Source organism: Triticum aestivum, chromosome 2A (genome assembly GCF_018294505.1).
Source record: "Triticum aestivum cultivar Chinese Spring chromosome 2A, IWGSC CS RefSeq v2.1, whole genome shotgun sequence".
Lineage (NCBI taxonomy): Eukaryota > Viridiplantae > Streptophyta > Magnoliopsida > Poales > Poaceae > Triticum > Triticum aestivum.
Genome location: NC_057797.1, coordinates 473,433,374 through 473,505,462, shown reverse-complemented (window position 1 = coordinate 473,505,462; position 72,089 = coordinate 473,433,374).

The following is a 72,089-nucleotide window of genomic DNA, read 5'->3' as shown; positions in this document are numbered from 1 at the left end:
TTTCCTTGCAAAACATTGGCGTTAGGGTGACTCTGATGAGTCCTCTGTCTGTATGAAGCCTTTGGTCTGGGGTTTGTCTTCTTCCCAGGTGGGGTCATGATGACATTCACAGGAAGCTTCTCAAGACAATTGGGCACCCAGATCTTCTTCACAGGTGGCCCATTCCTGTAATTAGTACCAATATACCTGGCAAACACTTCACCATTCTGATGCTTAAATAGTTTATAGTTTGCACCAAAGGATTCATCAATGATAATCAGGTTAGCACAAGTGAAGCCAGATAAGGTAGATGGATCCACTAAAGGTCCCTTTGTAGCAACCCAAGTGGTTGTGGGGTACTGCTCAGGCTTCCAGTATGAACCATCAACATTCATTTTCCTCTCGAACCCAACACCCTCTTTCCTAGGGTTTTGGTTCAGAATCTGTTTCTTGAGGACACCACAAAGAGTCTGATGCCCTTTGAGGCTTTTGTACATCCCTATTTCAAGCAATGTCTTCAACCTAGCATTCTCATCAGCAATAGTAGTGGTAACCTCAGAAGAGGGGTTACTTTCCACAACAACAGTTTAAGACATAGCAACAGTAGCAGCAATAGAACATTCGGCAATAGAGATAGCATTATCACGCTCAAGACATTTTAAACATGGTGGCTCAAAGTCTTCCTGAGCGGTACTGGTCTGTTGAGCGCGAAGTGACTCATTCTCCTTTTGAAGAACTTCATGAGACACTCTCAGGTTCTCAAGTTCTTGCTTCCTTTGAAGATAATCATAGGAAAGCTTCTCATGAGTAGCTGAGAGTGTTTCATGACGACTTTCAAGTTCCTCATACTTAACATGAAGATTTTTAATTTCTTCAATTAAGGACTAAGTTCGAGTCATTTCCACGTCCATTAGGTCATCAATTTTGTCTAGCAACTTTTGAATGTGTTCCATAGCATTTTGTTGTTTTGTTGCAATTTTAGCAAGTGTTTTGTAGCTAGGTTTAGATTCACATTCAGAGTCATCTTCACTGGATGTTTGAAAGTAAGCATCGTGTGAGTTTCCCTTGGCACCACGTGCCATGAAGCCAGTAGGTAGGAGAAGAGTCATCCTCATCGTCAGCATCAGCGTTGGCGACGATGTGATTGTCTTCAGTGTTGAAGATGGACTTGGCGATATAGGCTGAAGCTAGAGCCAGGCTCGTATGCCTGAATCATACTCCTCCTCTGACTCCACCTCCGCCTCCTCAGAAGCAGACTCCTCCTTTGAATCCATCTCCTTGCCAACAAACGCACGAGCCTTGCTTGATGAACTCTTCTTGTATGATGAAGGCTTTGATAAAGACTTTGAGGATTTCTTCTTCTTCTTCTTCTTCTTCTTGTCATCATAATCATATTCTTTGCTCTTCTTCTTCTTCTTCTTGCTCTCATTCTCCCATTGAGGACACTCAGAGATGTAGTGACTAGGTTTCTTGCATTTGTGGAATGTTCTCTTCTTGTAGTCACGAGAGGAAGCTTCATCATTTCTTGAGCTGGATCTTGAAGACTTTCTGAAACCTTTGTTCTTGGAGAACTTCTGGAACTTCTTCATGAGCATAGCTAGCCCCCTTCCAATGTCTTCAGGATCTGCATAACTGCAGTTAGATTCTTCTTCAGATGAGGACACAACCTTTGCCTTCAAAGCCCCAGTTCGGCCATAGTTGGGGCCATAGATATCTCTCTTCTTAGATAACTGAAACTCATGTGTGTTGAGCCTCTCAAGTATGTCAGACGGGTCGAGAGTCTTGAAGTCAGGACGTTCTTGAATCATCAAGGCCAGAGTGTCGAATGAGCTGTCAAGTGATTTCAGGAGCTTCTTGACGATTTCGTGCTTGGTGATCTCAGTGGCGCCAAGTGCTCGAAGCTCATTTGTAATATCACTAAGGCAATCAAATGTGAGCTGGACATTCTCATTATCGTTTCTTTTTAAGCAGTTGAATAGGTTGTGAATAACATCAATCCTTGAATCTCTCTGAGTTGAGACGCCCTTGTTGACCTTGGAGAGCAAATCCCAGACTAGCTTCATAGTTTCCAGTGCACTCACATGGCTGTACTGTCCTTTGGTCAGATGACCACAGATGATGTTCTTGGCAGTCGAATCCAGTTGAATGAACCTCTTGACATCAACAGCGGTGACACCTTCACCGACCTTGGGAACGCCATTCCTGACGACATACCATAGGTCGACATCAATGGCTTCGAGATGCATGTGCATCTTGTTCTTCTAGTAGGGGTAATCAGTGACATCGAAGACAGGGCACGCAGCGGAGACCTTTATTATCCCTGCAGTCGACATAGCTAAAACTCTAGGTGGTTGAACCGAATCACACAGAACAAGGGAGCACCTTGCTCTGATACCAATTGAAAGTGCTACTTATCGACTAGAGGGGCGTGAATAGGCGATTTTTATGGAAGTCTTCAAACCATGAGGTCTTTGAAGACAAATGATAGAAATGAACATATTGATATGCAGCGGAAGGTAGACTATACTAGACAAGCCATAGTCAAGTATGCAATAAAGTGAAAGCATGAAGACTATCATCAGCTAGGTAGTATGGATCAGGATGGAAGATAGTATGAAGCCAAATAGTAAACAGTCTTCACTCAGTGAAGTCAATCAGATCATACATGCAAGCAATGACTTCACGGAGACAAACTGTAAACTAAAGGGAAGTGAAGACTTCCAAACCTTCATAGACTTCATTCACCAACGATCGACAATGACTCTTGGATGCTCAGAACGCGACGCCTAACCGGCTAGAGGATTCACAGTCCTCAAGTGTAACAAGTCTTTAGGTCAGGCAGACAGAAAGACTTCAATGATGCCTAACACTCTTTGGCTCTGGGTGTTTAGGGCTTTGTCCTCGCAAGGATCTCTCTCTCAAATGCTTCAGAGGTGGGTTGCTCTCAAATGACAAAAGTCGTGCACTAACTCTGAGCAGCCACCAATTTATGGTATAGGGGGTGGGCTATTTATAGCCAGGAGGCAACCCAACCTGATTTGTCTGAAATGACCCTGGGTCACTAAGGAACCGACACGTGTCCAATGATCATATTTCAAACACACGCGACAGCTTGACTTGGGCTACAAGTAAAGCTGACTCATCCGTCTTTGGATAAGATTTGCTCTCATTGTCTTCGCTCGAAGACATAGGATTTTGTTGAGCATCACTTCAGTCACTCTGACTTTGTTCACTTGGACCCCACTTAACAGTACAGTGGTTCCTATGACTCAACAAAGAAGAAAAGGAAACTACGAAACAACTATGTCTTCACACTCCATAGTCTTCATATGAATGTCTTCTCATGTCATAATCTTCATCGTGAATGTCTTCACAAACCATCATTGTCTTCAATGTCTTCACACATTTTTAGGGGTCATCTCTGGTAGGTAAACCAAATCAATAAGGGACTACTACCTGTGTTATCCTGCAATTCTCACAAACACATTAGTCCCACAACCAAGTTTGTCATCAATACTCCAAAACCAACTAGGGGTGGCACTAGATGCACTTGCAGGGAGGCACTTTTATGGAAATTACTTTAGGAGAAGCTACTAAACTCATAGATAATATTATGGTTAATTATTCTCAATGGCATACTAAAAGATCTTCCACTAGTAAAAAAGTGCATGTAATTGAAGAAATAAATGTTTTGAGTGGAAAGATGGATGAGCTTATGAAATTATTTGCTATTCATCCTAATGATATGCCTTTGTATACTTTGATTGAAAACAATAATGAATCTATGGATGTGAATTTTGTTGGTGGGAACAACTTTGGTAATAACACATATAGAGGTAATTTTAATCCTAGGCCGTTTCCTAGTAATTCCTCCAATAATTATGGTAATTCCTAGAACAATTCGTATGTAAATTATAATAAGATGCCCTCTGAATTTGATAATAGTGTTCAAGAATTTATTAGTTCGCAAAAGAATTTCAATGCTTTGATTGAAGAAAAATTGCTTAAGATTGATGATTTGGTTAGGAACGTGGATAGAATTTCTCTTAATGTTGATTCTTTGAAACACATATCTATTCCACCTAAGCATGATATCAATGAGTCTCTCAAAGCCATGAGAATTTCCATTGATGAATGCAGCTAAAGAACCGCTAAGATGCGTGCTAAGAAAGATTAGTTTATAAAAGTGTTGTTCTTCTAGTTTCCGTGAAAATAATGATGAAGATCTAAAAGTGATTGATGTGACCCCTATTGAATATTTTTTTTCCAATGTAAATATGGATAAATATTGGACTAGAGATGAGTCAAATTTAGTTAGAAGGTGTCCCAATGATTCGGAGTTTTTAGATCTTGATGCAAAAAATGATAAAAGTGGGACTGAGGAGGTCAAAACTTTAGATAGCAATGAACCCACTATTTTGGATGTCAAGGACTTTAATTATGATAATTGCTATTTGATAGATTGTATTTCCTTGTTGCAATCCATTTTGAACTCTCCTCATGCTTATAATCAGAACAAAGCTTTTACTTAACACATCGTTGATGCCATGATGCAAACGTATGAAGAAAAGCTTAATTTGGAAGTTTCTATTCCTAGAAAACTTTATGATGAGTGGGAACCTACTATTAAGATTAATATTAAAGATTATGAATGCTATGCTTTGTGTGATTTGGGTACTAGTGTTTCCACGATTCTGAAAACTTTATGTGATGTGTTAGGTTTCGTGAATTTGATGATTATTGTTACTAAAATTTGCATCTTGCGGATTCCACTATTAAGAAACCTATGGGAAGTATTCGTGATGTTCTTATTGTTGCAAATAGGAATTATGTGCCCGTAGATTTCATTGTTCTTGATATAGATTGCAATCCTACATGTCCTATTATTCTTGGTAGACCATTCCTTAGAACGATTGGTGCAATTATTGATATGAAAGAAGGAAACATTAGATTTCAACTCCCGTTAAGGAAAGGCATAGAACACTTTCCAAGAAAGAAAATTAAACTGCCTTACGAATCTATTATGAGAGCCGCTTATGGATTGCATGCCAAAGACGATTATACCTAGATCTATTTGTGTTTTTGTGCCTAGCTAGGGGCGTTAAACAATAGCGCTTGTTGGGAGGTAACCCAATTTTATTTTTGTTCTTGATTTTTAGTCCTATTTTGCTTTGAATAAACCATCTAGCCTCTTGTTAGATGTGGTTTTGTGTTTTAATTAGTGTTTGTGCCAAGTAAGACCTTTGGGATAGCTTACGATGATAGTTGATTCGATCCTGCTGTAAAACAGAAACTTTTGTGCCCAGGAGATTAGTTTTATTTTTTACAAAAGCGGGATATAATACTGATTATTTTTGTAGAGTATTAATAAACAAATTTTCTAGGACTTCCTAATTTCTCAGGATTTTTGGAGTTACGTAAGTATTCGAAATATTCAGATTTCCACACACTGTTCTGTTTTTGACAGATTCTGTTTTTCGCGTGTTGTTTGCTTATTTTGATGCATCTATGGCTAGTATCAGGGGGGTATGTGTAATGCCCCGAATCGGATGCGCCAGGTGTCTTCCAATTATTCGCTATCGTTGCCATGTCATTTGCTTGCGTGTTGCATCTTGCCATGTCATCGTGTGCATTGCTTCATCATGTTTTTCAGAACTTGCATCTGTCCCGGTCTCTCAGCTTTGTCTGTTGTCCGTTTTGACTTCCAACTCTCTCTCATGCACCCGTTGCACCTCTCAGATCTTGTTTCGTGAGTGGGAGAAAAACGTTCTCGGAATGGGCCGAGATTTGTCGAGTGGCCTTGGTATATCACCGGTAGACCGCCTGTCAAATTTTGTTCCATTTGGAGGTCGTTTGATGCCCCAACGGTTAACCGTGTAACTGTGAAACCCTTTCTCTTTGCAGCCCAACATCCCCTCCACAACAGCCCACTAGCCCATCTAAACCCCCTCCATGCTCTCCGTCGTTGGATAACGATCGTGTGGGCGAAAACCATACCTCATTTGGACTCTCCTAGCCCCCTCTACCTATATAAACACCTCCCCCTCCATTTTTTCACGGATGAAACCCTAGTCTACCACCTCCCCACGCCAACGGACATGTCCGCCGACGGCCGGACATGTCCACCGCCAGCCTCCACGTCGTCGGCCAATCCCTGTGCGCCACCTCAGCTCCAGCCGGCGCCCCAGCCAACCAGGCGTCGCCATGTGTCGACGTCGTCCTCCCCCACCGCCGCGGCCCGCGGAGCCCACGTGAGGCCTGCCCAGGCCCGAGGCACCCCCGCCGCCACTTAGATCCATGCTCCACCCGCGCTTGCGCCGCCGTGAAAACCCACAAGTATAGGGGATCACAACAGTTTTTGAGGGTAGAGTATTCAAGCCAAATTTATTGATTCGACACAAGGGAAGCCAAAGAATATTCTCAAGTATTAGCAGTTGAGTTGTCAATTCAACCACACCTGGAAACTTAATATCTGAAGCAAAGTATTTAGTAGCAAAGTAATATGATAGTAGTGGTAACGATTGCAAAAATAACATTTTTGGTTTTATAGTGATTGTAACAGTAGCAACGGAAAAGTAAATAAGCGAAGAACAATATATGAAAAGCTCGTAGGCAATGGATCAGTGATGGATGATTATGTCGGATGCGATTCCTCATGCAATAGTGATAACATAGGGTGACACAAAACTAGCTCCAGTTCATCAATATAATGTAGGCATGTATTCCGAATATAGTCATACGTGCTTATGGAAAAGAACTTGCATGACATCTTTTGTCCTACCCTCCCGTGGCAGCGGGGTCCTATTGGAAACTAAGGGATATTAAGGCCTCCTTTTAATAGAGTACCGGACCAAAGCATTAACACATAGTGAATACATGAACTCCTCAAACTACGGTCATCACCGGTAAGTATCTCGATTATTGTCACTTCGGGGTTAACGGATCATAACACATAATAGGTGACTATAGACTTGCAACATAGGATCAAGAACTCACATATATTCATGAAAACATAATAGGTTCAGATCTGAAATCATGGCACTCAGGCCCTAGTGACAAGCATTAAGCATAGCAAAGTCATAGCAACATCAATCTCAGAACATAGTGGATACTAGGGATCGAACCCTAACAAAACTAACTCGATTACATGATAAATCTCATCCAACCCATCACCGTCCAGCAAGCCTACGATGGAATTACTCAAGCACGGCGGTGAGCATCATTAAATTGGTGATGGAGGAAGGTTGATGATGATGATGGCGATGGATTCCCCTCTCCAAAGCCCCGAACGGACTCCAAATCAGCCCTCCCGAGAGAGATTAGGGCTTGGCGGCGGCTCCGTATCATAAAACGTGATGAATCCATCTCTTTGATTTTTTTCTCCCCGAACACGAGTATATATAGTTGGAGTTGAGGTCGGAGGAGCACCAGGGGGGCCACGAGGCAGGGGGCGCGCCCAGGGGGGTAGGCTCGCCCCCCACCCTCGTGGATAGGGTGTGGGCCCCCTGGCCTTGATTCTTTCGCCAATGTTTTTTATATATTCCAAAAATAATCTCCGTTGATTTTCAAGTCATTCCAAGAACTTCCATTTCTGCACAAAAATAACACCATGGCAGTTCTGCTGAAAACAACGTCAGTCCAGGTTAGTTCCATTCAAATCATGCAAGTTAGAGTCTAAGGACAAAAGTGTTTGGAAAAGTAGATACTTTGGAGACATATCACGCTGCCACGGGTCCTCGCCCGCGTCGCCCAGCGCCGCCACCCGCCTCCAGCTCCGCCGCCACCGCGTGCAGCGCCGCCGTCTACCGCCTTCGCTCGCCGGAGCGCGCAGCCGCCGCCACCACCGACTCCTCGCCGCCCGCGTCGTCGCTTCCCCGCTACCGCTCGTCACTGGAGATGGCCGGATCTGGCCACCCCCATGCCAGATCTGGGCTCCCCGCGCCTCCTCCGACCCTCCTGCGCCCCGAGCTCGCCGGAGCGGCGCCGGGATCCATCGCCGTCGTCCCGGTCACGGCCGGGTGCGGCCTTACCCGCTTGTCCACTCTTGGGCCCCGCCTCGGCCCAGAGCACCGCCGGCCTAGCTCCATCCCCGCGCGGCCCGCCTGCCTCCTCTTCCTTCTTTGGGCTGAGCCCACGAGGTGAGAGCCCGCTGTTCCCCGCCCTGAGTGTTGTTTAACTAAACCGCGATCACCTATTTTTTTCGAATATGGCTAAGTCCCTGAAGAATCATAACATATGTGCATTTTGTGATGGCTACAACTTTGTGCATTTTCTTCGTTTTGAGTGAATGATATGTTAAAATGTTCATCCCAGAGTGATCTTCATGATGGTATGGTTTGCATGCATGTTACGGTGCATTATGCCATGTTAATCCCTGTTGCGAGAGTGCTATATAATGTTAACTGCTGAAACTTCTCATAACTTGTTGTTTTGTCTTTTTTGTTGCATTTTGTGTGTGCATCTTTTGTGCATCATGTCTACATGTTTTAGGAGCATCTTCATGCCATCTTTACAGTGGTGCAATCTGTTTATTTTTAGGAGCCTTGTGGTGACTAGTACAAGCTTGTGAAGTGTGCTACCTAATATTGTTGATTTTTGAGACTTTGTGAATTTTTCTAAGTCTGTAACTGTTACATTGTGATGCCTTGTAAACTTGAAGCTACCATCTATTACATGCATATTTTGATGAACTTCAGTAAGGGTGTTTTGATGTCCATGTTGTGCTCTATCAATCAACGCCTTTTGATGCCTAATACATATCATGTAGCATATGTTTTTATTGCCATGAACATGCCTATATGATGTTCCAGTTTTCTGTGAACTTCATGATGCCATGTTGTGAGCTTGTTTTTGATTGATATATGCCTCTTTTGGTGATGCTCCATTTACATGATTTGCGGTATGCTATGAGTACTTTGTCCACATGCCAAGTGTGTTAATTTTGGACTTCATATGACCTCTGTTTCAAGCTTGCAAACATGCTATGCTGATGTTGCTGTTTTACACTTGCTAAAACAGTTATAACATTCAAACTTGTCTTGATGGTTCCCACTAGTCCTTGAGTAATATGTATATGATTCCTTGATGTTATTTGCTCCTTGTTATGTTTACTTTGATGCCATGCCCTTGGTTGCTATTATAACTTGCTATAGCTTGTCCGTTGCTTGCTCTCAAGTTGCCATCATGCTAAATCTGTCATCCTGTTAACAGCATGTTCCATTTTGCAAAGCATCTTAGTAATTGCTCCATGCTTCATATGAACTTGTGCCCATGGACTAAGTTGAAGTATATCATGTCTACTACATGTCCATGTCTTTTGCATGCTTATTAAAGTTGCTATGTTTGATGTTATGTGTCTCCAAAGTCAGCATCATAATGTTATGTTTTGCATTCCCAGATTTCTTCAGTCTGAGAATCATGTTATATCTTGTTGCATCTTGTCCTGTTGATTGCCATTGATCTATGGGTCATATGGAGATGCTTAGTAATAATGTTTTGCCATGTTTAACATGTACTTTAATGCCATGTTTTTTCTTGTTATGTTCTTGCACTATATCATCATTGTTTCATGCCTCCAACATGTCAATATGTTATTCCTGCTCACATGTATGCCCTGTTTTCCACCAAGTCATAATCTGTGTTATTCAGTTGCTTTTTGCATTGATCATCTTGGATTAATATTGATGCCTATGAACCTGAACCTTAAATGTTATTTGAAGCATGTTATCTGTACTTTGAGTGCATATCAAGTTTGTGCTCATATGATTCCTGTAGCATGTTGTTTCCTTGATTGTAAAGTGCTTAGTTGCTGTTTGGGGCAGATTGTGTTTGAACCTTGTATTGAGTGTATGTGTTGAACAGTTGCTCCGTTTTGAGCATGCTCGATATGAAACTTGCTTAGTTTTGCATGTAGTTTCATGTTACCTTGTTGCATCCATGTTTTGGAGTGCTGGTGATGTTGTTTTGGTTGCATTTGCATCAATGCCATGTTTAACTTGTTTTGCTCATATCTTCTAGGCCGTAGCTCCAATTAAACGAACTTTATAGGTAACTTGACTAGAAAATCGTGTAGATCATCTTGATGCACTTTAACTTGATGTTTAACAAATTCAACACTGTGTTCTAATCAGATCTGGACCAATTTCGAAATTTGCATATGAGGACTTACCGGAATTGTTATATGTTGTTTCCGGCCTCATTTAAATTTGCTTTGAGGTGTGGCTCTTGTATGCATCATCTCTTGCCATGAGTAGCATCATGTAGCCTTGTCATGCATCATACTTGGTTGAGCATTATGTCATGTTTATGTGTTGTGTATTTACCATGTTGTTTGCTTCTTTCCGGTTGTGCTCATTCTCGATAGTTCCTGTTTTGTTGCGATTGTGAGGATTCGTTCGTCTATGTGGCTTCATCTTCTTGATGGACTTGTTCTTCTTCCTAGAGGGATTTCAAGCAAGATGACCGTCACCTTGGATCTCACTACTATCTTTGCTATGCTAGTTGTCTCGATGCTATCGCTATGTCGTGCTACCTACCACTTGTTTATCAAGCCTCCTAGTTTCCATGATAACCTCTAACCTTTTTACCCTTCCCAGCAAACCGTTGTTTGGCTATGTTACCGCTTTGCTCAACACCTCTTATAGTGTTGCTAGTTGCAGGTGCAGTTGCAGGTTGTTCCATGTTGGAACATGGATATGTTGGGATATCACAATATCTCTTATTTAATTAATTCATCTATACACTTGATAAAGGGTGGAAGGATCAGCCTTATGCCTGGTGTTTTGTTCCACTCTTTCCGCCCTAGTTTCCGTCATACCGATGTTATGTTCCTTGATTTTGCGTCCCTAACACGATGAGGGGTATGGGACCCTCTTGACAGTTCACTTTGAATAAAACTCTTCCAGCAAGGCCCAAACCTTGGTTTTACCATTTGCCTAATCACAACTAAAACTTGCATAGGGACCGGCTAGCACCCTTGTACTCTTAATCGACCCCCTGGGCCAGTGCTCCTCATGAGTGTTGGTCCAAACCGGGTAGAATGCGGGGCTGCCTCGGGGAAACCCGGGGTATTTGGTATATGCCTGTAGGCTGACCCATCCGGTGTACCCTGAGAATGAGATCGCGCAACTCCTATCTGGCTAGGTCGGTGCATCCGGAGGTCTTACTGGACTTGTTTTACCATTGTCGAAATGTCTTGTGCACCGGGATTCCGAGTCTGATCGGAGGGTCCCGCGATGGAGGATTGTCCTCGCGGATCGTGAGCTTGTCATGGGCTAAGTTGGGACACCCCTGCAGGGTTTAAACTTTCGAGAGCCGTGCCCGTAGTTATGTGGCAGATGGGAATTTGTTAATATCCGGTTGTAGACGACTTGAAGTAAACTCTTTTAAAATACACCAACCGTGTTGCATAACCATGATGGTCTCTTTTCAAGGAAGTTCGAGAAGAGAACACAGTTGGGTTATGTTTGATCATAAGTAGTTCAGGATCACTTATTGATTGTTACTAGTTTGCGACTATTGCATAGCTTCTCATCTTACTCTTGTATTCGTAAGTTAGCCACCATACATTGCTTAGTCACTGCTGCAACCTCACCACTTTAGCCCCTTCCTTACCCATTAAGCTTTGCTAGTCTTGATATCCATGGTAATGGGATTACTGAGTCCTCGTGACTCACAGATTACTACACAACAGTTGCAGGTATAGGTAATGCGATGACCATGACGTGAGAGCGATGTTTAATGTTTTGGAGTTCTTGTTCCGCTTCTTCTTCGTTTGAGGGATAGGTTCCTGGTCGGCAGCCTGGGCTAGCAGGGTGGATGTCGTTTGAGCTTCTGTTTGTGATTCATCTGTAGCCGGATGTTGATTATGTATGTTGTATTCTTGAGGCATTTGTATGCCTTGTATGTATCCCCATCTATTATGTAATGTCGATGTAATGATATCCACCTTGCAAAAGTGTGTCAATATGCGGTTCTATCCTTGGTGGGACCTTCGAGTCTCTTTAGGATAGTATCGCATATTGGGCGTGATAGTATGAACCATGGAAAAGTTGGAACACAGTAGATATTACACCAATATAAACAAAGAATGAGTTCACAACAGTACCAAAAGTGGTGATTTATTTTGTTATACTAACGGAGCTTACGAGATTTTCTGTTGGAGTTTTGTGTTGTGAAGTTTTCAAGTTTTGGGTAAGGATTTGATGAACTTTGGAATAAGGAGTGGCGAGAGCCTAAGCTTGGGGATGCCCAAGGCACCCCAAGGTAATATTCAAGGATGTCAAAAATCCTAAGCTTGGGGATGCCCCGGGAAGGCATCCCCTCTTTCGTCTTCGCCTATCGTTAGCTTTACTTGAGGCTATATTTTTATTCACCACCTGATATGTGTTTTTCTTGGAGCGTCTTGTATGATTTGAGTCTTTGCTTGTTAGTTTGCCACAATCATCCTTGTTGTACACACCTTTTGAGAGAGACACGCATGAATCATGATTTATTGGAATGCTCTATGTGCTTTACTTATATCTATTGAGCTAGGCAAAATTTGCTCTAGTGCTTCACTTATACCTTTTTAGAGCACGGTGGTGGTTCTATTTTATAGAAATTGATGAACTCTCGTAATTCACTTATATTATTTTGAGAGTCTCTAAACAACATGGTAATTTGCTTTGGTTATAAAATTAGTCCTAATATGATAGGCATCCAAGAGGGATATAATAAAAACTTTCATATAAAGTGCATTGAATACTATGAGAAGTTTGATTCCTTATGATTATTTTGAGATATGAAGATGGTGATATTAGAGTCAGGCTAGTAAGTAGTTGTGAATTTGAGAAATACTTGTGTTAAAGTTTGTGAGTCTCGTAGCATGCACGTATGGTGAACCGTTATGTGATGAAGTCGGAGCATGATTTATTTTTTTATTGTCTTCCTTATGAGTGGCGGTCGGGGACGAGCGATGGTCTTTTCCTACCAATCTATCCCCCTAGGAGCATGTGCGTAGTACTTTGTTTCAATGACTAATAGATTTTTGCAATAAGTATGTGAGTTCTTTATGACTAATGTTGAGTCCATGGATTATACGCACTCTCACATTTCCGCCATTGCTAGCCTCTCTAGTACCGCACAACTTTCGCCGGTACCATAAACCCACCACATATCCTTCCTCAAAATAGCCACCATACCTACCTATTATGGCATTTTCATAGCCATTCCGAGATATATTGCCATGCAACTTTCCACCGTTCCGTTTATTATGACACGCTCCATCATTGTCATATTGCTTTGCATGCTCATGTAGTTGACATTGTATTTGTGGCAAAGCCACCGCTCATCATTTTTTATACATGTCGTTCTTGATTCATTGCACATCTCAGTACACCGCCGAAGGCATTCACATAGAGTCATATTTTGTTCTAAGCATCGAGTTGTAATTCTTGAGTTGTAAATAAATAAAAGTGTGATGATCTTCATTATTAGAGCATTGTCCCATGTGAGGAAAGGATGATGGAGACCATGATTCCCCCACAAGTCGGGATGGGACTCCGGACGAAAAATAAAAATTAATAAATAAAGAGGCCAAAAAAATGAGAGAAGGCCCAAATAAAAAAGAGAAAAAGAGAGAAGGGACAATGTTACTATCCTTTTAACACACTTGTGCTTCAAAGTAGCACCATGATCTTCATGATAGAGAGTCTCCTATGATATCACTTTCATATACTAGTGGAAAAAAATTCATTTTAGAATTTGGCTTGTATATTCCAATGATGGGCTTCCTCAAATTGCCCTAGGTCTTCGTGAGCAAGCAAGTTGGATGCACACCCACTTAGTTTCTTTTTGAGCTTTCATAAACTTATAGCTCTAGTGCATCTGTTGCATGGCAATCCCTACCCACTCACATTGATATCTATTAATGGGCATATCCATATCCCGTTGATACGCCTAGTTGATGTGAGACTATCTCCTTCTTTTTGTCTTCTCCACAACCACCGTCTATTCCACCTATAGTGCTATGTCCATGGCTCACGCTCATGTATTTCGTGAAAGTTGAAAAAGTTTGAGAACATCAAAAGTATGAAACAATTGCTTGGCTTGCATCGGGGTTGTGAGTGATTTAAATATTTTGTGTGATGAAGATGAAGCATAGCCAGACTATATGATTTTGTAGGGATAAGCTTTCTTTGGCCATGTTATTTTGAGAAGACATAATTATTTTGTTAGTATGCTTGAAGTATTATTGTTTTTATGTCAATATTAAACTTTTGTTTTGAATCTTACGGAACTGAACATTCATGCCACAATAAAGAGAATTACATGGATAAATATGTTAGGTAGGATTCCACATAAAAAAAATCTATTTTTATGATTTACCTACTCGAGGACGAGCAGGAATTAAGCTTGGGGATGCTTGATACGTCTCCATCGTATCTATAATTTTTGTTGTTCCATGCTATTATATTATCGGTTTTGGATGTTTTATATGCATTAATATGTTATTTTATATGATTTTTGGGACTAACCTATTAACCTAGAGCCCAGTGCCAGTTTATGTTTTTTCCTTGTTTTAGATTTTCGTAGAAAAGGAATAGCAAACGGAATAAAACTTTCGCGATGATTTTTCTTGGACCAGAAGGCACCCAGGAGACTTGGAGTGCAGTCAGAGGAGCCTCGAGGCGGCCATAAGGGTGGAGGGCACGCCCAGGGGGGTGGGGCGCGCCCCCCGACCTTGTGGGCCCCTCGTAGCTCTTCTGACCTAATTCTTCCTCCTATATATACTCTTATACCCCAAAATCATCCAGGGGAGCCACGAAACCACTTTTCCACCGCCGCAACCACTACAAAAAAATACACTTCCGTGATGATACGTGTTTGTCACAGTAGGTCACGTTTTCTGTCATGCATGTACATCCATGACAATTTTATGACAGAATCAAGATAGTCATACCTGTGTTGTCGTAGAAGTGTTCCATGACAATACCAAAATTATCATCATGGAAGTGTCCACTTCCATGATGATAAATGGCGCGTCATGGAAGTGCTTTTGTCAAGGGTGACCGACACGTGGCATCCACCGTAACGGGTCGCCGTTAAGCTATCGTGTCTGGTTTTGGATCCGATAACCCGCTAACATGCCGGACCAATGAAGATTTTCCATGTGTAAAATTCTCATTGGCAGGAGGAAACACGTGTTGGCTCACCGTTGGGACAGATGTCATACATTCATTGGACAAGAGGCTCATATGATACGTTGACACGTGGCACGGCCCAACGGAGGCCCATTCCGGTGAAAAGGCCGGCCCATTTGACTTGGTCAAAATGTAACGGATCGGCCCACGGAAAGCCTGTTAACGGCATGTTCGTATATAGCCCTTTTACGGCCCGCTAACTCACGGCCAGTTACGGCCTATCGGAATTAAGCCTAGTAGCTTCATCTGGGCCATCCAATATGATTCCAGCCCGTTGTAACTTCCGGCCCATGTATGGCCCATGATGACTTTTGGCCCATACGAGGCCATTTGTAACTCTTGGGCCATTAACGGCCCGTGGTGAATCTGGCCCGCAATGAACAGTGTACCGCTTTACACCCATTAACGACCCATTATTCCATTGGGCCGTTTCCAACCCGTGTTATCTTTTGGCCTTCTCAGGGCCCATTTATTCATGGGCCCATTTCCAGCATTCGGTTACTTATGGCCCGTTACTGGCCTTTTCTGCTTGTGGGCCAAATTCAACATGTGGTTACAATCGGCCTGTTTGCGGCCTGTTATTCCGTTGGGTCGTTTTCATAGTGTCATAAAATACGGCTGATTAACGACGACCCGTTATTGTCGACCCATGAACGGACGATTCCAAATCTATCCCGTTTACGGCCCATGATGCGGTCTGTAATTGGCCCATATTTGGTCGATCGATCATACGGCCCATAGAATGCCCATTGATGCTACGGCTTGTAGAAGGCCCATTGATGCTATGGCCCATAGAAGGCCCATTGTTTCTACAGCCCTTAGAAGGCCCATTGTTTCTATGGCCTGTAGGAGGCCCATGGTAACTATAATAAATATGTAGCCCATGGTTACTGTGGCCTAGTTTTAAAAAATAGGTTATTGCGGCCACTAGCAAACCACGGAAAAAGAACCGCACTGACTACAAGCAAACAAATAAACAAGACAACAAGGAAATAAATAAGAAAGCAACTTACGCTAGGCTATCACGGCTATTACACATATTACATCCACTGGGCATCAAAGTTCATCACCAGTGCAAATATAGGGAACAAAGCATCATATCATATACACTAGTTGTCAAAGTTGGCGACCAGTGCAAATAAACGCCACAGCAAAACAAGTATAGAACTGAAATCACTTCAGAAGAGCTCAAGAAACAATATCCTAGGTACCCATAATGCTGGCAAGATGCTTAGCAAGCTTATTAACTTTCTCTTGTTTGGCTCTTAAATCCTCCAGCACTTGTTGTTGCACCAGAAAGTATGCATCTGAATTCTGCAGGGACTTCCTCAGTCCTTCGGCTTCTTGTTGCATAACATCTGATCGATGTCTTTAAACTTCAAATTGAGACTCAGGAAGCTGAACTGATTCAGGCAGTAAGTTTGAAGAGCTGGTGCCAACAGTAGTAGCCAGTAACTCGAACACTACATCAAGACAGGACTTTGGGGTTGTCTCAGTGTCTTCAATATAGTTTTTATCAGCTTTCTTGGAGACCAACGGGGATGTCTCACTATCTTGAACCTTATCTGCATTACTTCCTTTACCATTGCATAACGGGGTACTTTTCTCCAATATTTTATCCGCATTCTAAAAGAGAAACAAACAAACACATAACAGGTTTACCATGTTGTATATGAAACTCATTTGGTAAACCAGTTCAGTAGTAAGGTGGACAGGATAACAGCATGAAACAAACATATATCTATGTAGTATGGTCACTGTATGGTCTATATCATTCTAGTTCATGTTGCCAAATCAAGATAGAGACAGTTCGAGTCATATCTATTTAAGACAAAGCAGCATAGACAAAATATAAGTGTGGGAAACTACACAGCAATAACAACACTTGTAATGTGCATGGCATGAGAACATAACTGTTTATTCAATTGAAACTGAAATCAACATAGAGCAAGTTACAACAGCAAACAAGTTAAAGAAACAGGTTTAAAACATACCTGTTGCGCCATTGGAGTTTCGATTGCATCCTTTAAATTTGAAATTATTTGGTATGAGTAAATACAATGATGCTAGAGCAAAGTAGTATGAACCATAGCTATAGAACCTGGCCTGAGAACAATTCTTCTTCTGCTTTAAGCGTTGACTTGGGTTTCGGAGTGGTGGTCCTCGTGCTTTGGGCATTGCAGTTGCCTTACTAATTGCTCGTGTTTGGGTGCTCTGTGGTGGATACGGTGTTGTGTCAACTGGAACTGGGTTACTGTCTGCTGGGGTTGGGGTTAGAAGGGGTGTAGTTGGTTCTATGTCCAAGTGAGTAGGGGTACAATCTGCGTGAGTCTGGTTTATGTGTGGTGGGGCTGGTTCTTGGGCAAGTTCAACCGTGGTTCTATCTACATCGACAAGTAGCACGATCTTTTCTGAAGACCGTGTTTTTACTCCCATGGATACTGCCATCACCCCCTCCAATTGAAATGGCTGATAAACAAGAAAAGTAATTGAATGTACAGACATTGTAAGATAGACAGGTGCAATGGATAGTAGGGAAGAAAACAGGGCATGAAATAATTCACATTTATGTTGTCTAACCAAACAGAATAGCAGGACATAATTTCACATATATGATGGCTAATTAAACAGATAGCATGACACAATTTCACAGGTATGAGGGCTAACTAAACAGGATAGAATGACATACTTCAAAATATGATGACTATGTAAACAGGATGACATGATATAACTATACGATGTGTCTATTAAAGTAGTTGGCATGCCATAAATCACAAACATGACATCGATGGAAACATGATGGCATGATATAATTCACAGATAGAATGACATAATTCAAAATATGATGACTATGTAAACATGATGAGATGATATAACTATATTATGTCTTTAGAAAATGGGTTGGCATGCCATAATTCAGATACATGTTGTCTATGTAAACATCATGGCATGATATAATTCAAATATATGATTTATATACTAAGCAAGTGAGCAGAAGGCAATCGCATATATGATGTGTCAACTAAGGAGATGGGGCATTCAATATTGTGTATATGATGTAAAAACTAAGCATTGCAATACAACATATGCATGATATGAGTAATATAACCCTGCCAAGTTTGAGCATACACCTCAGGGGGGTAATAGGACTGATCATCTGCATCTGAATCCTCCTCTGAAGAGCTATCTGTAACCAACAAGATATCTGCTTCAGCAGGTAGCATTGTCTGCTCTGAAGACCTTGTTTTCACTCCAGATTTCTGCATCACCAATTCAAATGGGTAGTGCACTGGAAGAGCAGTTGAATATACAAACATTATCGACAAATGCAACGATAAATACAAAAAAGGACTGCATGACATAATTCACATATATGACGCTTGGCTAAACAACATGGCATTGCATAATTCACATATATAATGCCTTGCAACAAGATAGCATTGCATAATTCACATATGTAATGTCTTGCAACAAGATGGCATTGCATAATTCACATATATGGTAATTAGACACTAAATAGGTGGCATTCACACAAAGCGTGTCTAAACTAAACAAATGACATAGCAATGTAAGATACCATATGCACGATATGAGCAACATAACCCTGCCAAGTTAGAGCATGCACCTCAGGGGGGAAATAGGACTGGTCATCTGTCTCTGAATCCTCCTCTAAGGAGTTATCCGTAACCAGCAAGACATGCGCTTCGTTAGATAGCATTGTCTGCTTTGAAGACCTTGTTTCCACTCCAGATTTTTCCATGACCGTGCCGAATGGCTCATGCACAGGAAGAGTAATTGAATGTACTAAAATTGTTGAAAAATTTAACACGTAAGAAAAAAATTATGGAATGATATAATTCACATATAAGATGAGGCTAACCAGGGTGGCATTGCAAAATTCACATATATGATGCCTGGCTAAACAAGATGGCATTGCATGATTCACATATACGATAAAGAAACTAAACATATGGCATTCACACAAAGCATGTCTAAACTAAGCAGATGACATATTTGATGTATAAAGTAAGCAATGCAAGGCACCATGTGCATGATATTGCCAACATCAGCATGCCAAGTTAGAGCGAAGACCTCAGGGAGTAAATAGGAGTGGTCTTATCCTTCTGAATCCCCCTCAGAATAGTTATCTTCCTCTTGATTACAATCTGAAATGAGTGGAGGGGGGTTGCCTTTGCACCCACCATGGAGCTACGTCTGCATGAAATTTTATTGCCACGCAAGGCTCATCTCTTTTGCTCTACATGTTCAGTTCCATTGTGTACAATAACTGACATGCATAGGAATAAAATATAGTGAGATTATGTAAGGAGTGCATGCACAAATCCAGAGTGATGGTAGCAAACTGTGGATAGACCCAAAACCAATGATAGCAGGTAGATAATAGCTTTAGTTAAAAAATACAGATAATGGCTCCTTTAATGTTTGTTTGCACTCAACATGAAACTCATAGTAGACATCCGAGATTAACCAGATAGTAGACAGATAGTACTGATTGCTGCCCCAATATGTACCCCACAACCATTTAAAAACTCAAGTTTTAGCATTAGTTTGGACCTGACTTGAAGTCTAATAGGTGAACACGACGATAAAGTAGCATGTCATCATATTACGCGATTGTAACGCCCCAAGACCGGAGCTGCAGATGCCTTCCAGGGTTTCCGGGTTTTGTTGCGTGTTTTGTTTCATTTGTTGCATTCATCTTTGCATCGTGTGCATTGCATCATGTCATCATGCCATCATGTCATTTCTTTTCTTAACTCAACTAAATAAATCGTATGGATCTTCGATCCATTTAAACCGAGGGAATTCACATGGTGATTCTCTTTACAACATATCCTCTCGATATTTAGAGAGCTATAGTAATTATTCCATTTATTTGGAATTAACCATAACACACTTGCAAATATCCCATGCCTTTATTATCTCAATTCTTGGTCTCCAAACTTTGCCCATAAATTCTTTCGTCATTTTCCGGAGCTCCAACAAAAATCCAAACATTTTTGGACCTTCCTAACCCTCACTTCCTATTCACACCATTTGATTTTAAATCAAATGAGTTTGAATTTAAAACTTTAAAAAATGCCCACTCCATTTTTCTTGGAACTTGCGCATTTTTGTGAGTTCGGGAAATTTATTCCCATGCCCAAATTCTTCCTCTAACCTTCTCTTCTCTCTTTTCCTTTCTCTTATTTTTCTCTGTTTTTGTTAAGAGAAGAATTAAGAAGGAGAGAGGAGCCCAGCCAGGCATCTGGCCACTTGGACCTCCTAGCAGAAGCCCGCCTAAGGTCCAGCCGCCGGCCTCTCTAGGGCAGCCCCTCCCTCTCTACTGGGCCGGCCCAAGGGCAAAGCCCACCTATTCCTAACCTAACCCTCTCCCTGGCCCGATCCCCATCTCTCTCGTCTCCCTGCTCGTGCCGCCAGAGACCAGCATCGCCCGATCCCATCTCCCTCTCCCTCGTTCTCCCTGTGCCGCCACACACATGCATCGTACCAGGGTTCCCGATCCCATCTCCTCCCCACACGCGCTGCTCTCCTCTCCCCTGCAGCCTCTCTCTCGGGCCATGGCGCTCGCGCCCCATCGTGCTCTAGGGAAAGAAACTCCCCCGCGCGCCTCCTTCCTCGCGCCCGTCCAGCAGGCCCCCGTGTCGCCGCCTCGCTACCGCCTCCCCGTCTCCAACGAGTGCTGCCCTCTGCTTCCTCTATGGCGACCAGGAGTCTGCTGCATCGCCAGGAGGCCGCCACATCGCCGGGGACGCCAAGCGCCGCCTCCTTCCTCTTCTACGCCAGCGCCGTCCATCCTCGTCGCCCCGCTGCATCGCCTGCTTCCTCGTCAAGGCCATGGATGCCTGCAGCCGCCGCCATCCTGCTGCCATTCAGCTTCGAATCAGGCTGACCTTACCTTGCTCTGCTGCCTCCCTGTCGTCTTCCTCGAGCAGGAGCTCATGCCTGAGCCCCTCCACTCCTTCTTCCAGCGGGGCCCCGTACCTCGACGCCGCCACCACGTCCTCGCCACCATGCTGGAGCAAGCCAACAGGTCCCTGCCGCTTCGTTCGGAGTTTGCCGGAACCAGGAGCTCGACCTCGAGCCTCTCCATGCGCGTCCAGCACCCATGCTTCCTCCCACATCACCCCTGCCTCATTGCCTGCTTGCCTCTGTGCCCCTCCATGGAACCCAAGCATTGCCGTCGTGCGCTGCATGCCACTAAAGCTCTCGCTGCTGTCGTGCACAACCTCTGGCCCCTCTTGTCGTTGTCAAGACCCTCCAAATCAGGGAGTACCATGGCCGCCAGCAAGACACTTGGATTCACCAAGATCGGCAAGTACCATGACTTACGGCACACGAACGACCACTGCTCCGAACGCCAAGTACCAGGACGTTGAGGACCTGCCAAGTTCATCTACGAACCGTGTCGACTACACACCCGGAGTGTGTTGAGTACCTCTATGGAAGACCCGAACGTCTACGAACCGTGTACGGTGACCGTTGCCAAGGATCGTTGAGTGAACGTCTACCCACGCCGTGTTTTTTTTTGACCAAGTTCGATGACGACCTTTGAAGAACTCGGATTCACCAAGTTCCACTACCGTCGCCTTCGGAAACCTCGGATGCGTCAAGTACCTCTTTAAAACGAACGTGTACCACTACCGGCGAGGACCAATTGTACCACTACTTCTTCTACCATCGCGGAATGACTACTTCCCTGGACGAACTCGAATCGTCCCGTTTGCATGCTTTGAAGGTATAACCCGAGACAACGCCCGTGAACGTATGTTGTGTGATGTATGAGATGAACCCCGTGTTTACACCATGCCCGATTTGATCCTTGCACGTCCCTCGTTTCCTTGCCACCGTCATGTGGGACACCCGGTAACCGGGATCACCCCACCATCTTTTGCACACTCCCGCCACACTTTATTTTGCACCGACGTCTCAATGAGTTGTCGGAACCGGAACATTGCCATGGCACCGCTTCGTTCTCGTTGCCGTGGCACCCCTTTTCGCTTCCGCCACGATGACAAATGCTTCATAATGCTCTTGTCAACTTTTAATAAAAATTGCATAAACTTGTTCATGTCATCCGCATCATGATAACAACAATTAAAATGTTTAAATTGTTGTTGCACCAAATTGATAAATGCATATGGGGATTTATCGGATTCGTTATTTGTTATGTCCGGCCCCATTTAAATTGTTTAGATGGTGTAGTTTGGTTATGCTTCACCTCTTACCATGTTTAACAACATTTAATATTGTTGGGTACATAACCGGGAGAGAACTAAATAATTGATGTGGTGTTTTGTCAATATGCAACGGAGTTGCATATTGAGCTCCACTTAATTTGTAGGATTGTTTGTGCACTTTGCCATGCCATGCTTCGTTAAACTGGACATGCATCATACTTGGTTGTGCATCATGCCATGTTATGTGATGGTTGTTTTACTATGTTGTTTGTTGCTTTCCGGTGTTGCTTCTTCGGGTTGGTTCCGATAACGTCGTGTTGTGAGGATTCGTTCGACTATGTCCGTTTGTCTTCTTCATGGACTCGTTCTTCTTCCTTGCGGGATCTCAGGCAAGATGATCATACCCTCGAAATCACTTCTATCTTTGCTTGCTAGTTGCTTGCTCTTTTGCTATGCCTATGCTGCGATACCTACCACTTGCTTCATGCCTCCTATATTGTTGAGCCAAGCCTCTAACCCATCTTGTCCTAGCAAACTGTTGTTTGGCTATGTTACCGCTTTGCTCAGCCCCTCTTATAGCGTTGTTAGTTGCAGGTGAAGATTGAAGTTTGTTCCTTGTTGGAACATGGAGATGTTGTTCCTTGTTGGAACATGTTTACTTGTTGGGATATCACAATATATCTTATTTAATTAATGCATCTATATACTTGGTAAAGGGTGGAAGGCTCGGCCTTATGCCTGGTGTTTTGTTCCACTCTTGCCGCCCTAGTTTCCGTCATATCGGTGTTATGTTCCCGGATTTTGCGTTCCTTACGCGGTTGGGTTATAATGGGAACCCCTTGACAGTTCGCTTTGAATAAAACTCCTCCAGCAAGGCCCAACCTTGGTTTTACCATTCGCCACCTAGCCTTTTTCCCTTGGGAGTTGCACATCCCGAGGGTCATCTTATTTTAACCCCCCCGGGCCAGTGCTTGTCTAAGTGTTGGTCCAACCCAGAGCACCGTGCGGGGCCGTCCCTTGGCAACTTGGGTTATGTTGGCTCCCGTACGCTTAGCTTATCCAGTGTGCCCTTAGAACGAGATATTTGTAGCTCCTATCGGGATGTCGGCGCATCGGGTGGTCTTGCTGGACTTGTTTTACCATTGTCGAGGATGTCTTGTAGAACCGAGATACTGAGTCTGATCGGAATGTCTTGGGAGGAGGTCTATTCCTTCGTTGACCGTGAGAGCTTGTCATGGGATAAGTTGGGACACCCCTGCAGGGATTTGAACTTTCGAAAGCCATGCCCGCGGTTATGGGCAGATGGGAATTTGTTAATGTCCGGTTGTAGAAAACCTGAAGTTGACCTTAATTAAAATACATCAACCGCGTGTGTAACCGTGATGGTCTCTTTCCGGCGGAGTCCGGGAAGTGAACACGGTGTTGGAGTTATGCTTGACGTAGGTTGTTCTAGGATCACTTCTTGATCATACTTTTATCGACCGTGCTTTGCCTTCTCTTCTCGCTCTCATTTGCGTATGTTAGCCACCATATAGGCTAGTCGCTTGCTGCAGCTCCACCTCATACCTTTACCTTACCCATAAGCTTAAATAGTCTTGATCGCGAGGGTACGATATTGCTGAGCCCCCATGGCTCATAGATACTTCCAAACCAGCTTGCAGGTGCCGATGAGTCCATGCAGATGACGCAACCAAGCTCAGGAGGAGCTCGATGAAGATCTTGTCCTTTGTGTTGTTTCGTTCTAGTTGATCAGTAGTGGAGCCCAGTTGGGGTCGATCGGGGACCTTGTCGCATTTGGGGTTCTTCTTTTATTTTGGTTCCATAGTCGGACCTTGATTGTATTTGGATGTTGTAATGCTTTATTCATGTAATTGTGTGAAGTGGCAATTGTAAGCCAACTATGTATCTCTTTTCCTTATGTATTACATGGGTTGGGTGAAGATTACCTCACTTGCGGCATTGCTTTCAATGCGGTTATGCCTCTAAGTCGTGCTTCGACACGTGGGAGATATAGCCGCATCGAGGGCGTTACAGCGATGCATAACGAAAGCAGGCACGGAAGAGTGCGACCTCTCTTGCGGACCCGTGTAGTCCTCAAGGTCATCTGCTTAGTTGATGATGGTAATGCAGTTGTCATGGCTGCCGGCGGAGGGGAAGAAGATCTGAGGCGGTGAAAGACAGTCTCGAGAGCGGATCCCTCCTGTGGTGAACCCTTTCGTCGTTGGAGCAGCTGAGCTGGGGTGGAACACATCACAGTCGGAGCAGGACAAACCACACAAGGTTTTCTTTGACACATATCTGTAACAGAAGTAATTGTGTAAGGGCTTGTTTGAATTTGAGGATTCTAACAATGCAGGGATAGGAAATAGGCAGGAATAGGATAGGAATGCACGTGACAGAGAATTTAAAAATACAGGATTTCTGCCAATCTGGGTGTTTCGTTCACAAGAATTGGAAGATCACAGGATGCAAAGAAGCATGGTGAGATTAAGTCAAACCACAAGAAAATGTATGGTTATAATGCTATTATGCTACTATCTCTCAGTCTTGTGCTTCATGAATAGGAATTTGAAAAGGAGGACAAGTGGAAATTAAAATTCCTACGGTTTTTCTTTCAAGGAGACACTAAAGGAACAAATCCTACAGTTTTCCTTTGCTCCGTTCCTTTGAACCAAATGCATGAATAGTAGTACCATAGGAAACTTTCCAATTCCTATGTTTTTCCTTCAGCTTTCCTTTCAAGAACTGGCGATTCTAGTAGGCAGGCTTGAGCAAGGAAAAGCCTTCACTCAAAAAATGTTTTTTGCTACTTCTACTACTTTGGACCCAGGCCACTGCCCTACTAGCTCAACTCCCAGGCCCATCGACAAATGCACAGCTCAAACGGGCAGAGATAAATAATGATGGCGTTCAAGAGAGTCCATCATGGATAGCTAAGTTGCCTGCTACCTCACTGCTTTTCATATAGTAAGATAAAATAATCATATTTCACGTTGTCTGGACATGGAGCCCGGGGTACTGCTCTGCTGTGATGGAGGGTTTCATCGTTGGAGCAGCTCCGGTGAGTTGTACGACACCGAGGCTGAAGCAGGACAAGAGAGACAACGATAACCTGAGTGGAATTCTAATAGCATCTCCAATAGATGACGTAAAATACATAACCACAAAGTGCTAGATGTAAAATACATCAGCCGCTCATCTCTGAACTTAACCGTCGAAACTGAATTTAACTATCGAAACTGAACTTAACTGTCAAAACTGAATTTTCTTGTCGAAACTGAATTTTGCTATCGAAACTGAATTTTACTGTCGAAACTGAACGCACTAGTAGGAGAAAAGCAGTAGCAGCAGCGCGTGCGAGAGCCGGGGCAGCTGGTCGTGTAGCAGTTCAACTTCAACCTCCACCCCCCTGAGCCGCCAGCCACCACCGGCCAAATCGCCGCCCCCCATCGCTCGCAGCCGGCTGTGCGCCACCCCGTTCACCCCGAAACCACTCCCCACCGCCAGTCCACCGCCACCCCGGCCATCCCTCTAGGCCCTCGCGTACCGAGCTATTTCTCCGGCGATCCCCACGCCGCCGCCCTGCCACCGCTGGCGACCACCGCCCCCACCCTGAAACCTAAGATAGATAGTGGGGTGGGGTACCTCTCTGGCGAGCCCCCCTCCCCGCTGCGGCTCGTTCTTCCTTAACTCCTGCGAGCCCCCACCCCCACCCCCTGAAAATCGACTGACCCAAAAGTCAATTCAGTCAACTGAAGTGTAGCCAAATCGGAGCAGCATCGCAAGCAAGAGCAAGAGCGAGAGCACCAGCAAGAGCAAGATCAAGAGCAATAGCAAGAACAGACCAGGCAGTGGACCGAGAGCAAGAGCAGAACAGCAGCGCGAGCGAGAGCTAAAGCAGCAACAGCTCCTACTGATGTGGACGTCGCCGCCGAGGGAGTGACGCCGTGGAGGAAGTGGCCAACGACGCCGCCGTGGATGGAGCCGCGCCATGTCGGCTCAGGACTGAGCGCCGGTAGCACCATGAGATCAAATCAAGAATAAAATGCGGTGATTAGTGTACAACCTCTTTGGTGGCATAGATTAGGCCTCAGCTTCATCCGAGGAAATGGTGGTAATGCTGCTCTTCCAGTGGTGCAGGTGAAGATGGCGGTGTGGGACTGGAGGTGGGGCGAAAGACGAGGGGAACATCGGGGCAGCTCCTTGGAGGTGGAGGATGGGGTGGCTGCACCGACGGGACGATGAGATCGACGATGGATCCTCATCAGATATGGTGGATGAGGTACATTGAGGTGTTGGTGTCGACGACGTTGTCGGGGAAGAGGCTCTGGCTAGGTGGCGGACGGAGGAGGGTGTGGGGCTTCGCAGGTTTTCACGGCCTCGGTGTACGAATGGGATGGGAGTGGGGAAGCATGGCTTAGGGACACGCTTGTCCGAAATGTGGGGTAAGTTATGAAAGTAACCCCACCGATTTGAGCTAGGAGGTTCTTTTGGTTCAGGGGTATCACAGGCATTTTGCGTGTTGAGATTTCGCAGGAGGTGGGAGTTGTCGCGCGCGTTGTAATTTTGGGATAGCAAGGCGCGGGTTTAGATGGAGGGAGTTTTCGGAGCATAGCGAGACAAAGATATATCTTTAATATTTCAGGGTAACAAGGCGCGGGTTGAAGAGGCGGGAGTTTCGCAGCACGATAGACAGAGATGCTAGCTTCAAATTTCGGCATAACAAGGCGCGGCTTGAAATTTTGGGAGAGCAAGCTTAACGTGTACCCCAAAAAAGAAAATTCGCACCTCATCACTAGAGAGAGCCATGTCCTGTTTTACTATATTACTAGAAATGCATTCAAATACAACAAAAAAGTAAAAAAAAATTGGGACAACAAACATAATGTGTACAGTACGAAAACAATTTGCACTTCCCTCAACAATAAAAAACAATGTGTGTTGTCTAGCATATGGACTAAATTTGAGTACATTTTCCCTGTTTGAATGAGATTGTACTCTGGTTAGTTATACAACCATCTAAATATTATCTTCACAACACATGACATGAATATAGGAGAAGTAAATTCCTATATAAATACGAACTACATGTACATACGATCTCAAATTCAAATATATGTATCCATTTTATGTTGAATTCAAATCATAGTACATGTATGATCTAGCTAGATGTTCGGAATCTAAACCATGTATGATACTACATACAATGTGTTTAACACGCACAACACATACACAAACACCATTTAGACTAGTAAGGTACACGTGCATTGCACGCATGAGATTTGGCAACCAAATTATGGATAAATACCACATTATAGCATGTAAGCTTTGAGTCATATATGCATAATGTAGATGTTCGTTTAATTCTTATAGTTCATTTCATTCAAAATCATCTAGTTTTTATAAGAAAGCTAATCTATTTTAAGATTCATGGAATTGTGCGTTGTAAAGCATAAAGTAAAAAAACAAATAATGGCAAATCATGTAGAAAAACATTTGGGCAATTATGATACGGAAGATTCTAGGACAAAGAAGAAGTGCTTGTGTTTTCAGGTTTGATATGCTTAAGTTCAACCACGGAGTCTTCTAGATTGTACATGTGGCAAAAGCTAGTGGAACCTAGATGATATCCAACGAAAAGTAGTGCTAAAATTTGCCATCTCTACACCATTGAATTGGCTTCATCCAACGACCATCTTTCAAAGTTAAACTTATCCGCACACTATATAAAATAATAAAATAATATATATATATATATATATATGTATATGTATATGGGGGTATAGATATAGATATGTGATGCAAAAGCCATCCATCATCTCCAATTAGAATAGTGTGTCCATGCACGGATGCAATGTGACCAAACAATGTCTGCCATCGGTATCTCAAATTCAAATCAGTCTGACCTTGTTCAACGTGTATACAGTACAACATGCCCGTTTACAAACCACACCGCGCATATCTCAGTTATATTCATGCATGCATGATTTTCAAACATCATGATCTCTTATTCAAATATTTGAATTCAACTTTACATTGATTATGACCTCACCTAGTATTTTACACCTACACAGTCGTCGTCTCTTTATAATTGTACCACTAGCTTTCTCTCGTGCATGCATGCACACACACTACCAGCCGGCATTATCCATCGCACACATGCAATCTTTTTCTTCAGGTCGGTCTCCCATGCATGCACACACACACACCTCCCCCTCTCCATCATATCGAGCATTCTTTATCTCTCACATGCATGCGCAACGATCGATGTTCCTCTATGTGTGTGTATATATAGCTAGGTCTTTCCCAGTTTTCCACACAAACCGATCAATCTATATATCTAGTGAGGTCTCACCCTCTTTCCCATGTCCACATCGACCAATCTATACCTCTATATAGGATTACATAGATAATACAACCACATTAATTATATATCCAATGTCCCCCTCTCATCATCCATGCCTTCTGCTTCATCTCTCAGACGTGTGCACAATGCAGAGACAAGGGGCAGGAAGGGCACTGCCCCCCCTAACATCACTATACATCGAGGCTAATATGAATGTGATCATTAGACAATTGCTGGTAAAATGGTTTAGGTTGATGAAGTGGCCCTCCTTGTAAAGGATTAGCAATGCTTGCCCCCTAGCTACATTATTTTTCATGGCTCCGCCACTACGCGCAACAGCGCACGTTCTCGCCCCCTCTCTTTAAATATCGATCGCGCACTTGTGCACTCCTTCATAATCTCCCTCCACTTGGCCCCTCGCACCATCTTCTAGCCCCCCACCGGATTTTGCCACATGTACAATCTAGCAGACTCCATGGTTGAACTTAAGCATAATGCACAAACCTCAAAACACAAGTGCTTCTCCTTTGTTCTAGAATCTTCCATATCATAACTGCCCAAACTTTTTTTTCTAGTTGAATTGCCATTATTTATTTTTACTTTATGCTTTACAATGCATAATTCTATGAATCATAAAATAGATTAAGGGCTTCCTTGATTCAAAGGATTCTCAAAGGAATTTTGAAGGATTCTAATCCTTAGGAATTTTTCCTATCTTGGTTGTTTGATTCGTAGGATTGTAAACCATACGAATTTTTCCATAGGATTCATTTGCACTAGATTTCATAGGAAACATCACATCCACTCAAACCTCTTTGAAAGAATCCTGCATTTTTTCTATGCACAATCAAACACTCGTACAATCATGTAGGATTCAAGATGACATTCCACTCTAATCCCATGTTTTTCCTATTCCCGCGTTTTGGAAATCCTACGAATCAAAGAGGCCCTAGATTTTTTTTATAAAAACTAATTGAGTTTGAATGAGATGAACTATAAGAATTAAACGAACGTCTATATCAGGCATATATGACTCAAAGCTTACATGATATAGTGTGGTATTTATTCATAATTTGGTTGCCAAATCTGATGCGTGCAATGCATGTGTACCTTACAAGTACTTCGAGTATGTGCAAAACACGTAAATTAGAATTCCAATGGCACGCTACACAGTGTCTCTCTTACAGTTCAAGAAGCCACGTGGCACATGTGGAGGCATTGTCGTGACCTCCTTGTGTGGATTGATCACAGTGACATGCTGCTAGTTCCAGAAGAATATACTCGTCCACTCTAAGGCACACTGGCGGTACATGCACGAAGCAAAGATGTGCACGCACGCACTCATTCCCTCACACGCACACGCGGGTACACGGGGGGGGGGGTGCATTTTTGTACAAAGATCCACCCCATGTGATAATTTGACACGTGTAAAGTCCTTCACTTCATTGATGGTCAATTAATACAACGCATGCAAATTGAGTGGACGTGAGGGAGGAAGAAAGACATTACTACTCCACTGCGTGCATGCGAGTAGTTATATCATGGGTTGCTACATCCATTGGTCTCCTTCGTATTTTATGCCAATTTTGACCATATTTTTAAGTAATATAATATTTATGCATTTCTTAAAAAGTGGCACAAAAAAGGGGGCCAATAAACCAGGACGCAGGCAGCATGATCAATTTTTGCCAGGCTACTGTTAATGGCCATTGTATTTAAATATGGATGGAGTGGAGTAGTACTATCTTTATCTTAGCCTTGTAGGGCTCTCCCAGCGCCTAGGCTCGCCTCCCTGCCTCGCCCACCGGATCCCGCGGGCTTCCCTCTCGCTACGGCCCGCAGCACTGCGGCCTTTGAGCGAAACCCACATGTGTTTTAGAGGGGATCCATTACTCTGGAATCACAGATCAATGGCGCCGGAGGACATGCCAGGGCTGTGTTTCAGGTGGTGGGCAGCAAGGGCAAATCGGATCGAGGAAGCGTCACATTGATTGGAGAGAAGTTCCAAGGAGCTGCGCCTGGCGCAGCACAAGGCCGAGGCGCAAGTCGATCTCGGGGGAGAGATGCTGGGGGATGTCAGCATCTGGCAGCGTCGCGTTGATTTCAAGCTAGGGCTAATGGCAGAGATCATATTCACGAAGTCGACTGTGGATGAAAGAACGTGCATGCCTGCGCAATGGCATGCGCAACCGGTGCAACTGTTCAAATGGGCGGTAGGAGAAGCCAAATCCTGGGACCAGTTGCGGCGGGGCCGCTGGGCATGCATCGTAGGCGAGGTGAGCTGCCCTCCTTCCCCGCCAGCGATGCAATGACCTAGTCGGTTGCTGCTCTAGTGAACTTGCAACGCCATGTCGGTGTGCAACCTTGACAATCACTCCATCTATATGTACTTATTGTATTCCTGTGAAAATACTTGGTCATTTGGAAAAAGATGGTAATAGATTTATAACTAGTTTTAGAATGCTTGGCCGTGACAATCAACCGAAGCCACAACCAGAAGTCTCCATCGCGTAATACTTTATGGTCGATCGGACCCGCGTCTCACTGAAGGGACGCATATCGGCTTGGTCTGACATGTCCGACCAATTACATCACTGACTTGTGTGACCGCATTTGAGCAGTGTAGTACTCCCTCTATCTCAGTTTACAAGTCTTGCACGTGTACCTAGGTCGTTAATTTGACCAACTTAATAAGAGGCATACACTATGAAAAATATATCATTACAAACTTCAAATATTCTATTTTTAATGATATATTTTTTATGTTAAATAATTTATTTTATATAAGTAACATTGACGACCTAGATACACGTGCAAGCCTTGTAAATTGAGATGGAGGGAGTACTTGAAATTTATATTCCACTAAACTCATCGGGAGCCGTTTCGGGCCTCGAAACCAAAACCATCAATTAATATTTACCTTGTTCCCATCACATTCCAAAGTACTAGTGCTACAATTAAGTGCAAGCCTGCTCACACCTACTAGTACGTACCAAACCAGAACGTGTTCCCACTATGCAGGATTTAGTACTAGTGCTAGTACTTAGGTTATAAAAAGGGGAACTACCTAACCGAAAATTACTCTACCTTCCTCCTCATAAATCCTTCTTCTTCGTCCGTCCTTGCCATGGCCGGTGTGCAGAGCTCTAGGTCGAGAACTACTCGTAACAAGGGAGATGCAACCAAGGCTGCGGAAAAAGGGCTCACCGCCTCACAGAGACCCGGAAAGATCTCTCACAGGCAGGTGATGGCTCCCAGGAGTGCCCTAGCCACGGAGGCGAACATGCCGGCATGCCCGATCAGCTCAAAGCACCTCAATAAGCAGAAGGATTTCATCCACGGCTTGGTGGAGCTGCTGAAGGAGAGCCTCGATGAAATGCCCGCTGAGCTCAATGAGCAGGGGGAGTTGACTGTCGGCTTGGTGATGCTGCTGAAGAAGAACATTGCCTCAGAGAAGAAGGCAACCGGCGAAATCCTGCAACTTCAGGAGGACAAGGCGAAGCTCTGCCATGAGCTCGACCTTCTGAAGGAGGAGAACGCCTGCTGGAAGAAGCTGCATGAGAATAGTAGTTCCACGATGAAGATGATGCGGGCCCTCGTCATGGAACAGAAGGAGGAGTTGGCGAACACTACAAAAAAATACACTTCCGTGATGATAGGTGTTTGTCATAGTAGGTCACGTTTTCTGTCATGCATGTACATCCATGACAAATTTATGACAGAATGAAGATAGTCATACCTGTGCTATCGTAGAAGTGTTCCATGACATTACCAAAATTATCATCACGGAAATGTCCACTTCCATGACGATAAATCACGCGTCATAGAAGTGCTTTCGTCAAGGGTGACCCACATGTGGCATCCACCATAACAGGACACCGTTAAGCTATCGGGTTCGGTTTTGGATCTGATAACCTGCTAACAGCCATGACCAATGCTGATTTTCCACGTGTAAAATTCTCATTGGCTGACGGAACCACGCGTCAGCTCCGCGTTGGCACAGGTGTCACTCATCCAATGGTCGAGATGGGCCTATGATATGTTGACACATGGACGGGCCCAAAAGTGGCCCATAAAGTTTAAATGGGCCAGCCCAACTAAAGGCCCACAAGATTTAGCGGACCATAATGAGCCAGCCCAGCTAAAGGCCCACAAGATTTTGCAGACCATAATGGGCCGGCCCAGCTAAAGGCCCAACATTCTCAGTTAAGGCCTGTACGGCTAGTGTCAAGTTGGCCCATCAACGGCATGTCCTAAACTTGTCATCATCGTGGCCCATGGTCACTTCTGGCCCGTTAACAGTCTGCTAAGTATATGGGCCAAATTACGGCCCGGTGTATTTTCGGCATGTTAAAGGTCCTGCTTCATTTGGGCCCATTTATAGGCCATTGAAAATTTTGGCCCACAAACGACCGTGAAGGATTTTGGTCATATTCAGCCATGTCTGACATTCGGCATGTTAGAAGCCCACTATAGATTTGGGCCACTTTCGGCCTGTTGTGATTTTCGGCATGTTAACATCAGACCAAATCCATTGGCCATATGTGGCCCAACGTCACATCGGGCCCATTAACGACCCATATAAAAATGACAATAATCTAGCCCAACCGAACTCTTGGCCTGTTAAAGGCCCGTGTATTAGGTCGGCGCATTTATGGTTCGTCCGAATTTCAGCCTGTGAAAGATCCACATCGTAAATGGGCCGCCATTTCGGCCTGCTAAGACCAGTGGGTTATTTGGCACAATCAGGGCCCAATCTCACTTTCGGTCTATTAAAGGCCCATATTTTTATGGGCTCGAGATATTTACACTTGTAAACGGCCTATTGTTACTGAGGGCCCAAATTATGTTTAGGCCTGTTAATTAAAGGCCCACTATGGGCCTACCAGAAAAATATGAAAGCTTATGCTGATTTAGGACCAGATATTTTTAGTGGGCTACATGAAAATTTCGGTCCATAATCGTTTTTATCCCAATTGGAATGGGCCCGACGAATGTTGGCATGTTGGGCTCCTACGAAGCTTTCGGCCGAATACATTACTAAGATAAACCTACACTATACAAAAATAGCATCGTAATTACTGCAGCCTTTGGCAGCATCATAAATGTTGTATCACAACAAAATAAATTCCAACCATACAACAAAAGGCCTGTTGGCATAAAGTTTACAGTCCTTGCAGATAAAAGCACCATCAGATGTATAGAAGCACATATCATTTGACCTGAGTGCTAATGTTTCAGGCTGTAGAATCTGATGGAGCAGCACAATCTTCACCTTTTTCCGCCATTGCTCTTGAACAGCGAAGCGAATGTCTGATAGTCTGGTTTCAAAACCATTCATATCTTGACGATGTTTGTCAACCACTATTCTTGTTTCCAAAACGATGTCCATTAGGGACTGGACTTGTGTCTAGAGCACATATATATCACTCTATCTAGCAGGAAGATTTTGTTCAGTAGGAGATTTGGACGATGTTACCTTGAAAACCAACCCAGAATTACGTAGGAAGGTGCTTCTTGCACTATTAGTGGAGAGATACTGACGCACTGCAGCAAGAGGTGACATTGTGCCTGTGGTAGCCTCGTCACCTTCAGGTGGTTGTGGCTATTCAATCATTTGTTCCATAGCTTCCTGAAAGTTTGAACTTGTAGATTAGTGTACCAGATAAGTTACTAATGAGATAAAAACCAACAAAGTAGGTTACACGTTTATACATAACTTATTTTGGTGAACTACTGTAATACATAAGCATGTATTGTAGTGCCAACTACATAATAAAATCACTTTCGGAACATATGTCCATGTAGCATGCCTACTGTATTGTGTATTTCCTCACATTCATTAACATCTAAGGATAAAGAGACATGGTTTAAAGTAGGATGAACATAGTATGACATCATTCATATCATGGGCAAACAGATATAAAACAAACATGCTATTTTATCATTGTGTGCGCACGTGAACATAAGAACTAGATTATAGATCAAGACTAAAAGAATATCCTTCATCTCTTTTAAACCATGTAAGGTGAAATGATACGTTAAGACAACTGTGTATAAAAGTGAACAGAGTAACTGACATTGGCTGCAAACCAAGTAGTTAAATGAACACATCACAGTACCAATCAGTTCAAAGGCAGGAGGAGTAAGGACTTACAACAGCGGCTTGAACTGGTGTGCTGATGCCCTTCATCTTGCTGGTGTGGCAATCCTTGAAGATTTGCACTGCATTCGGTTCAGGTTCTTTTTGGTCCGCACATGCTTTCCTCTGTATTTGGAACAAGTCAATATAGATATGGTAATATGGCATAGAAAAAAGAAGGAAGTGGCAGCTATTTACAAGAGCCTCGCAGTGTACAATATAGATACAAGATCCTATTGTTTGTTGGAATTTCACTTTAGAACAGTTGGTCTTGTTCTTGAAATAGTTAGCCTAGAAGAAGATACACTTGTAAGGCACATACATAAATACAAGTTCAATATGTGGTCTGATCAAATACATATAGCCTACCTGATACTTTGGATCAGACCAGTGTTTTATGAGGGCTGTCCAGTCTTCATCTGTAATATATTCCACTAGAGATGTTTGGGCAATTTCATTGTTAGCCTTGCCTTCAAAGTGAGATTTTCTAAGGTGGTACCGATACTGTCGCAGAGCAGACTGAAAAACATGAGTGCATGCTTTTTTAGTTGCATCATCTTTCGGATCCAACTTGAACCTCATCTATTGAAAAAAGAATGTGAGTCTTATTAGGAGGAAGCTAGAAAGTATGGGACAGAGCAAGACAATATTACTAATTGCGATGAATAACATTAATTACGGATAAATGGTCAAGGAAGGTGTTAAACTGGGTATTGTCTTTCTCATTCCTGTACTGGATCCACGTTGGGAGGATACGTGCATGACACCTAACGGCAACGGCTGCCTCTGATACTAACTTGGCTGACTCTGTAGCATCACGTGGCCTTTTTAAACATGCCTCAAAATGGATCTCCATTCTTACTCCTTTACATTTTGTTAATCTGTCAAGCATTATCCCTGATGTCTATTTCCGCTTGTGCCGTGGTGCTAGTTCAACAACGAATATGGAAAGTGTTAGTGTACATCAAACTATGAGAGTACATATAAAGGAGCATGCAACTGCAACTTGACTCGGTCAGGTACCATCTTGGTGTTGATGCTCACGAGGTTCATCTGATCTTGCCAAGTCCTATTGCGTCAGCAGTGCTTCAGAAGTAGTGTTAGGTGTGAAGGCAGCTTGGGAACTGGCTAGTTCCGGAACAAACAAATGAGTAACTCGTTGAGATGCTGGTACAGTTGAAGCAGATGCTGCAGCTGGTGGAGTAGGTGATACTGTGTTTGTAGATTTAGCTGGTGGACTTGGACCTTCTACTGCACTATAAGTACCAGCAGAATCTGGACGGCAGATCCTTTTCTGTTTCTTCCGACGAGTAACCACTAGTAGAAAAAGGGTCAAACATGAAGCACATTAGTGCCGGTTTGAATTTGAGCCGGCACTAATGTGTACATTAGTGCCGGTTCCAACGGCTAGCCGGGCCACTCTCATTAGTACCGGTTTGTGGCAAACCTTTAGCACCGGTTCGTGCCACGAACCGGTACTAAAGTGGGTGGTGGCAGGATATTGTCAGTCTGGGGCCCCTCCAGCACCTTTAGTACCGGGTCGTATCACGAACCGGTACTAAAGGTCGTTCTACATAGACCCTTCATCCACCCGAGCTTGCTCTGTTCTTCCCGTTTCCCCTCTCCTCTCTATTCTTTTCCCTCTTCCTCTCAAGCTCATCACATATTTTGCCCAAGATTTGAAGGCCCCCATCCATTCAAATGATCACAAAGGTTAGCAACTTTTTCCTTTCATCTCTCATTGCTAGATTAGCTCGTGCAATGCTTTATATAGTGATTGATTTTTGAGTTCAGTAATTTGGGAGGAATTATATATATGTGCTAGTATTTGATTTATATGCAATCTGAGGTCAAAAATAACACTTAGTTTTGCATATGTAGGTGTGGTTTACTTAGTACCTTCTAAATCTCCGTCGTAACCACCGTCGATCGCTCGCAACGTCCCGTCGCCGGCACCACCTTGTGGTGAGCCTCTTGTTCATGAAGTTTTATATAAAAAATTGATGTTTGTGTGATTTGGATATATAGTTACTCGTATAATTATCTTACCCATACGTTGTTTGTTATACATAGTGCCATGGTTTTGATATCCGTCCCCGTCGGCCCTCGTCCGGGTTATGATTCGGATGTGGTATATTCTCTTTTAAAACTATTCATTGCATTTCGTGTTTATGACAAATTATGCCCATCAAGTTGACATAGATATTTGTATGTAGGAGGTAGTTGAACCGGAAATTCCAACCGACCCTATTGTCGAGAGGTTAAATTTAGTTGAAAGAGAAACGAGGATTTGAAGGAAAAATTGAAAAGAATTGAGGGGAGAAGATGGAATTGGAGTTGCATGTTGCCGATGTCGTCGATGATCACAAGATTAAGATGGAGAAAATGCGCTTGAAGATTAGAAAGATTAGAAAATATGCCATTCATAGTGAGGCTTGGTATCATTATGCTGTTGGATCAATTGTTACCTTAGTTGCGATCTTGATCGCATTTGTTGTTGCATTTAAATTCTTTAGCTAGAGAGTTATTTGTTTGTTGCATTTAAGTGTTGTATGATCTTTATGTATGAACTTTATGTATTGTATTAATTTGATGTTTTCGGTGCTGTGTATTGAAGATGAGCCGGCAATGGATGTACGATGACCGATGCTCTCCCGAGTTCATTAATGGCGTGCGTACTTTTCTGCTTGCGGCTGAGGCAAACAAGCGAGCGGATGGTTTTATGCATTGTCCATGTGCTGGCTGTAAGAATGGTCGCAATTACTCCATGTCAAGAACCATTCACGTCCACCTGTTTGAGTCCGGTTTCATGCCCCACTATAATGTTTGGACCAAGCATGGAGAAAGAGGGGTTATGATGGAAGACAATGAAGAAGAAGAGGACGACGACAGCTATCCTGGCCATGGGTTCCCTGAATACGATGATACAACAATGAGGGAAGAAGTTGAGCCGGTAATGCGGGAAGAAGCTGAGCCGGCAATGCGGGAAGAAGCTGAAGAAGAGGCATCGGATGAGCCCGTTGATGATCTAGGTCGGGCCATTGCCGATGCAAAGAGAAACTGCGCAAGTGATTTGGAGAAGAAGAAGTTGCAGCGCATGTTAGAGGATCACAAAAAATTGTTGTACCCGAATTGCGTAGGTGACAAGAAAAAGTTGGGCACCACACTGGAATTGCTGCAATGGAAGGCAGAGAATGGTGTATCTGACAAGGGATTTGGAAAGTTGCTGGTAATGATAAAGGATATGCTTCCAAGGGACAATGAATTGCCCGAGAGTACGTACGAAGCAAAGAAGGCTGTCTGCCCTCTAGGGTTAGAGGTGCAGAAGATACATGCATGCCCTAATGATTGCATCCTCTACCGCGGTGAGTACGAGGATTTGAACGCTTGCCCGGTATGCGGTGCATTGCGCTATAAGATCAGCCGCGATGACCCTGGTGATGTCGAGGGCGAGCGCCCCAGGAAGAAGATTCCTGCCAAGGTGATGTGGTATGCTCCTATAATACCACGGTTGAACGTTTGTTCCAAAACAAAGAGCATGCCAAGGCGATGCGATGGCACAGAGAAGACCGTAAGAAAGACGGAAAGTTGAGAGTACCCGCTGACGGGTCGTAGTGGAGAAAAATCGAAAGAAAGTACGGAAGGAGTTTGCAGATGACGCAAGGAACGTATGGTTTGGTCTAAGCGCAGATGGCATTAATCCTTTTGGGGAGCAGAGCAGCAACCATAGCACCTGGCCTGTGACTCTATGTTTGTATAACCTTCCTCCTTGGTTGTGCATGAAGCGGAAGTTCATTATGATGCCAGTGCTCATCCAAGGCCCTAAGCAACCCGGCAACGACATTGATGTGTACCTAAGGCCATTAGTTGAAGAACTCTTACAACTGTGGAATGGAACAGGTGTACGTGCGTGGGATGAGCACATGGGGGAAGAATTTGACCTAAAGGCGTTGCTGTTCGTGACCATCAATGATTGGCCTGCTCTCAGTAACCTTTTAGGACAGACAAACAAGGGATACCGCGCATGCATGCACTGTTTGGACGATACCGACAGTATATATTTGGCTAATTGTAAGAAGAATGTGTACCTGGGACATCGTCAATTTCTTCCGAGCAGGCATCCTGTAAGAAAGAAAGGCAAGCATTTCAAAGGTGAGGCGGATCACCGGACGAAGCCTCGCCACCGTACTGGTGCTGATGTACATGATATGGTCAAGGATTTGAAGGTGGTCTTTGGAAAGGGTCCTGGTGGACAACCTGTTCTGAATGACGCTGACGGACGCGCACCCATGTGGAAGAAGAAATCTATATTTTGGGACCTGCCCTATTGGAAAGACCTAGAGGTCCGCTCCGCAATCGACGTGATGCACGTGACGAAGAATATTTGTGTGACCCTGCTTAGCTTCTTGGGCGTGTATGGGAAGACAAAAGATACACCTGAGGCACGGGAGGACCAGCAACGTATGCATAGAAAAGATGGCATACATCAGGGTCATGCAAGCTACGCTCTTACCAAAGAAGAGAAGGAGATCTTCTTTGAATGCCTGCTTGGTATTAAGGTACCGTCTGGCTTCTCGTCGAATATAAAGGGAATAATAAACATGGCAGAGAAAAAGTTCCAGAACCTAAAGTCTCATGGCTGCCACGTGATTATGACGCAACTGCTTCCGGTTGCATTCAGGGGGCTTCTACCGGAAAAAGTTCGATTAGCCATTGTGAAGCTATGTGCATTTCTCAATGCAATCTCTCAGAAGGTAATCGATCCAGAAATCATACCAAGGTTAGAGAATGATTTGGTGCAATGTCTTGTTAGTTTCGAGTTGGTGTTCCCACCATCCTTCTTCAACATCATGACGCACGTCCTAGTTCACCTATGCAAAGAGATTAACGTTTTGGGTCCTGTATTTCTACACAATATGTTCCCCTTTGAGAGGTTCATGGGAGTCTTAAAGAAATATGTTCATAACCGTGCTAGGCCAGAAGGAAGCGTCTCCAAGGGCCATGAAAATGAGGAGGTCATTGAGTTTTGTATTGACTTTATTCCTGACCTTAAGCCGATTGGTGTTCCTGAATCGCGGCATAAGGGCAGACTGGATGGAAAAGGCACGCTAGGAGGGGAACAAATAATATGTATGGACGGACATTCTCTCACTGAAGCACACTACACAGTTCTACAGAATTCTGCCTTGGTGGCTTCGTATATGGATGAACACAAGAATTTGCTATGCTCCAAACACCCGAAGCGGTCTAATGACTGGATTACACATGAACAAACCAGGAGTTTCGCTAGCTGGTTGCAGACACGTACCATGCATGACACCTCTATTGAAGATGACCTGTACTTGCTGTCCGAGTTACCATCTTCGAATATAATGACTTTCAAAGGGTACGAGATAAATGGTAATACATTTACACGATCGCCCAAGATAAGAAGAGCACCAACCAAAACAGTGGTGTCCGCTTTGATGCAGAAACCAAGATGGGAAAGGAAACATATTATGGTTATATACAGGACATATGGGAACTTGACTATCGACGTGGTTTGAAGGTCCCTTTGTTTCGGTGCAAATGGGTCAATATGACACGAGGCGGGGTAACGGAAGACCCGCAGTACGGAATGACAACAGCGGATCTCAACAATCTTGCGTATGCAGACGAACCATTCGTCCTAGCCAATGATGTGGCACAGGTTTTCTATGTGAAGGACATGTCTATCAAGCCAAGAAAAAGAAAAGATAAGGAAGCGAATGCATCGTACGATGAGCCAAAGCGGCACATAGTTCTTTCTGGGAAGAGAAACATCATGGGAGTGGATGACAAGACAGACATGTCAGAAGATTATGAAAAGTTTGATGAAATTGCTCCATTCACAGTGAATATTGACCCGAGCATCCCGTTAAATGATGAAGATTTTCCATGGTTACGGCGCAAAGGGACACACGCGAAGAAAAAGTTTCAGACCCAAAGATCTGGGATGTGATCGGCTTCACTATCATCACTTTCTTCTGTGTTTCACACCCAGGAGGGAATCTCTATAATAGTTAGGGTAGTTATGTGTTTTGGCATTTGAAACGCGAAGAAATTTTATGTGCAAACAAATTCTTTCATGCCTTTATTGATTTTTAAAGATAAGTTATTCACAAACTAGTGATTCACACTAATTTCAAATAATTCAAAATTTAAACTATTCAAATTTGAAAACTACGGGCACTAACAGAAAGTTTGTAATTTTTTGTACCTAAAGCAAAAATATTCACAAAGAAACTCTAAATACACAAAAACAACTCAAAAATAAATAAAGCAAAAAAAAATAAAAAAAAGCCCGCCTACTGGGCCAGAGCGGCCTGCATACGACTAGAAACCCAACCTGTTGTTGGGCCAGGATGCAGGCCCGCAAAGGCCCAGTAGGCCCACAAGGCAGCACAGAACATGTAGGCCCAGTAGTCCTGCTTTGGAGAGGAGCTCGACAGAGCTACCGCATGGGGGGTTATAAACTAGTGCGGACGCCCCTCGGCTAGCGAGGTGGGACTAAACTTGCCGCACCGCACCTTGCCAGCGCACCCCCTTTAGTACCGGGTGGTGGCACCAACCGGTACTAAAGGGGTGCGGTTCCCGCCGCTTGGCTTGGCCAAAACAGGCCTTTAGTACCGGTTGATGGCTCCAACCGGTACTAAAGGTCCATCCTATATAACTAAACACTTCAAAAATTTCAGTTTCTCATCTGCTTCTTCTCCTCTGCCCCGTCGCCCGCCGCCCCCGTCTCCATATCCCTCGTCGCCGCCCCGTCGCCGCCCCGTCCCCGTCGTCGCCGCCCCGTTGTCCCCGCCCCCGTCGTCACCGCCGCGCCGTCCCGGCCCGTCCCACGTCGTCCCCGTCCCCGTCATCGCCACCCCGTCCCCGTCGTCGCCGCCCCGGCCCGTCCCCGTCGTCGCCGCCCCATCCCTGTCCCCATCGTCGCCATCCCCGTCGTCGCCGCGCCCGTCGCCGTCCCCGTTGCCGCCCCCCGTCGCCTCTCGCCTCACCGGTGAGCACACACACACACATACATTTTTCTAGTTTTTTAGTTATAGAAATAGTTATAAAAATGTTAGAAATTTTTCTTTTTTTAGTTATAGAAATAGTTAGTTATATAGCATTGTTAGAAATGTTATAGAAATGTTAGAATTGTTAGAAATTTTTCTGTTTTTTAGTTATAGAAATAGTTATAAAAAAGTTAGAATTGTTAGAAATTTTTTCTGTTTTTTAGTTATAGAAATAGTTATAAAAAAGTTAGAAATTTTTCTTTTTTTAGTTATAGAAATATTAGAAATGTTATACAAATGTTAGTTATATATATAGAAATGTTATAATTTTTTTTCCTGTTTTTTAGTTATAGAAATATTAGAAATGTTATAGAAATGTTAGTTACATAGCATTGTTAGAAATTATATAGGAATGTTAGTTACATAGAAATGTTAGAAATTTTAGTTATCAAAATCCAATCATTAAAAAATGTTACTTTTTGCGGGCATATAGCTAGTATTTGTTCTCGACGATGCCCGACCCGCATCCTTGCTGTCGACCCGTTCGCGAGGATGTCCGGCTAACCCATGTCCGGGACTGGGCTCCGCCGGGCTGGCACTAGGAGGAGCTGCCTGGAGGGGCGCGCCGCTTGATGAGGAACCCGGCCCCGGTCGTCGACCCTGATCTCGTTTGGTGGCGTTCGCGTGGGCCAGTTTCGGTGCGGAGGGAGCCGGCCCCGCCGGAGGTGGTACGTCGTCGTGTTAGGGAGGAGGACGAGCACGTCCATCGCTACATGGTTGCGTTAGTGGGCGGCAGGTTCTCCAATACCTGGCAGTTTCTTCAGGGATCTCACTTCAGCTATGATCCTGTGAGGGTTCCTTCTCTTTGGGTGTCCACCGCCCGCGCCGCATGATCCGACGATGTATTCGAGATTATATATTATTCGAGATGATGTATTCAAGATTATATCTATTATTCGAGATTATATATATTATTCGAGACGACATATTCGAGATGATATTCGATGATGATTATTATGTACTATGATTGATTCACTTTTTCCTTATTAATTGATTGCATCCATGCATTGTAATTTGAATATATTTCTTTTGGATTAGTTAAACAAAACCTATGGCGGACAATACCAGCAGAGAGGGAGAAGAGGCCCTGTTCAATATCATACGCAATCCTCGCGGGCCAGATGATGATCAGAATGAAGAAGATTATGACGACTCCGAATATCTAAACAACACTGGGGAGGGTGATATGATATTCGATCGCGATGACCGAATTGACAAAGAAAATGTGGATCTTGAAACAACAAAGACCGGCGAGGTATATATATTTATATAAGCAGGCATCTGGTGATCATCACATGTTTTAAATGACTTGAAGATATATTAACGAATCGATCTTTCTTCTTTCAGCCATCCGGATCGAGCAAATCTTCAGGCAACAGGACGAAACGAGGCCCGAACAAAAAGTTGAAGGAGGGTGTAAAGTACAATCTCGAGGCAATCAGACCTAATGGCGAACCATTAGCGCCTAAGAAGATTGCGGACAAGTTCATTCGTCAGTGCGGAGTTCTTGTGAAGGACCAACTCCCGATCTCCCTTCAAGAATGGAGAGAGCCAGCAAAGCCACGTCCAGGAGTTACTTTTGTCGACGACAGACAAAAACATTTGCTTTGGGAAACGCTCATGTCACATTTCACCCTACCAGATTATTTCATAGATGCAGATGTGGAGAAAGTCAAGGACGCTGCTCTTAGGAAGATGGCGGTTGCATTCAAGAACCACAAGATGAGTGAATGGGCCAAGTACGTCAAGGGAGGAAGGAAGACTCCAGTATTCGAGGGAACACTAGAGAAGCAAAGAGCTCATTGGGACGATTTCATGAAATTCAAGGATTCGGAATTATCTAAGGAACGGTCCAGAATAAACAAGGCCAATGCCGCAAAAAAGGATAAGTTCCATAAGCTGGGGCCAGGTGGCTCTGCGGTGGGAATGCCTAAGTGGGATAAGTCTGAGAAAGAGATGCTGGATGCATGTGTCACTCCAAAAACATTGAGCTGGCCCCCCAGGTGCAGGACTTGGTTCTATGCGCATGGAGGGGAGTTGGACCCGAAGACAGGCAAAGTTTCGAAGAAGGCATGTCTGGACGGAGCCGTAGATAAGCTACTTGTTGCAATAGAAGAGGCTCGATCGGGGTTGTTCGAGCCCAACAGAGAGAACGACGAGCTTACGCGTGCCCTGGGAAATCCTGAACACCCGGGAAGAACACGAGGCATGGGCGCTATTCCGTGGTATGAGGGGTTTTTGAACTGGAACACCGACTACAGAACCCGTGCGAGAAAGAAGATTGCGGAGGAGAAGAAGAGGAAGATGGAGGAGGACTAGAGGAAGCTAGACTATGAACGCCTTCAAGGCCTAGAATCAGCACATGCGGACTTGGCAATCAAATTCCAGCGGCAGCAGGAGCAGATCGACTCACTTAGCCAGCAAAGGGGGTCTCAGCAGCTAGCGGATGATCCACCAATGGATAGCACCATCCCATCCATGCCGAGAAGGAGCGTGGGTTCCGCCCCGGGCGACGCATTGCTGGATAGCTACCCAGTGGATGACATCATGGAGAACACTAACTGCGAGCTACACTTCAAAATGAAGAACATATCCATGAAGGTGGCGGACGCCCTTGCTTTTACAAATCCCCCCGAGGCAACCTTCCATTGCAACCTGATTCCAGTGGGCTATGCTCGTGTCTTGGTTGATGAGGTGGTGGACCAATATTCGGGGCTAGAGCTTGACATTCCTGGAGGTGACGATGAGCACACACTAGGAGAGGCCAACCACCGTATCATCCTATGGAGAAAGGATTGCATCATCTTTCGAAGGCCACCGACACCGCGTCATCCGACTCCTCGTCGCAGTCCGCCACCGAGTCAGCAGACTCCCGCTCCTCCAAGTCCACCAACGCGTCAGGCCACTCCTCCTCCAAGTCCGGCATAGCTTCAGACCACTCCTCCTCCTCCAAGTCTGGCAAAGTGTCAGGCCACTCCTCCAAGTCCGGCACAGCTTCAGGCCACTCCTCCTCCAAGTCCGGCACAACTTCAGGCCACTCCTCCTCCTCCAACTCAGCCACGTCAGCCGTCTTCGCCGCCTCAGCAATCACGGAAGAGATCCGCCTCAGCTATGGTGCGTAGCGGTACAAGTCGAGGTAGTACTGGAGGTACAGGCAGAGGCAAGCGATTTCAATATGGTCTAAGCCTCGCGCCTCTTCCGCAGAGGCCTTACGACAAGTCCGAGGAGGAAAACGTAGCCATATCGAAGGCCGAGGTGGAAGCCCATTTTGCACCGAAACTGCCGCCGCCGCCAAGGGAGAAAGTGCATGTGGAAAAGATTGACCACTTCATTCGTATGGCTAGACCACCAGCTCCCAAGCCCGTTGACTCAGACTATGAGCGCCACAGCAAGAAGTTAAATCGAGCACGTCTACAGAAAGAGGCGAGCTCGAGCTCGAGCAAATCAGCTGGCAAAAGGAGCGGTAAAACCGTTCCCCAGCTGGGAGAACAGGCAGCGCAATCAATCCCCCCGCTTGTTGTGCCAACAACACATGAGAGTAGGCACGCCCAATATTATTGTGGGCAATCCGTTAACGTTCCCGGGGTGGGCGATGTGGTAATAACCGAGGAGCATATTGCGCAGGCTGAATCGATCGGGATCACTGTTGGACAACTCCTCGATATCGAGCCCATGTCTCCGACTAGAGAGGAGGAAATAAAACGGAAATATGCCCGGGGCCAACCTTTGGTCGAGCCAGAGGAGATCAATAAGCTCCCAACGAGAATGTATGAATTGCATCAATGGTACATGGACATTACCAAGATTTCCAATCGAGAGTCCCTTATGGTGAATGTCAACAAGGAGCATTACTACCATGAGAAAGCTGTGACCGTTGAGTATTCAGAACTATTTCAGCTATACAATAAAGACGCACTCGACAAATCTATCATCAGTTGCTATTGTCTGTAAGTGATTTCTTTCTGTAATTTAAGTCTCAAGCTAGTTGTAGTGATCATTTTGATCAATCATTACCTATAATTATCCTCACTATATTCTTTTCTGTGGTATTATGCAGGATGAAGATTTATGAAATGAAAAAAGGTGGACGCTATGGCATTGGGTTCGTTGACCCAAATACCATTAATGAATACACATGGAAAATAGATCCATATCACGAAAAAAGTGTAGAGGAAAGCATGCTACAGTTCTTCAAGGAACTCAAATACAATGAAGATATACTACTTCCTTACAACTTCCAGTGAGTCACACTGTCTTGTACTACAAATTCTATTTTTCCCTACTAGCTATAGCTACATGTTTTTGCTTACATATGCCCGCTTAATTAAGACATGCAAACGTGTGTGCATGCAGATTTCACTGGATCTTGTTAATCATTAAAGTTGATGAAGGAACAGTTGAAGTACTGGACTCACTACTTAAGAAAGCAAGTGACTACACCATCGTGAAGGGGATAGTCAACATGTAATTTCAATCATTATTAACTATATCTCGGCCTATTTAATTAGTTCATCATTTCCTGATAACAACTATTTAATAACCCATTTATTCATTTTCTTTGTCGGCGGGCAGGGCTTGGGCAAAGTTCATCAGGGCCACTCCAGGCCCATGGAAACGAAATCTGAAATGGTATCGACCCAAGGTAAGTAATTAAGTAGTAATAGCTAGCTGCCATCTCTTTAATTATCATGCTTGATTAATTATTATCTGATCAAACTCCATTCTCGTAAAGGCCCTGAAGCAGGCGCCGGGGAATGATCTATGTGCATACTACGTTTGCGAGAACATTCGCATGATGGCATCCGAAAGGAGCAAATCTCAAAGACAGGAGTGGGTACGATATTGATTGTCATAACACTATTCACAATTTTTACACCATTATCGATATCTAGTCACACAACTAATACACATGCATATTGATCTCCTTCTTAACAGTTCAAAGAGGTGTGGGACAAGCTCCTAGCACAGGACCGCATAGAAGCAATTCAAGAGGAAATAGCGGGATTTTTGCTCGACCAGGTCATAGATCCCAAAGGAGAATACTATTACCCGCTACCGCCCCCATGAACCACTTCCAATTGTTATGGTGCTCCGAAGGCACCAATTAGCTAGGCTAATGCCACCGGCTCCGAAGGCACCAATTAGGAGAAATTGTATATATATATATACATGTGTGTATATATGTGTGAATTAATTAATGGTGGTTGTGAGACATTCGATGATATATATATATATATATATATATATATATATATATATATATATATATATTATGATCGGTTCTACTAGAAATTCTATTTATATATATGCATAACGTGTACAATATGTAGTGTCGTAAAATACCAGCAAACGAAAAATAATTAAATGGAAACACAAAATTAAATGAAAAAGAAATCATAAACCCAACCCCCCCCATCATTTTAATACCGGTTGGTGACACCAACCGGTACTAAAGGTCTCCCTGCCCCCGAAGCTGGCTCGTGCCACGTGGTAGCCCTTTAGCACCGGTTCGTGCTGAACCGGTACTAAAGGGGGGGGCTTTAGTGCCCACATTTTAGTGTCGGTTACCGAACCGGCACTAAAGGGCCTTACGAACCGGTGCTATTGCCCGGTTCTGTACTAGTGAACACCACTCCCTACTATATTATTTTTCTTGCTCTTTTTGACTTTGCCATGTCAAGCCGTACCCACAACACAACAGAATAAAATCTTTCTTCAGAACTCCGGTACTCTATTAAAAGGAGGCCTTAATATCCCTTAGTTTCCGCTAGGACCCCGCTGCCACGGGAGGGTAGGACAAAAGATGTCATGCAAGTTCTTTTCCATAAGCACGTATGACTATATTCGGAATACATGCCTACATTACATTGATGAATTGGAGCTAGTTCTGTGTCACCCTAGGTAATGACTGCTACATGATGAACCACATCCGGCATAATTCTCTATCACTGATCCATTCCCTATGAGCTTTCCATATATTGTTCTCCACTTATTTACTTTTCCGTTGCTATTGTTACAATCACTACAAAACACCAAAGATATTACTTTTGCTATCGTTACCTTTTGCTACCGTTACCACCACTATCATATTACTTTGCTACTAAACACTTTGTTGCAGATATTAAGTTTCCAGGTGTGGTTGAATTGACAAATCAGCTGCTAATACTTGAGAATATTCTTTGGCATCCCTTGTGTCGAATCAATAAATTTGGGTTGAATACTCTACCCTCGAAAACTGGTGCGATCCCCTATACTTGTGGGTTATCAAGACTATTTGCTGGCGCCGTTGCTTGGGAGCATAGCTCTATTCTTTGAGTCACTTGGGATTTATATATGCTTATCATTATGAAGAACTTGAAAGATCCAAGAACCAAGATTTATCCCTCAACTACGAGGGGAGGTAAGGAACTGCCATCTAGCCCTGCACTTGATTCACCTTCTGTTTTGAGTAAGCTTGCGACACCTAAAGCTGCTTCTCCTATTAATTCTGATATGTCGCATATTATTGATGATGCCACTTCTGATACTTATGATGAAACTACTTCTATGCTTGATATTACTGTGTCACTTGGTGAATTTCTCGATGAACAACTTGCTAGGGCTAGAGAGAATGAAATTACTGAAACTGATAATATTGATGAAAGTGATGGTGAAGGCTCTCCTAATAAATATGAATTACCTGTTGTGCCTGAAGGCTATGTTATGGTTGAAGAAACTAAAAGAGACTTTCTTGCTTGCAATGATAGAAGTGATCTTAAGAAATTATTAGCTAAGCTTAAACAAAAAACTCTGAATGCTAGAATGAAATATGATCCTACTTATGCTACTTCACCTATCTTTGTTACTGATAAGGATTATGAATTCTCTATTGATCCTGATATAATTACTTTGGTCGAATCTGATCCTTTTTACGGCTATGAATCTGAAACTGTTGTGGCACATCTTACTAAATTAAATGATATAGCCACCCTATTCACTAATGATGAGAGAACTCACTACTTTTATATCCTTAAAATATTTCCGTTCTCATTAAAGGGTGATGCTAAGATATGGTTTAATTCTCTTGATCCTGGTTGTGTGCGTAGTCCCCAGGATATGATTTATTACTTCTCTACTAAATATTTCCCAGCTCATAAGAAACAAACTACCTTAAGGGATATATATAATTTTGTCCAAATTTAAGAAGAGAGTCTCCCACAAGCTTGGGGAGGCTTCTCCAATTACTTAATGCTTTTCCTGATCATCCTCTTAAGAAAAATGAAATACTTGATATCTTTTATAATGGACTAACCGATACTTCCAGAGATTACCTGGATAGTTGTGCTGGTTCTGCTTTCAGGGAAAGAACACCGGATGAAGCTGAAATTATATTGAATAATATGTTGACAAATGAGAATAATTGGACACTTCCTGAGCCAGCTCCTGAGCCAACTCCTGAGCCTATTCTTAAACCAACACCGAAGAAAAGGGGTGTTCTATTTCTCAGTCCTGAAGATATGCAAAAGGCAAAGAAATCTATGAAAGAAAAAAGGTATTAAAGCTGAAGATGTTAAGAATTTACCTCCTATTGAAGAAATACATGGTCTTAATCTACCGCCTATTGAAGAAACACATGGTCTTGATAACCCGACACAGGTAGTAAAGGTAAATTCTCTCTATAGATATGATAAAGCTGAAATCCCTCCTACTAAGTTTGCTAGCCAATGTTTGGATGATTTTGATAACTTTATGGTTAAGCAAGAAGACTTCAATGCTTATTTTGGTAGACAATTGAAACAAAATGCTTACATGATTGAACACTTGGGTGATTATATGTCTAGAGTTAAAGCTGAACTTAAACTCATTAGTAAACATGCTTCTATGGTCACCACTCAAGTAGAACAAGTACTTAGAGCTCAAAATGATTTGCTCAATGAGTTGAATAGTAAGAATAGTGATTTTGCTGTTAGAGTGGCTACTAGAACTGGTAAAATGACTCTGGAACCGTTGTATCCTGAAGGCCACCCTAAGAGAATTGAGCAAGATTCTCAGAGAAATAATAGAGATGCACCTAGTCCTTCTAAAAGGGAGAAAAAGAAAAATGATAGGACTTTGCATGATTCTAGTGAACCTATTGCTGAAACACCTGAGAATCCAAATATATTTCTATTTCTGATGTTGAAACACAATCTGGTAATGAACATGAAACTAGTGATAATGTTAATGATGATGTTCATGTTGATGCTCAACCTAGTAATGATAATGATATAGAAATTGAACCTGTTGTTGATCTTGATAACCCACAATCAAAGAATCAACGTTATGATAAGAAATACTTTGTTGCTAGGAAGCACGGTAAGGAAAGAGAGCCTTGGGTTCAGAAACCCATGCCTTTTCCTCCCAAACCATCCAAGAAAAAAGATAATGAGGATTTTGAGCGCTTTGTTGAAATGATTAGACCTATCTTTTTGCGTATGTGATTAACTGATATGCTCAAAATGAATCCTTATGTTAAGTATATGAAAGAAATTGTTACTAATAAAACAAAGATACCGGAAGCTGAGATTTCCACCATGCTTGCTAATTATACTTTTAAGGGTGGAATACCAAAGAAACTTGGAGATCCAGGAGTACCCACTATACCATGCTCCATTAAAAGAAACTATGTTAAAACTGCTTTATGTGATCTTGGAGCCGGTGTTAGTGTTATGCCTCTCTCTTTATATTGCAGACTTGATTTGAATAAGTTGACACCTATTGAAATATCTTTGCAAATGGCTGATAAATCAACTGCTATACATGTTGGTATTTGTGAGGATGTGCCTGTTGTGGTTGCAAATGTTACTATTTTAACGGACTTTGTTATTATTGATATTCCCGAGGACGATAGTATGTCTATTATTCTTGGAAGACCCTTTTTGAATACTACAGGGGCTGTTATTGATTGCAACAAAGGCAATGTCACTTTTCATGTTAATGGTAATGAGCATACGGTACACTTTCCGAGGAAACAACCTCAAGTTCATAGTATCAATTCTATTGGAAAAATTCCATCGATTATTTTTGGAGGTTTTGAATTTCCTCTTCCTACTGTCAAGAAGAAATATGATATTCTAATTATTGGGGATGTGCATATCCCCGTTGAGGTAACATAGTGTTATTCGAAATTTCTCCTATTTCATGTTACTCGAAATGAGTTTGTTAACAAGACTTGATCAACCTTGTTAGTCGATTCCATTTGATGATCATGAAATGGATGAAGTTAGAAAGCACAACCTTCTGTACCCTCCTTTTAGTTTCCATTATTTAGTTGAAATAAAGTAAAAATAGTATTCTTTGTCTGTTTTCTGAATTAACCATGCAATAAAAATACCCCAAAAATAAAAGTTCTCCAAATGCCTTGAAATTTAAATATGATTTTTTCTGGAATATTTGAGAATATTTGGCACCGAGAACACAGCAGGGGAGCTGGCACCTGGCCACGAGGGTCCAGGGCGCGCCCCCTGCCTCGTGGGCCCATGGTGGCCTTCCTCCACTTATTCCTGCACCCACACACTTCTTCTTCCTCCCAAAAAAATCACCATCCAGCTCAAGCACGAGTTCTAGCTCATTTTGCTGCGATTTTCGATCTCCTTGCTCAAAGCACCTCTCACAAAACTGCTTTGGGGGATTGTTCCTTGGTATGTGACTCCTCCATTGATCCAATTAGTTTTTGTTTTAGTGCTTTATTCATTGCAAATTTGTGCTGCCTAGCTGACCATGTTCTTGTGCTTGCATGTCAAATTTTTATGGTTCCAAGTAGTTCTAATGCATGATATAGGCTCTAGACACTTGTAGGAGTAGTTGCTATCAATTTTGTTGAGTTTGGTTTACTTTTATTTTGAAGTTACTAAAAATTTCAGAAATTTTTCAGAGGAAGAAATATGTTTAGGAAAATGTAGCAAGGTGGTTCTTCAAGGAAACAAGGACCCAGGCTTGCAATGCGTGATGCTGATGATGAGCCACCAAGGGACGCCCCAGTGCGGCCTTGTGAATGGCCTTCAGAGAACTTTATGGATCAAGCTGGAATTAAGGAAGAATTCAATGCATACTTGCGTAATGCTGATCTTGTGAGCGTTGAGGCAGAAAAGTGTCGCCAGTACCACTATCTCACTAGTTCCTTTGTGAGGAGGTTTGAATTTTCATCTTCACGCAATTCTCAAACTGTCATGTTTGATCTTTATGAAAATTCTTATACTATGGACTTGGAGGATTTTACCACTGCTTGCAAACTTCCACAATGGGGTAGTGCTAGTGAACCTCGCAAATCTGAGTTTAGAGATTTCCTTGCTAGTATAACTGTGGGGGAATCTAGAGATATAACACAAGCTACCACAGGGAGCATTCATTTTCCTGCTGTGCATTATTTTGCTCTCTTCATAGGTAGATGCATTAATGGTAAAGATCAAGCATGTCACATGTGTGTCACCTCAGTATTCTTAGGAGTGCTGTGTTAGGAGATAAATCTTATAATTTGGGTGCCATTGTTGCACGTAGGTTGCATCATAATAGATATAATGGAGATTTCTTTGGTGGAATTTATGCAACCCGTATAGCTAATTTTCTTGGTATAACCATACGTGAGGATGATATTGAGTTGCCTCCTGCTAATTTGGATTATGAGGCTATGGTTCGTCATCATTTTGTTGAGAGGAATGATCAGCTCCTCCAGTACCAACTAATCTTTGATAGACGACGCGCCTATCACGTCAGTCTCCCTGCTTCTACCTTATTTGACTTTCAGGCAAGGGGGAGATATTACATAACCAGAGAGGAGGCGGATAAGTATAAGAGAAGGGCGGAGACAGCCCGTCTCCAAGCGGCAGCCCATGAGGCAATAGCTGCTGCATCACAGTACGAACCAACTATAACTTTGGATATCCGCCAGGCCAGCCGTGGCCATAGACCAACTTAGGCCAAAAGCCTAAGCTTGGGGGAGTACGTATTTCCCACCGACATTACATTTATGTTCACACACTCATTGCTAGATGTCGGTGCTCATACTTTTTCATTGTAATATCCATGCTACTTTATTTTCCTTTTTATGCTTTCTTCTTGTGTGTTTAATAAACCTTAAGAAAAACAAAACAAAAAAATTAGTTGTAGCTTTTAATTAGTTTACTTTCCATGCTTGTAGTAGTAATTAAAAAGAAAACTCAAAAAGATTTCCTTTTCTTCTTTTGCTTGTTGGGAGCTTTCCAGTGTAAATAGTTTTATTTCTTTTCTTTTCTTTTCTTTGGGGGTCGATAGGAGAAGACCATAATTAAATTGTTGAAGTGACTTCTATATGCATTATTGTTGATTTAACCAAGAGTTCATATTGCCTTGTCTTCTCCTGTTTATTGAATGCTTGCAGATTCCAGCTTAGTCCAATGCACGTGCACTATTATTATTATTCACATCATTCGGTCGTGCAAGTGAAAGGCAATTATGACGATATATGATGGACTGATTGAGATGGGAGAAGCTGGTATGAACTCGACCTCTCTTGTTTTTGTAAATATGATTAGTTCATCATTCCTGATTCAGCCTATTATGAATAAACATGTTTGCAATGACAATTAGAGATTATAGTTGCTTATGCCATGCTTAATTAGCTAGGAGCTTATAATGGTTTACCTTGCGTGCCAACATGCTATAAAAATGGCTGTGATGTGGTATGATGGGGTGGTATCCTCTTTTGAATGATTTAAGTGACTTGACTTGGCACATGTTCACACATGTAGTTGAAACAAAATCAACATAGCCTTCACGATATTTCTGTTCATGGTGGATTATATCCTACCCATGCTTGCACTCAATGTTCATTGACTTTAATGCATGTTCATGGCTGTTGTCGCTCTCTAGTTGGTCGCTTCCCAGTCTTTTGCTAGCCTTCACTTGTACTAAGCGGGAATACTGCTTGTGCATACAATTCCTTAAACCCCAAAGTTATGCCATATGAGTCCACCATACCTACCTATACACGATATCTACCTGCCGTTCCAAGTAAATTTTATGTGCCAAACTCTAAACCTTCAAATAAACATTCTATTTTGTATGCTCGAATAGCTCATGTATCAACTAGGGCTATCCGTATCTTCCATGTTAGGCGGGTTATTCTCAAGAGGAGTGGACTCCGCTCCTCACTCACGAGAAAATGGCTGGTCACCGGGATGCCCATTCCCATGCTTTATGCAAATCAAATCAAATAATTACAAACAAAACTCCCACTGGGACTGTTGTTAGTTGGAGGCACTCATTGTTTCGAGCAAGCCATGGATTGATGCTTGTTGGTGGAGGGGGAGTATAAACTTTACCATTCTGTTTGGGAACCGCCTATAATGTGTGTAGCATGGAAGATATCGCCATCTCTTGGTTGTTATGTTGACAATGAAAGTATACCGCTCAAAATATTATTCATCACTATTCACTACTAGGAAAAGGCCTACTAGTGGCGCACCTGTTTTGCCTACTAATGGCGCACTACAGGTGTGCCACTAGCATGACGCCATTAGTATTTTTTACTAATGGCGCACATGTGGTGCGCCATTAGTATCCCACAGGTGCGCCATTAGTATCCCACAGGTGCGCCATTAGTATATGGTATACTAATGGCACACCACATAGAAGTGCGCCATTAGTAACAAAATTTTTTTTCAAATTCTTTTTCAATTTTATTTTTAAAAAAATCATTTTTTTCATTTTTTTCTTAATCTCGGGTCACTATGGCTTAATCTCGGGTCAATATGCTTAATTCAAGTCAAATCACACTCTGTGGTCAAACTTCTCGGAAGGTCACCCATCCTCACACTACTCCAGCCCAAGCATGCTTAACTTTGCAGTTCTATCCAACCCCAGCACCAGCTCACTTCACAGGCACTTGTTGATATATCTATCATATCAATCCTATTAAACCTTGTTGATGTCTAAGACTTTGTTCATGTTCATGAGTATGATGAAATTTTGAAAAAATATTTCAAACTTCCGGGTCATATTACGTATCATATTTTGAAGAAAAAAAATGAAACCAATTTTTTCTGTTACTAGTGGCGCACCTAGCAAATGGTGCGCCACTAGTAAGTTTGAATTTTTTTTCATTTTCCCCCCTCTAGATCTTAAAAGCCCCGTATCTTTCTTTCTGTTAGGTTTTGGGGGATTTTGAAGATGTTGAACTTAGTTCCCCCAGTTCAATTGGGATGTAACTTTTCAAGTAGATGATTTTTCATATAAAAACTTTTTAATCCTAGTTCGTATGCAAAAGTTATGCCCATTTTACTAAATTCCAGAGAAATTTTGCAAATAAACTCGAAATTCGTATTTGTAAATTTTCCCAACAACTAGACCACGTATCACATGGGAAACTTATTTTTTATTATTTTTTTGACATTTCCATCATTTTCTTTTACTTTTTTTAAAACTGAAAAGGCGGTCCACGGGGGGGGGGGGGGGGGTGCATTTAGCACCAGGGTTACTAATGGCGCACCACACATCAGGTGCGCCATTAGTAACCCTGGTGCTAAATATATTACTAATGGCGCAACTGGTGTGTGGTTTAACTAGTAATGGCGCACCGTCCACTGGTGCGCCATTACTAACAATTTTTCTCATTTTTTTTCAAAACTACTAATGGCGCACGGTGGGTGTGGTGCGCCATTACTATGTCAACTAGTAATGGCGCACTATCCCATGGTGCGCCATTACTAACAATTTTTTTTCAAAACTACTAATGGCGGACCACACACCAGGTGCGCCATTAGTAATATATTACTAATGGCGCACCTAGCAGTGGCGCACCACATACATGGTGCGCCATTAATGTCCATATCATCTATAGCCCTTTTCCTAGTAGTGATTTTAAAATCGAGCTATGGCACCTCTACAAATCCCTTCTTCCCTCTGCGAAGGGCCTATCTATTTACTTTTATGTTAAGTCATCATCCTCTTATTTAAAAGCACCAGCTGGAGAGCACCTCTGTCATTTGCATTCTTTACTGATTAGTTTACATTGAGTATGACTTGACTGGATCTCTTTTACCATGAATTACAATGTCTAGTCAGTCCTTGATCTTTAAAGGTGCTCTGCATTTATGTTTTGCGGTCTCACAAAGGGCTAGCGAGATACCCATCTTGTTATATCATATTATGATTATTTTGAGAAAGTGTTGTCATCCGAGATTTATCATTATTGCTCGCTAGTTGATTATGCCATTGATATGAGTAAACATGAGACCTAAGCGTTATTGTGAATGTGGTTAGTTCATAATATTTGCTGAAAACTTGAATGCTGGCTTTACATATTTACAACAACAAGAGTAAACAGAGTTTGTAAAAGTTTTTCTTTATCACTTTCAGTTGTCAACTGAATTGCTTGAGGACAAGCAAAGGTTTAAGCTTGGGGGAGTTGATACATCTCCGTCGTATCTACTTTTCCAAACACTTTTGCCCTTGTTTTGGACTCTAACTTGCATTATTTGAATGGAACTAACATGGACTGACGCTGTTTTCAGCAGAATTGCCAGGGTGTTATTTTTGTGCAGAAATAAAAGTTCTCGGAATGACCTGAAAATCAACGGAGAATTATTTTGGAATATATAAAAAATACTGGAAGGAAGATCCACGTCAGGGGGGCCTCCACCTGTCCACGAGGGTTGGAGGCGCGCCTGCCCCCCTGGGCGCGCCCCCCTGCCTCGTGGGCCCCCTAACGCTCCACCAACCTCAACTCCAACTCCATATATTCACTTTCGATGAGAAAAAAAATCAGAGAGAAAGATTCATCGCGTTTTACGATACGGAGCCACCGCCAAGCCCTAAACTCTCTCGGGAGGGCTGATCTGGAGTCCGTTCGGGGCTCTGGAGAGGGGAATCCGTTGCCGTCGTCATCATCAACCATCCTCCATCACCAATTTCATGATGCTCACCGCCGTGCGTGAGTAATTCCATCGTAGGCTTGCTGGACAGTGATGGGTTGGATGAGATTTATCATGTAATCGAGTTAGTTTTGTTAGGTTTTGATCCCTAGTATCCACTATGTTCTGATATTGATGTTGCTATGACTTGGCTATGCTTAATGCTTGTCACTAGTGCCTGAGTGCCATGATTTCAGATCTGAACCTATTATGTTTTCATGAATATATGTGCGTTCTTGATCCTATCTTGTAAGTCTATAGTCACCTACTATGTGTTATGATCCGGCAACCCCGAAGTGACAATAATCGGGACTACTCCCGGTGATGACCATAGTTTGAGGAGTTCATGTATTCACCATGTGTTAATGCTTTGGTCCGGTACTCTATTAAAAGGAGGCCTTAATATCCCTTAGTTTCCGCTAGGACCCCGCTGCCACGGGAGGGTAGGACAAAAGATGTCATGCAAGTTCTTTTCCATAAGCACGTATGAATATATTCGGAATACATGCCTACATTACATTGATGAATTGGAGCTAGTTCTTTGTCACCCTATGTTATGACTGTTACATGATGAACCATATCTGGCATAATTCTCTATCACCGATCCATTGCCTACGAGCTTTCCATATATTGTTCTCCGCTTATTTACTTTTCCGTTGCTATTGTTACAATCACTACAAAACACCAAAAATATTACTTTGCTATCGTTACCTTTTGCTACCGTTACCACTACTATCATATTACTTTGCTACTAAACACTTTGTTGTAGATATTAAGTTTCCAGGTGTGGTTGAATTGACATCTCAGCTGCTAATACTTGAGAATATTCTTTGGCTCCCCTTGTGTCGAATCAATAAATTTGGGTTGAATACTCTACCCTCGAAAACTATTGCGATCCCCTATACTTGTGGGTTATCAACAACTCCGTAATTTGTTGATGACACGATCAATTGACCAGTCAAACGGTCCACATTGAGCAGTGCATATTACCATAGGGCCCACCCTTCAGCGCGTATATGAAGGACAAAAATGGTAATAAATTAGTGGTCGGTGGGTACTCGAAGTCGTGAGACCTCTGGTTGGCAGTCGCCGGCGGTGGGGGGCGCGTTGATTGGGCGGTGGGGCTGGTTGGCAGTCGTCGGCGGTGGGGGCGCGTTGATTGGGCGGTGGGGTGGGGATCGCCGGAGAAAAAGCTCGGCGCGGGGGGGCCTAGAGGGATGGCCGGTCCAGCGGTGGACCGGCGATGGGGAGTGGTTTCAGGGTGGGCGGGGCGGCGCGGGCCGGCGGTTCAGCCGGTGGTGGTTGGCGGCCAGGGGCGTGGAGTTTGATGATAAACTACAGGCCCTTGATTTCGTATCCAACGGCTGGAAAATCTAATGACCAGAGATGAAAAAGTCAGTTGACTGACGTGTAGCCTCACCCCGCACATACACATGCACGCACGCAAGACATGCATGCATGCAGGCATGCAACACTAACACGTACACATAACGAACACACGCAGGCATGCAGGCGTGCAACACTGACATGTACACATGAACACATGCACGTACACACACATGCATGCAACACTGAAACGTACCCTTGCACGCATGCAACACTCGCACGCCTGCATGCACACAGCACACGACGCAAGACACACGCTCAACCTATACGTGCATGCACCCTTTGTTAAGGACATGGATTGTTACGGGTATTAATCAATCTTATCTGTGATAAGCAGAACATTGATGTTTGCAACGGTCTTCATGAATCACAACGTATCGAATGGGCTATCAACATAGTAGGCTTATCTACATGAAAAGGATGATGTCACACTCAATGAACAATCATCGGTTTATGAAATGCCTGTTATGTTAAAAAAAGAGGCAAACCATGTGGGGCCTACCTTAGAGGCAAGGCTCTATACAGTGGAGTACTTTTGATGTGTCCCGTCAACTCGCAGAATGAGGAGAGGCTTGCTTAATACATTGTCTCCCCCGCCCACGGGCGCGGTGGCTCGCAGGATGAGCTGAAGCTTACTTACTAGTAGTAGTATTGTACGCCTTACGCCCACTCCCTCGCGAAGTCTTTTCCTCCCACCGATCTACGCCCTAGCTTGCTAAGATCTCACAGATGAACTCGACGAACACGCAACACAGAAAGACACAATATTTATACTGGTTCGGGCCACCGTTGTGGTGTAATACCCTACTCCAGTGTGGCGGTGGTGGATTGCCTCTAGGGCTGATGATGAACAATACAAGGGGAAGAACAGCCTCCTGAGGTTGAGGTGTTCTCGTGCTTGGTGCACTTGTGTGCTTGGGGATGATCTTGATGATCCGTCCACTCTTGTCCGTCCCCCTTTCATGGCGGTGGCTAGCTCTACTTATATAGGCCCTAGTCCTCTTCCCAAATATTGAGCGGGAAGGGAGCCAACAACGGCGAGCAAATTTAAAGGGGGACATCTAGTACAAGCTATCCTGACAAAGGTGGTCTCCGCCTGTGAAAGGCTCTAGTGGTGACGCCGTCTTGGGCTCCACGATGACCTCCGTCTTGCCGTCCTTCTGGTCTTGGTCTTGTTGCACCGATATGGCGACCTTTGCCTGACGCCTCAGTACTCCTCGCCTGCGCTGGCCTCCTTAGCACCAAAGAGGAAACAAGGACGTTGCGCGTGCTGGTGCCCGCCTGGTGTCAATCGTCATGGCTCACGTCACGAGAGCCTCGTGAGGTTTACCTCGCCTTGATATCTCCGCCCCTCGTGAGCCTGCCCGACTAGGCCACTCCAGAGGAGGTCTCGTGTCGTCCGCCTCGCGAGGCTTGGCTCCTCGCGAGGGTCTTGGATGCCTTGTTGATGAAGATGGGCCGTCCAGTCTACTGGCTTAGCCACGCCGCGGGTCGCACGCAGGCAAGTCTGGGGACCCCCCGTTCCCAGAACGCCGACAGTAGCCCCCGGGCCCAAGGTGCGCTCGGGCTTGGCTTCGCGGCGAAGCCAAGGGTCAAGTACAGAGCACCGCGGCCCCCCAAAAGCCTGCGGCCTTGGTGGATGTGTGGCGGTTTATTGGACATGGGCGTCTCCGCTTCCCCATGCCGCCTTTGAATCCGCCTGGCTATGCGGACCCGCCTCTTACACGGTTATTCTTCCTTCGCCACGCCTGGCTCTTGCAATCTCCCTGCTTCCTTGAGGCCCTGCTCTGCCCTCCCAATGTGACTTGCGCTCCGCCTGCTTCACCGCCATGACACCGAAACAAGCCGAAAAGGGGAAGAAACCTCTGTCTCCACCAACTGCGCCTCCATCCTTCGAGCCGGCGCTCCGCTGGCCTCGGGTGCTCAACGACAAGGCCATGGACAAGGTGCGCCCCATGCTTGCCTCCAGTTTCAACGAGTGGGGAGAGACGGTGGCTTGGCCCGCGTCTCACGCCCGCATGGCTCGGGCAGTCACCGAGGTTCCGATCTTCATAGAGTCCATCTGGGCTGGCCTGATCCTCCCTTCTCCGCCTTCTTCAATGCGGTGCTCGAGCATTATCAGATCCACATGCTCCATATCGACCCTCAATCTGTGACCCTTCTTGCCGTCTTCGCCTTCTTGTGTGAGGCCATGGTGTGCATCGCTCCTTCCATGGCACTCCTCCGCCACTTCTTCTCATTGCATCTCACCGATCCCCGACAGAGCTCGGGGTGCGTGAGCTTCCAGGCTGTGGCAGTGACGGCGGGCGTAGGGATTGACTTCGAGCTTCCTTCATCCACGAGCGAGTTCCGTATTCGATGGGTGCTTGTTGACGCCGACGTGCTCAACCCTCTGCTCCAAGTTCCGGCGGGGCCCACTGTTCCAAACTCCAGCTGGGGCCATCAGAAGCTCACGAGCCCCCGCCTTGCCCCCATCTGGGCCAGGCTGAGGTGGTTAAAGGACCTCGACATGACTGCGCCCATGGTGGTTAAGGAGTTCATCAGGCGCCGAGTCGCTCCACTTTAGCGCCACTTCCGCCCGATGTGGGATTTGCTCCGCAGCCAGGACAACATGAGGTTTCAGGAGACGGGGCTTTCCCTTGTGGTGCGGCAAACAGTGCTCATGGTCCTATCGGGTGTCCCTCTGCCGGATGAGATGCCCAAGAACAGCTGCCTGTTGTACCGCTGCGAGAACAAAGCCGCATTTTCCGCGAGCATGCCTTCCTTTGATGAGTGGGGGCTGCGCCAATCGGCTTGGTGGGGCCTCGCGAGAACCCCGTCGTCGTGGTTCCCTTCCTCGCCGTCGGTGCCGAGCTCGCCCCAGGTGACGATGCAGGAGAGCGAGCTCCGACGGGGACCAGCGGCTCAAGTGCTGAGGAGCACGTGCCGAGTGGTGATCCGGGGTCGTCGCCCTCAGGGGCCTGCGACCCCCCTCCTGAGGCGTCGGTTGCTGAGGAGCCCTGGTGTGCGGCTCCCGAGGCTGAGGCTCTAGGAGCCTCAGAAGGTTGCAGCGAGAGGGCGCTGGGCTGTTCGCCATGACCGGGCTCCCCTGAAGCCATCCCTCTCAGTTCTTCTTCGGCTCTGCCACGCACCAGCCGTCACGTCCAGCGCTTCGGTCGTCTTTGTGTGGACTTCGAGGAGCTCCGCAAGAGGAAGGGATCTCCCAGCGGCAGCAATATCTTCGGGTCGTTGAAGCAGCGAAAGTACATCGCCATTGACGCGTAAGTATCTTATTGTCGTGGCTTTTTGCCTGTGGTCTTCTTGTCCTGACGTCTGTCCTTCAGGGCTCCCTCCGTTAAAGCTGTTGCGTCTTCCGAGAGGCAGCCTCCTCCTTCATCGACTCCCCAATCGGCCTTGAGCATTCCTGGCCTGCCTGCCGCCCCTGGAGCAGGGTCGGTCGGGGGAGCTTCCCCACCTTCGTGGCGCGTTGAGTCCGCGGTTTGGCCGCCCCTCCTCCATGGTCTGGCGTGGAGCTGGGTTGGCGTGCCCAAGACTCCTCCTTTGCTCATGAACAGCCGCTGGTTGACTTTGATATTCGGTTCCTCTTCAAGCGGTGAGCCCCAATCAGCTTGGACTCCTCATAAGGACGGGATGGCGTCAGGCACGGTGTCAGCCCCCGCCCCCTGCCGGGAGGTAGCGCGCCACTTGGCGCTTCGCCCGCAGCCCCCGAGGTGGAGGACGAGGCGGGTCGAGCGTTCGAGCTTGAGCGCGGGCGGAGCATAGTTCGTCATGAGCTCTTCCAGGAGGCGATGGGCGCGATGAGCCGCCTCGGTGAAGAGCTCGCTGGTGTTGACTCGCGTCTTGAGGCTAAAGGTCTCCAGCCAGTGGAGGAGCGGCGCAAGCTGAGGGTGGCCATCAACCTTGGTCGCTATCAGCGCGACCTCGAGAATGCGAAGGCCGAGGCATCCCTCAAGATCGCCCATGAAGCCCACTCGCAAGCCTTCGAAGAGGCTCGTGAGGCTGACCGCCGTCGCAAGGCTGCGGAGGAGCGCGCGTGGGGGCTCCAGGCCTGGAGCGCGTCCCTTGAGAAGTAGGTGGAGGCGCGCGGGGCCGCTCTTGCATCGCTGAGGGGGATGCCCGCGGAGGAAGAGGAGGTCCGAAGGCGCGAGGAGGCGCTGGCCCTAGAGCCCATAGAGTGCAGCCTCGAGCTCGAGCAACTGGAGACGAGGGAGCGTCAAGTCGCTCAAGCAGAAGATGTCGTCGGGGCCCACGAGGCCGGAGTCAAGGAGGAGATCAATCGCCGGGTGGCCGAGGTTTGCGCAGATCTGGAGGGCAGGTACGACTTGAAGCTGAAGCTCGCGGGTGTGGAGGATGCTGGCAGGGCCGCCGCCCTCAGGCCTAGGTTGGATGAGGCCAAGCGACGCGCGGAGGCCACGGCTGCCACCCTGGTTACGGCGCAGGCGAACTTGGCCTCCACCCGCGCCGAGCTGCTTTCTCTCCGGAACCAAGTTGATGATGCCGAGGCTGTCGCACGGTGAAACAGGGAGGAAGTGCTCCAGCGCCGGACTCTCGAGCGCGAGCATGCTGCTATGCTTCAAGACCTCCGGAATAGGGCCAACACCGCCCTGGGTTACATCTGCGACGAGAATGCTCCGGCCCCTCACTCGAATGACTATGCCAGCCACCTGACCTTCTTTACCGAGGTGGTGATGTGCCTAGAGGCTCGATCTGCCAGAGCTCGCCAGCTTGTGGAGGAAAAGAGTCGTGGCCTGCTTGAGCGCGCATTCTCCCGTGTCTTCAGCCACCTTCTGAATGCCGACCCCAACCTAGATTTTGACGCTGCCATTGGCCCTGTACCCACGGCCGTTCAAGGCGACCTGGCGCGTTGGGTAGAGGACAATGTGGACGCGTTGGTCAGGGCCTTCACCTCGGAGGATGACGCGGTGGTGGTTGTCGCAGACGAAGGCGACGTGGTCGACGACGGCGATGGGGGCGTCGCCGACGGCGGCAACGATACCGACGAAGGCGACAACGACGCGAGCGACGCGTCCGCGGGTGATGTAGCGAGTGATATTTCTGGCTGATCCCATGTTCTCCTGTCGTTTCATCCTGCATGCAAAACTCGGACGTGGCCCTTGGAAGACTCGTAATAGCATTTCGAGAGGGGGAGCCCCTCATGTAAGTAAATTGTAGTTTTTACTTTCCTATGCGATGTGGGTATGTGTCCTCGTGAACTCGTGGAGCCGGGGGCAAGTTTTCCATCGTGGTTTACCTTCGTCAGCGCTAGCTTCGGGCTGGGCCGTGCGGCGACGAGTTTCTGAGAATCCTGCGGAGCTTGTCGCCCCGTCTAAGGGGGCCCCACAAGAGGTGAGCACCAGCCGAAGTGCTGGCGCATGCTTGACGAGCGTGTGCTTTGCGCGATCCAGTTCGTTAGGAGCTTGCGAGGGAAAGGTGATGGACATGAGTCCCAAACCAACGAGATCCAGAAGGCAAGAAATGGCTCGAATGAGAAAAGGCACCCCCGCGCGCGCATCGTTAAAAATTCGGCTTCAACTTAAATCCAGATCCTGAAAGCAAAACCACAGAAAGAGAGAGTTCAAAGCAAAAGGCCGCGTCCGGCACCTAGTCTAGTCTTCCAATCTTCAAGTCTTCTCACCAGTGCGGAGCTAAGTGATGCCACTAGGCGTGGGAGGGAGCCCCAGGGCCTGAGGCCAGCACTCCTGAGACTCCGGGGCATGTACAGCCCCAACTCATTATTGCGTGAGAGTGTCACGGGCGGCGAGCTTCACAGGCACTGGGCCTTCTTCACAGGAACTGGCCTTGCTTCATATCGCCAGACGAGGGGCCTGCCTTGTGCCACCCTTGACCTCCTTTGTGTCGATCGGTCACCAGGACGACACAAAAGAGGGAAAGGGGACGCCAGCGGTTCCCTCGGTGACCACAAGTCCTCTGCCGGGGGAAGGGTCGTCAAAGCCTCCCTGGCAGAGGGCCTACCACCGGGTGTCCCCTGGCTTCGCGCGCCTTGGGGAGGGGCCTAGCTTCCAACCCCTCTCCTGCTGCCCCCAGCGCGATCCTCCCGCCGCCAGGGAGGCCGTCGAGCTGGGGCCGCCGGCCTTTGCAGCTATCTGTTCCTCCTACGACTCATGGTTAGCATAAGCTTGCTCCTAAGGGATTAGGGGTACCCTGTAGTGGTCATTACACACGCGGTCATGGTGGTTCCCCGGCAGCTCCTGGAAGGCTTCGAATCCTAACATCCCTTCTCCCCAATCTTCTCCAACAAACGAGCCGGGGTCATCCTCCGGTGTGTACTCCTGGTCCGTCATGCGGGGCACATAGGCATCCGGGGCTGTTACCCCGAACACCTCGCCGTGATGCCCCACACTCCATGTCGCCCGGCCCAGCGTGACATCCTGGGGGTGATAGCGCGGCGTCCCACTTGGGCCATGGAAGGCGACGCTTGTGCTCATGCTTGTAGCGGGCGGTATGGGGGCGGCAGAGCCCTCGGTGCCGCCGGCCATGCTGGTGTTGATGAAGCCCCCTGGTGCACCTGGCGGTGCGTGGTGGGGGCGTGGTCTGCCGTGAATCCCCGCAATGGCCTGAGGAGGGAGCTGATGGCAGAAGGGCGGGGCTCCCGAGGCCGCCGCGTCCAGTAGCTCGGCAACGCGTTCCAGCAGCGCGTCCCGGCCGCTTTCCATCAGCCGGCACCGCAGCAGCTCCCTTGCCATGGTGAGTGCTGCCCGCATGTTTGCTTGTTCCCGCCGTGAGTGCGGCGCCGTCGCCGTGGTGTGGCTTGCTGCTCTGGCAGCGGCTCGCACCTGCCGTGGAGTGAGGGTAGACGACGCCTGGCCGCCTGCGCCCCGCAGGATTGGATGGCGCTCATGCTGCCTGGAGCGCGGGGTTGAGGTCTTCATAGGCGGGCGGCGCCGACCGGGCTGGCCAAGCTTCCCAGCGATCGGAGTCAGCTCTTGGGTCGTCGGACATCACGGCCGCGAAGCGTCTGCAAGTCGATTGGCGAAGAAAAAGCTCCTGCGCACCCCTACCTGGCGCGCCAAATGTCGGATGTGGGGTTCCGGCAAACCCTTAAGGTCCGAACACTGGGGTGCGCGCGAAGTCTTTTCCTCCCACCGATATACGCCCTAGCTCGCTAAGATCTCATGGACAAACTCGACGAACTCGCAACACAGAAAGACACAAGATTTATACTGGTTCGGGCCACCGTTGTGGTGTAATACCCTACTCCAGTGTGGTGGTGGTGGATTGCCTCTAGGGCTGATGATGAACAATACAAGGGGAAGAACAGCCTCCTGAGGTTGAGGTGTTCTCGTGCTTGGTGCACTTGTGTGCTTGGGGATGATCTTGATGATCCGTTCACTCTTGTCTGTCCCCCTTTCGTGGTGGTGGCTAGCTCTACTTATATAGGCCCTAGTCCTCTTCCCAAATATTGAGCGGGAAGGGAGCCAACAACAGCAGGCAAATTTAAAGGGGGACATCTAGTACAAGCTATCCTGACAAAGGTGGTCTCCGCCTGCGAAAAGCTCTGGTGGTGACACCATCTTGGGCTCCACGATGACCTCCGTCTTGCCGTCCTTATAGTCTTGGTCTTGTTGCACCGATATGGCAACCTTTGCCTGACGCCTCGGTACTCCTCGCCTGCGATGGCCTCCTTAGCACCAAATAGGAAACAAGGATGTTGTGCGCGCTGGGGCCTGCCTGGCGCCCACCTGGTGTCAATCATCATGGCTCACATCGCGAGAGCCTCGTGAGGTTTGCCTCGCCTTAATATCTCCGCCCCTCGTGAGCCTGCCCGACTAGGCCACTCCATAGGAGGTCTTATGTCGTCCTCCTCGCAAGGCTTGGCTCCTCATGAGGGTCTTGGATGCCTTGTTGATGAAGATGGGCCATACAGCCTACTAGCTTAGCCACGCCGCGGGCCGTAGGTAGGCAAGTCTGGGGACCCCCGTTCCCAGAACGCCGACAACTTTTAGCTGGTTAGTACACTACATGGTTCAGTTCAGCATTCCAGCTAAGAACACAATTATAATTGGTTATTCTGGAATGAGAGAACCTAAACCTGGATGGTGGCAACAATTAAAAACCAGAGTGAACTCCAGGAAATTTAAGCCTGCCGGGAAGCCCTTTGCTCAGAGAAACCTTGCTTGTTTTTTCCTGATTTGTAAACCTTCTCACAACTTTGTTTTTGCTGTGAACTAGTATATGTTTGTTATGTTTTATGAATCATTGAGATGTATAAAATTGCTTAACTTATGCTTTTCAAGTTTTTTATGAAGCCGAGTTTAATGTGAGTGTTCCACATGAATGCTGGACTAGCGTGTGAATGTTTGGAATTTACATTGTGGCCTCAGTTAACTGCATGAACCACTGTAACAAGATACATAGTTGCTTATATGTCAGACAGCAGATTGTTGATTCACGGGCACACAAAAGTAGCGGCAGTTCCCATAGACGGATTCAAACAGAGTACTAGCCCTACAGGGCTCGATAACAGGCAAGGTTCGGATAATTAGACACAATCCAAACTACTATTAAACACTAGCTGGGGCAACTATTTCATGCCTCGATTTAATTTGGGCTAGACACAAGATGGACCTCGCCATGAACATCATCGAGGATGTCCAGCAGCAGCTCAGTCCTGTGAACCTTCATGAAGACAACCTTGTGGCCTTGCCACTCATAGACTTGTTTGTGGAGGCATGCCACGTCTTCTTCCTGCGTAAGCTTGACAAGAACAGTATGCCTCACAAACAAAGGAGTAGCTTTGAACTTCTTGTGCTTCAGTACACCCTGGACAACACGCCTGACAACAGTGAGGCTGGAATACAACTCTTCATTGGTATAAGCGCAAATAGCTTCCAGGATCCAACATCCTAAAAACTCTGTTTTCCCAGTGCGTATATTCAGGCCATCCGCCTCATAGAGAGTGACATGTACAACCACACAATCCTTGTCTGCATCAGGGCTCTAATTGAAATAGAAACAAATTCTTAATTACTTTCCGATATAAGAAACACAAGTTATTTAAACCACTATGTATAGCATGGCATCGAAGCTAATAAAATTTTGCATTATTCATCACCACATACTTAGATGAAAAAACACAATCAAGATCGGCAAAGAAGAAAATCACCTTGGGCAGCTCAGCGGGGGGGACACATCCTCGAAGGGGGAAAACTGCTCCTGCAGTGCCACGGGGGCTGTAACCTCAAACGGGGTGTTGACCATCTTAGTAGTGGCCATGAGCGTATCTGTGGTCGTCTCGGTGGCTGCCTCCATCTTCTTGGAGCTCTCTGTCTCGTGGGGATCAGCCTCCCGCGTCTGCTCCAATATCGGCAGATCTTTGCCTGGTTCTGCTTGGTCCATCATGAAAGTGACGAATACTAGGAGACCACTGAAAGGAAAACACAATCGCAATGACAATGAAACAAAAAAGAGAGTGAGGATCGGTTACTGCTTTGCAAAAGTTCTTTTTTTCTCTGAACGAAAATATACCAACATCACGGATCCGCTTACCTTCCCTTCATTAGGAGAGAAGAATAATGGCAGATGCGAGTGCTGCCTTTCTTGAAGACGGTGAGGGAGAAGGGGAATCAGCAAAGAGTGAAATGATGGTTGCTTCGACCGTCAAACTTAGACTGCGGGGAGGTGGGGTTTTGTGATACGACGGCTCATTACTGCCACGCTACGACCGGGGTGACTCTCTGCCTGCATACTGCCTTCTAATTTGGTGGATGGAATTTGGGCCCGCGCGCTGCATGGCCCACATGTCGGTGAACAAAAGTATAACAGCTTCAGTAGAGGGAGACGTTTCGATGACCTAGGAGGAGCCAGAAGTGGTATTGTATCCACTGTACTAGTAGTAATTGTTTTTCTGGGTAGCTGTAGAGTGTCTCCACTGTACTAGTAGTAATTGTTTCTCTGGGCCCAAGACAAAACAGCCCATCCACACTAGTAAATAGTAAAATCAATTCAAAAGTCCATATATTTACTGAATGAGAGGCGCTACCCACACCCAGCACACCGCCCCCCAAAAAACCTGGGTGTTCTTCTTCCTCCTCACTCCTACCCGCCTCACGTAAGCTCGCTCCACTCGTACCCCCAAATTCCTCACCTCACTCCTACATAAAACCCCAGCTCCCCTTCTTCCTCACTACTACAGAAAACCCAAGCTCCCCTTCTTCTTCACTCGCACTACAACTAGGCTCGTCATTCGTTACTCTGCTCAAATCCGTGAGCGCAACGTGACGCCCTCGAGGAAAATGGAGTCGGCTGGCCCCAGCGCCAAGAAGATGATGCTCCCGCCAGCAGCAATGCCTGTTGTAGATCCCGCACCCGGCAGCGCGGGGAGAAGCGGCGACCCCGCCCCCACTGAATCCTAGGAACCCGTAGAATCTTGGGTGGACCGCATCAGTGATCTCCCGGATGCCGTCCTTGGGGAGATCATCTTGCTTCTCCCCACCAAGGATTGCTGCCGCACCCAAGTCCTCTCAATTCGGTGGCGCCCTCTATGGCGCGCCGTGCCCCTTAATCTCGACTGTTGTCAACTATCTCTCTTCAATGATTTTGAAATCCCCAGAGCCATCATCTCCTCCCACCAGGGCTCCGTTCAAAGCCTCTGCATCCCGTCATGCTACCTGAGCAAGCATGCCATGCCTTGCATGGTGGATGCCTGGCTAAAATCCCCTAAATTCATAGAACTACAACTACTTGAGTTCTACTATTCCCTTGGAAATCACCTACCAGATACCGAACGCCATCTACCTGTTCCCTCAGCACCGATGTCCATCTCGCGGTTTTCCTCCTCTCTCCGCACCACCACCTTTGCGCTGTGCGACCTACCAGACAATCTGGTACTAAAACTTCGACTCCCATTTCTCAAGAATCTTTCACTTGTGCGGGTTCGTATATCGGAGGCCTCATTGCACAACATCATCCACTCCAGTTGCCCTGCCCTGGAGTGCTTGGTGCTTGTTTTCATAGTTAGAATCGGTTGTCTCCAAATAAAGTCGCCTAACCTTGTAAGAATTGGAATTTCTTTTGACGGAAGGCAGCTCATCATCCAAGAAGCCCCTTCACTTCAAAGGTTGATCCTTGATTCTAGTTATTCACCGTTGCAAATAACCGTCCTCTTTGCGCCTAAATTGGAGACCTTGGGTGTAATACATGATCTTTGTGCTCATTTCAATATGGTGTTTGGCTCCACAGTTCTTCAGGTACTTTATATTATCATCTACACTTGTAACCATAAGCTGCATTTTAAATTTCTGCGCATAAGTTATATGTCATCTTGGAGTACACATTTTGTACTAATATTATGTTCTATGCTCAATGAAGAGTTTCTCCATGGATGGCCTATCAATGGTGCTGGATTCTGTCAAGATCTTATATATCCAAATGAATAGTTTGGATCTGAACAAGATTATTGGCTTGCTGCAATGCTTTCCATGTCTGGAGAAGTTGTATATAAAGGTGATAATTTCACGCACATTGGAAGCCCGCATATAGTGTACTAGAATTAACCATTCATCTGTTGCTCTTTTGAAACTCTTTTTTTAGACCTTAACTGTTTTCAATCTTCATGTCTATTTAGGCAACAGGACGAGGTAAGAAAGTTATAATCAATTGGTGAATTCGTAAGCATCAGGATTTTCTCACTTCTCATGAGATTTGATTGGAGACAATAACGCTAGAACGATATGTAGCCAACCATGCAAACACTAGATTTGTCACATTCTTCCTACTAAATGTGAGGTTACTATTGTCCATCAGGCTTAAGTTTATCAGCAGCATGGTTTTGACGGATGGGTATGTGGAAGAGCAAAAAAAGGAGTTTCAGGTGAACAAAAGAGCTTTTGAACGTGTCGGGCTTCTATTTACAACATATTGTGGTCATAATCCAGTAAATTTTACGACCCAGGATGTTCATTCTATGGACCTTACCGGTCCATTTGACTGTGACTGCCGAAAATAGTGCTGGAGTTAGATGTTGTTGCCCTTTTCAACCTGGGTTCTTTTGTAAACCCGATAAACAATTAACCCTCATGCTTTTGTACAGTTTGTAAGCTGGAGTTAGATGTTCTTGCCCTTTTCAACTCGGCTGTGACTGTCATATTTTCTTTGAAGCAAGGCAAATGGCTTGCTAGTCGTTTAATTTAGAGTGAAATATTGTAACAACTAACAAATCACAACCAAGGGAAATAACATCACTCTCGCCGTCTGCTTGAGCTCACTGTGCATTACATAAGCCAAGTGATTAGCCCCCACCAGCACCCACAAACTTATTTCGAACTAGCACATCAAATGGGCTGTAAATTTTCATAGGAAAGGCTACATGACCGTGACAGATTTGGATTCTAGCATTTGGGACCTGCGAGGAAATAGCCTATCCAAGGTGGTGTCGACTTACTATCCATTCAACAAACGATTCTCCCTACCAGCCGTTGGATTGACATCCAACATCTGTCGTGTATCTTCTATCTCTTGTCTTCTTCTTCCTCCAGCCACCCAAACCAAACCACCCCGTCGGCTCCGCCTGCTCCCGCCTCCCATGGCTGGCTGCGCCTCCGTCGCCCTACCGTACGTACCCTCCAATGTTAGCCAATCCCTCCCTCTATTCCCCCACACGTCCTGTTATTCTCCGGCGACGCCAGACCCAACACGCACCCGCACCCGAACCAGTCAACCCTCGTACTCCCCTCTGCCTGCGACTGGACCGGTGCATCTTCCATGGCTCCTGTTCATTCCGTCTGAGGCCTCACCGTTGTCCTCCGCCTTGCGGCCTTGGTTCACTCGCCGTGCGCGGTACGCCGCCCTCTTGCGTTGTCAACATCGTCAACAACCGAGAGGAACAAGGAGATGACTGTACATGGAGAGGATGACAGTAGGGACCCACCAGCGTCATGGCAGTACGCAAGCAAGTGCCTCTATATTACAAGCCCAAAAATATGGTTCCTCCTAATGGTTGGCCATCTGGGGCTCACGCCATTGTCAACGTAGTCAATAAACGAGAGAATTACACTACGAGCGGCTGACACTAGGGACCCAGTAGGTCGCGCAGTTTTTTTTTTGAGGAACAAGCAATTGTTATTTATACTAGTTTTAGCGATGGATCAGGGTAACAACGGGGCTGTGCGGGGGTTGTGGCCCGTCTAGCCAGGGTTTTATTTATGTTTACCACATCATCAGCCCAGTTGTGTTTTTTTCTTGCTGAAAATGGCTAGCCCAATTCCATTTTTTAAAGAAATACCAAAATGAGGCCTACTTGCTTTATCAGCCCTGCTAGGCTGCAAATCTTTCAAGACGAGGAGAGTTTCATTCGATTTGCCCAGAAATGGGTTGTACATTTTTAAAACACATCAAACCGGGAATTAGTTTCAATTTTTTTTCATTACAAGATTTTAAATTCCATTGATTTTTTATGTGTGGAAAATTATTTGGATTTTATATTTATATAAATTATTTTTCAAAATAGTTTGAATGTAAATCGATATTTCGGGATTAAAATAGTTGACCACACCGAAATATGCAAAATTTCGTATACTTTTTAACCGTGGCCTCAATATGGGGTGTAATGCTAACAAAAAGCAGATGGGCTCCAAAAAAATTCTTAAGAATTAGCAAATGGGCTGTACATTATTAGAAATAATGCACACGAGAGCAGTGACTGTTGGATGTCCATCCAATGGCTGTCGTGCTTCTTCAATCTCTGCTCTTCCTGCTCCAGCCGCTCAAACAAGCGTCGGCGGGACTGCCTGCTCCCTCCTCCCGCGGCCGGATATGTTGCCGCACAGGCCTCCCGCCCCACCGTACTCCCATCGCTGGCCTGGCCATCCCTCTACTCACCCACACATGTTGTTATTCTCCGGACGAA